The sequence below is a fragment of the Phyllobates terribilis genome, unplaced genomic scaffold (assembly GCF_046119375.1).
Source record: "Phyllobates terribilis strain yellow unplaced genomic scaffold, ASM4611937v1 Scaffold_12__6_contigs__length_324123572, whole genome shotgun sequence".
In the NCBI taxonomy this organism is placed as follows: domain Eukaryota; kingdom Metazoa; phylum Chordata; class Amphibia; order Anura; family Dendrobatidae; genus Phyllobates; species Phyllobates terribilis.
Genome location: NW_027362772.1, coordinates 240205612 through 240277700, shown reverse-complemented (window position 1 = coordinate 240277700; position 72089 = coordinate 240205612). Strand labels below are relative to the sequence as shown.

Genomic DNA, 72089 nt, shown 5'->3' with positions numbered 1-72089 from the left:
TGAAAAGATAATGGAAGAGTGCCTGACGCCATCTGTCAAGCATGGTGGAGGTAATGTGATGGTCTGGGGTTGCTTTGGTTCTGGTAAAGTGGGAGATTTGTACAAGGTAAATGGGATTTTGAATAAGGAAGGTTATCACTCCATTTTGCAACGCCATGCCATACCCTGTGGACAGCGCTTTATTGGAGCCAATTTCATCCTACAACAGGACAATGACCCAAAGCACACCCCCAAATTATGCATGAACTATTTAGGGAAGAAGCAGGCAGCTGGTATTCTATCTGTAATGGAGTGGCCAGCGCAGACACCAGATCTCAACCCCATTGAGCTCTTGTGGGAGCAGCTTGACCGTATGGTACAAAAAGTGCCCATCAAGCCAATCCAACTTGTGGGAGGGGCTTCAGGAAGCATGGGGGGAAATTTCTCAAGATTACCTCAGCAAATTAACAGCAAGAATGCCAAAGGTCTGAAATGCTGTATTTGCTGCAAAGGGAGCATTCTTTGACAAAAGCAAAGTTTGAAGGAGAAAATTATTCTCTCAAGTAAAAATCATTAAATCTAACCTTGGCAATGTCTGGACTATATTTTCTAATCATTGCCTGCACTTCTCAGAGTCTGCGGCATGGCAAGCTGGATGGCAGCTTTCGGCTACGATCCAGCCTGTCATGTCAATGTAGCAGAGCTGAAGCTGTCGTGGGAACCATGGAAAGGTAAGGATGATGTTGCTTTATTATTTTACTTTCATTGCAGAAGACAATGGCTTCAGCTGGAATGGGCACGATGGTAAGTATGGTTTAATTTAGAACAAAAAAAAAGTATGTGGGGCTTCGCCCTATTTTTGTGTCCAGCCAGGTACATCTAGGCAGCTGGGGGCTGGAATCCGCAGCGCAGGGAGGCCCAAGCTTTCTGGACCCCCCCCCCCCCGTGTTCATAGAAGCGCCATCTTCAGGCGCTGTACCCAACTCATCCAGGGCCCTAGTGCGGTGGCTCACTGGGTAATAAAGGGGTTAGGGCCAGCTTGGCATTATCAGCTGGCCCTAAGCCCGAAATTCATGGAGTCACGCCAATATTAGACATGACCGCCATGAATTTCTAGTAAAGTATTTAAAAAAACACAACACTCAGAATAAAGTCCTTTAATTGAAATAAACACTCAATTTTTTAATGTTCTAAATTAAACCATTCTTACCATCACACCCATTCCAGCTGAAGCCAACGATCTCCTGCAATAAAAGTAAAATATTAAAGCAACCTCATCCTTACCTTTCCATGGTTCCCACGACAGCTTCAGCTCTGCTACATTGACATGACAGGCTGGATCGCAGCCGAAAGCTGCCATTCAGCTTGCCACGCCACAGACACTGAGAAGCGCAGGCATGCTTGCGCTCCTCAGTGTCTGGCTGTGACGGCATAAAAATGAGCCGAAGTCATGTCCAATGAACTCAGCTCACCTCATGTACGTCACTGACAGCGTGGGAAAATTCTCCTGCGCTTGATCAGGAGAATTCTCACACGCTGGGATGGCATTGAGATGACAGGCTGGATGGCAGCTGAGCGCTGCCATCCAGCATGCCATCCTTCATAGACACTGCAGAGAGCAGGCAATTCTCCCACGCTGTCAGTGACGTGCATGAGGTGAGCTAAGTTGATTGGACATGAGCTCACCTCAAGCACGTCACTGATGTGACACCCCAGGGGTCTGGTTGCCACAGTGATAGAGATATTATGTCTGAGAGCAGGTGGGAGGTCCTTTGGTCAGGGATCCTGTGCATGCCACACCTCCTGCCCAGTCTTGGGAGGGGAAGAACTTCCCCTGTATAAACCCGGGGCTGAGGCAGGGTGAGTCAGACAAAGGAGAGTGGAGACAAGAAGCAGCATAGGAAACAGCAGAGTTACAAGGAGTCAGGGGCTGGCAGCTACAGAGCTCGCCCTGACTAAGAAGATTCTTTACCGGACCCGGAGTCCGAGGCTGTGGGGACTAACTCCTACCCAGCAGCAGAAGCCGTCAGGCAGGGGATTTCAGGTCCTCTGGCCCAGAAGCCCGAAGGCACGGTCACACGCGTGGGACCAGCACCGCCATCGTGGAGCGGAAGCCATTAGAAGGCCCCGAGTCACCGGCCATACGGGTGAGCACCACACGGTACACTCAGGGACGTGGGCTACTTACATCAGCTTCTAGCAAGGTAGCCAGAAGAGTACAGTCAGTTTGGGAGGCCTACAACTACGCCTGGCCAGGGGAGATCCCATCTGCTCAAAGACTGACCAGGCCCCGTTTGCTAGCAAGTACTCCGGGAGGGTCTGTCGTTGTTACCAGTAAAGACCCTGAACTACACCGTACCGTCTCTGAGTGGTTCCTGCTACCCCCATCATCCACGTCGGCTGCCCTGAGGCCATACCCCTCCCGTTGGGGGTTATACTATCACGCTGCACAATCCTACCACCGGCCTCAGCGGTCTGCCCTGCAGCAGCAGCTTCCTGGCTGCACTCAACGGGTGGCGTAGTCATCAACCATCTACTGCTAGTACATCGCCGCTCAGTTTGACTCCCTGGGCACGGACCGGGTCGCCGCCACGAGACTACAACCCTCAAGAGATCCGGCTCCGGGTAAGCTCCTGCGTGCGCATCGCAGCGCGACACCTGCCCAGGGGCGCGTCAACTTTGGCGTAGTCGGCAGGATTTCGTGCCCGCAACCACCGGGTACTGCGTGCCTGAAAAGCAAAGACTGTTCAAACTTACCAGTGGTGAAGATTCCCGCTATCCGTGGAGGTTTCCCGCCATCCGGCGCCATCTTCTACCTTCTTCCCGCCATCGGTGAAGTTTCCCGCCATCCGGCGCCATCTTCGGCCTTCTTCCCGCCATCCGTGGAGTTTTCCCGCCGTTGGACGCCATCTTGGGGACGCCGCGCGGGAAGAAGAGGGGCGTGGACTCCGAAAGCGCACGAGAACTGAAGCCCCGCCTCACGTCCGGACGTTGCGTAAGGTCCTGGAAGGAGCCCAGCAGACGCCGACGTCACAGGAGCGCGACGGAAGGTCCTCAACCCTGACGATCCACTGCGGAGCCGCGGCCTACGGAAGAGGATCATCGCAAGGTAGGCCACGGTCCACTAGGGGGGAGGAAGATGTCGGATACGGAGGAGAGCTTCACTGCCTCAACCCCCGCCAGCGCTACCGCTGCTGCAGTTATGCCCTTCACCATGCCCTATATCCCGGGAGCAGCTTGGCTACCCCAGTACTCAGGGGAGTCACATACCCTGCATGACTTTAGAGAAAAGCTGGATAGCCTCTTCCAGGTGTACCCCCTCACAGAAGAGCAAAAAGTGAGCATCCTGGTGGCCCAACTAACCGGGGCAGCCAAAAGGGAAGTAAAATCCTGGCCACCTGGGAGGAAGACTGTCGCAGGGATACTAACCCGGCTGAAGGACACCTTTGATACCCGCACCTCAGCCGAGATTAAGCTTAGATTCTACGGGTGCAAGCAGCGAGCGCATGAGAGTATAAGGGACTATGCACTAAACCTACAAGAGGCCCTGAGGGCCATAAAGCAGACCGACCCTGATGGGGTGGGAAACGAGGACAGGCTGTTGACTGAACAATTTATAGAGGGTTTATATTGCAATGCCCACCGAACCCAGTTGCGGGCAATGGCCTTACAGGATCCCCATCTGGACTTTGCACAGTTCAAGGACAGAGCCATCCGGGTGCTCCGAGAACCGGCACCAGGTGGCGTTGTGACCCACAGACGCCCCACTACCACTTACTACCAGGAGGCGGCGCCCTTGTCAGCAGGGCCTGTGGGAGCTGATGCGCAGGCTTTGGACAATGACCCGGCTCCAGACCTACACCATCAGGTCCAAGAGCTAGCTAAGAGCGTTGCTGCGCTAACCCGAACTGTGCAGTCTTTACAGGTTTCCACCCCAGGGAAGATCCAGCTGGCATCCGGACCGGAGGACATCCCGTGGCGTCGACCAAGGAGGACCCCACCGGCCAGAGGAAGACCCAGTGACCGATACAGTGAGGACGGACGACCCATCTGCCGCCGCTGCAATCAACCCAGACATATGGCAAGGTACTGTTCTTTAAACGGGCACAACCTGGGGTAGAGGGCCAACCCCCAGGAAAAAGATCACCAGGCCCATCGAACTGGCGCGACAGATATGTGGGAGGACGTCCAGTCTTGCCTGTGGTACTGGATGGCATTCCCATGAGTGCCCTACTGGACACCGGGTCACAGGTCACCACCATCCCGTACGTGCTCTTCAAGCAGTACTGGAATGACTCGGATATTACCCGCTACCCCGACGACGACTTGAGTATCATCGCCAGCAATGGTCAGCCCGTGCCACAGATCGGATTTAAAGAGGTGACCATCAAAATTGGTAGAGTCGAACTGGCCGCACAGGGACTGATCATTGTAGATATCGATAAACATGAGAGTCACCCAAAAATAACTCTAGGAACTAATGTAATTGAAAATTGTCTTGCAGAGGTGATTTTCCTTTTACAGCAGGTTGCCAAGAATGCCAGCTCCGGCGAGCAGCGGGTGCTCCAGAAAGAGATCCGGGCACTGATGCAACGGCAACAAGTGGAACTCTCCGGCGGTGAGATTGGTAGTGTAAGAATGTGTGACCCTTTTCCTATTGCCATGCCCCCAAAAAGTGAAATGATGATTTGGTGCCGGGCAGCTATTGGTCTGAGAGGTAGAGATTACCAGGCAATGGTAGAACCAGTTTACTCAGACAGTAGGCCCACCATTTTGACAGCACGGGGGGTGGTCAATGTACGCCATGGGAGGGTGCCCATTCGCATAATAAATATCGGGGAGAGGGAAGTGTACCTGCCCCGGTATGCCACGCTAGCCAAATTATATACCACTAATCAAAGTTCTATACAATCTGTGGAACCCTTGCCTCCATCTCACCCGGAGGAAGGTAACGGCTCTAAGAAAGACATGGAGGACTGGTGTCAGCAACTACATTTGGGTACTGACTCCACTCCCTCACATCAGAAACAAGGAGTCTATCGGGTGGTTCAAGAGTATGAGAGAGTGTTTAGTAAACACCCGTTAGACTTCGGGCGAGTCAAGGGGGTAGAACATCGCATCCCCATGGGAGATCATCCTCCCATAAAAGAGAGGTATCGACCCGTACCCCCTGCACATTACCAACACGCCAAGGGGATGCTTAGAGATATGAAGGAGGCTGGGGTAATCCGGGATAGTTGTAGCCCCTGGGCAGCCCCATTAGTTTTAGTCAAAAAGAAAGACAACACCATGAGGATGTGTGTAGATTACCGGAAAATCAACCGTATCACACACAAGGATGCGTACCCCTTACCAAGGATAGAGGAGTCATTGGCTGCTTTAAGATCTGCTAACTTCTTCTCTACCTTGGATCTCACTAGCGGGTACTGGCAGGTTCCTGTAGCAGAGGCGGACCGGGAGAAGACCGCATTCACCACCCCGATGGGACTTAGCGAGTTCACCTGCATGCCGTTCGGACTCTGCAACGCACCAGGAACCTTCCAACGCCTAATGGAGTGTTGTCTGGGCCACAGAAACTTCGAGACGGTCCTGTTGTACCTGGACGATGTCATCGTATATTCCAAGACGTATGAGGACCACCTGAAACACCTGGCGGAAGTGTTCGAGGCTCTGGCGAGTTACGGCCTAAAGGTGAAACCCTCCAAGTGTCACCTCCTGAAACCAAAGGTGCAGTACCTGGGACACGTGGTGAGCGCTGACGGAGTGGCTCCCGACCCCGATAAGATCACCGCAATTAAGGGATGGCCAAGCCCCTCCAGCGTAAAAGAAGTGCGGCAGTTCCTCGGGTTGGTAGGCTACTACCGAAGGTTTATTCCCGGTTTCACCAAAAAGGCAGCACCTATGCAGGACCTCCTGATAGGCCAGTCCCGGAAGGCCAAGAACCAGAAGCCGCCCTTCAAATGGGAAGAGCTGGAAGAAGAGTCCTTCCGCCAGCTGAAGATGGCCCTCACGGGGGACGAAATCCTGGCGTACCCGGATTATAGCCAGCCCTTTATCCTCTACACCGACGCCAGTAACATCGGGCTAGGAGCCGTACTGTCCCAGATCCAGCAGGGGAAGGAACGAGTAATCGCCTACGCCAGCCGAAAACTGCCACCCACCGAAAGGAACCCCGAGAATTACAGCTCATTTAAGTTAGAGTTCCTGGCCGTAGTATGGGCAATCACTGAGCGCTTTAAGCATTACCTCGCTTCTTCCCGGTTCACCGTGTACACGGATAACAACCCGCTGACACACCTGGACACGGCAAGACTCGGTGCCCTGGAGCAGAGGTGGATGGCTCGTCTGTCCAACTACGAGTTCACAATTAAATACCGGGCAGGACGCTCCAATACCAACGCGGACGCCCTGTCCAGGATGCCCAACCTGCCGGACGGAGGAGAAGATCCGGAGGGACTGGAAGAAGTTGAACTCCCTGCGTTCCACCGTCATGGGACTATTCAGTATTCCCACCGGGTAAGGAGTAAGCAGGCTGCTACGTTGAACCCCTTACCCCACTACAACTGGGCGGAAACGCAAGACAGCGACCCTGCCGTCCGACTGGTGAAGGAGATGCTGACTCGGCCGGAGGCTCGCCTTGAACCAGACGCTCCGGAGGAAGCCAAACAACTATGGGCAGAGAAGAGTCGACTGTTCCTTTACAAAGGGAAGTTGTGCCGCAGAATGGTTAACTCCCGGACGCATGAATTACTCTGGCAAGTAGTGGTGCCACGAAGAGACGCAGCCATGGTGATGGAGGCATACCACGACGGAGCTGGACACTTTGGGTGGAAAAAGCTGGAGTTCCTGCTGCGCGAGCGGTTCCACTGGGTAGGCATGAGGGGAACCATCGAGAAGTGGTGCAGAGATTGTGGCCCGTGCAACCTGAGAAGGAAGGACCGAGCCAGCCAGAAGACTCCCCTGCAGTCCATCGTCACCCGGCAACCGTTGGAACTGGTAGCCTTGGATCATGTAAAACTGACCCCAAGCAGAAGTGGCTACGTCTACGCGTTAACCATCGTGGATCATTACTCCCGGTTCTTGGTTGTCGTCCCCGTCAAGGACTTAACGGCTCAAACAGCAGCTAGAGCCTTCCAGCAGCACTTCTGCCGTCCACACGGGTACCCGGACCAAGTGCTGACGGACCAGGGACCTGCCTTTGAAGCGGAGGTCTTTCAGGAATTCTGCAATCTGTATGGCTGCCGGAAGATAAGGACGACACCCTACCATCCGCAGACTAATGGACTTTGTGAAAAAATGAACCAGGTGGTAATGGATCTTCTAAAAACGTTGCCCCTGGAAGAACGCAGTCTGTGGCCTGAAAAGTTGCCCGATCTGGTGGACCTATACAACCACATCCCGGTAGGTTCCACCAACTGTACCCCGGCTTACCTAATGAGGGCAAGACCTGGTAAGTTACCTGTTGACCTGGAAATGGGAGTCCTGACCCCCGAGGACACTTCACCAGAAACAGACTGGGACACAGAGAGGCAGCAGCAGTACCGGAGAGTACAGGAGAGCGTGGAGCGAAGTCTCTGTCAGGCTAGGGAAAGACAAGAGAAAACTTACAACCAGTATGCTCCCGCTGTTCCCCTGGTACCCGGAGAGCAGGTCTTGAAGAGGAAGAGACGGCTCCACAAGTTGGACGACCAGTGGGAGAAGGACCCGTACACCGTACTGCCCTCAAGCCACGAGAACCCGAAAGTCTGTACCATCAGTAAAGACGGAGGGGAAACCACAGCCATTGTATCCCGGGACCACCTGAAGAAGTGTCCCGAACAACTGAGGAACCCTGAAGAGGAACAAGAAGACCATCGACCCTTGGAAGAAAGGGAAGATATGGTTAGTACCGTGCTCGGGGACTTCCCTCAGTCTTGGACTCAAGTCAATGGTGCAGTTGTGGTACCCGTACTCACCTTCCTCCAACCATCATCCCAAGAACCTACGGAGCAACGGGTAGAGCTGGAAGAACAGCCGGTCCAGGAGGCAGAAGACTCCACACAAGCAGAACAGGAGAATCCACCCTCTGCTTATAGTGAGCCTGCCGTACCCCTAGTGAGACAAAGAGCCGGTAGACAGCTGCCCAGTTTACCCTTGACAGTTCCTACACCCTGTAGTTCAGGGCCAGACAGTCAGCTCCGTAGGTCCACTCGGGCCACTAGAGGCCAGTTACCCGCACGCTGGAGAATTTGAAGTGTATAAATTGTTTTATTTATGTTTTTCTGTGTCTTGTTGCTTGTGTATAATTTTGTGTTTCTAGTTATTTTTAGGGATCCTTGGTGGATTTACCGGGAATCCTTGTATATAGTTGGAGCGTAACCCAGGATGGACTAGAGACTGTTAAGGACTCGGGGTAGGACAGACCCCTACCTGGTTACGTCTCCCTGTGTTGGTGAAATGGACACCTTTGCTTTTCTTCGAAGACTGCATCCGGTTGCGGACACGCCGTAACCATCTTATGTGTTTTTCTTATAGTATTGTTATTGTTATACTTTGTTATGTTTTTCTAAATGTGTTTAGTCCCGGAGTACTAAATTTCACTAGGGGGGAATGTGACACCCCAGGGGTCTGGTTGCCACAGTGATAGAGATATTATGTCTGAGAGCAGGTGGGAGGTCCTTTGGTCAGGGATCCTGTGCATGCCACACCTCCTGCCCAGTCTTGGGAGGGGAAGAACTTCCCCTGTATAAACCCGGGGCTGAGGCAGGGTGAGTCAGACAAAGGAGAGTGGAGACAAGAAGCAGCATAGGAAACAGCAGAGTTACAAGGAGTCAGGGGCTGGCAGCTACAGAGCTCGCCCTGACTAAGAAGATTCTTTACCGGACCCGGAGTCCGAGGCTGTGGGGACTAACTCCTACCCAGCAGCAGAAGCCGTCAGGCAGGGGATTTCAGGTCCTCTGGCCCAGAAGCCCGAAGGCACGGTCACACGCGTGGGACCAGCACCGCCATCGTGGAGCGGAAGCCATTAGAAGGCCCCGAGTCACCGGCCATACGGGTGAGCACCACACGGTACACTCAGGGACGTGGGCTACTTACATCAGCTTCTAGCAAGGTAGCCAGAAGAGTACAGTCAGTTTGGGAGGCCTACAACTACGCCTGGCCAGGGGAGATCCCATCTGCTCAAAGACTGACCAGGCCCCGTTTGCTAGCAAGTACTCCGGGAGGGTCTGTCGTTGTTACCAGTAAAGACCCTGAACTACACCGTACCGTCTCTGAGTGGTTCCTGCTACCCCCATCATCCACGTCGGCTGCCCTGAGGCCATACCCCTCCCGTTGGGGGTTATACTATCACGCTGCACAATCCTACCACCGGCCTCAGCGGTCTGCCCTGCAGCAGCAGCTTCCTGGCTGCACTCAACGGGTGGCGTAGTCATCAACCATCTACTGCTAGTACATCGCCGCTCAGTTTGACTCCCTGGGCACGGACCGGGTCGCCGCCACGAGACTACAACCCTCAAGAGATCCGGCTCCGGGTAAGCTCCTGCGTGCGCATCGCAGCGCGACACCTGCCCAGGGGCGCGTCACTGACAGCATGGGAAAATTCTCCTGCGCTCAGCGCTTCAGCAGGAGAATTCTCTCACGCTCACTGCAAGCGCAGGAGAATTTTCCCACGCTGTCAGTGACGTGCATGAAGTGAGCTGAGTTCATTGGACATGACCTCGGCTCATCTTTATGCCGTCACAGCGAGACACTGAGGAGCACAAGCATGCCTGCGCTTCTCAGTGTCTGCGGCATGGCAAGCTGGATGGCAGCTTTCGGCTGCGATCCAGCCTATCATGTGAATGTAGCAGAGCTGAAGCTGTCGTGGGAACCATGGAAAGGTAAGGATGATGTTGCTTTATTATTTTACTTTTATTTCAGAAGACATTGGCTTCAGCTTGAATGGGCGTGATGGTAAGAATGGTTTAATTTAGAACAATAAAGAATTGTGTGTTTACTTCAATTAAAGGACTTTATTCTGGGTGTTTGTGTTTTTTTAAACTTTGACTATGGGGTTAGTAATGGGGGTGTCTTATAGACGCCTCTCCATTACTAACCTGGGCTTGATGTCAGCTGGCATTATAAGCTGACATCAACCCCAGCCCTATTACCCCACTGCCACCGCTACAGGGCAGTGGGAAGAGCGAGGCTAAATGCCAGAATTGGCGCATCCTATGGATGCGCCATTTCTGGGGCGGCTGACGGCTGGTGTTTCTAGCCTGGGAGGGGGCCAATATTCATGGCACCCTTCCTGGGCTATTAATATCAGCCCTCAGCTGTCTGCCTAGCCTTTGCTAGCTATTAAAATAGGGGGGACCCCACGTCATTTATTTGGGGGTCCCCCATTTTAATAGCTAGTAAAGGCTAGGTATTCAGCTGGGGGCTGATATTAGTAGCCTGGGAAGCTCCGTGGGTATTACCCCCTTCGCAGGCTTCAAACATCTGCCCCAGCCGTCTGCTTAACCTCCGCTAGAGACTAAAATTACGGGGAACCCCACGCCAATTTTTTTTTTAATAAATCCTTTATTTTAACACTAAATGACAAGTACAGCAATCAACACTATCACTGTACTTCTTATATATGTGACTGACATGTTTCTATGTATCTAATCTATGTGTGATGCTCTATTCTTTCTGTTATAAATTGTCGGGTGCCACTGCTGAATTGCCGGCCGGCTTTTTTAAAGAGACAGTGCATGAAAACACTATTATTTTTTTAAATAAATCCTTTAACACTAAATGACAAGTACAGTAAGCAACACTGTCACTGTACTTCTTATATATGTGACTGACATGTTTCTATCTATCTAATCTATGTGTGAAGCTCTATTCTTTCTGTTATAAATTGTCGAGTACAGATGCTGAATTGCCGGCCGGCTTTTTTAAAGAGACAGTGCATGAAAACACTATTATTTTTTTAAATAAATCCTTTAACACTAAATGACAAGTACAGTAAGCAACACTGTCACTGTACTTATTATATATGTGACTGACATGTTTCTATCTATCTAATCTATGTGTGAAGCTCTATTCTTTCTGTTATAAATTGTCGGGTGCCACTGCTGAATTGCCGGCCGGCTTTTTTAAAGAGACAGTGCATGAAAACACTATTATTTTTTTAAATAAATCCTTTAACACTAAATGACAAGTACAGTAAGCAACACTGTCACTGTACTTCTTATATATGTGACTGACATGTTTCGATCTATCTAATCTATGTGTGAAGCTCTATTCTTTCTGTTATAAATTGTCGAGTACAGATGCTGAATTGCCGGCCGGCTTTTTTAAAGAGACAGTGCATGAAAACACTATTATTTTTTTAAATAAATCCTTTAACACTAAATGACAAGTACAGTAAGCAACACTGTCACTGTACTTCTTATATATGTGACTGACATGTTTCTATCTATCTAATCTATGTGTGAAGCTCTATTCTTTCTGTTATAAATTGTCGAGTACAGATGCTGAATTGCCGGCCGGCTTTTTTAAAGAGACAGTGCATGAAAACACTTATTTTTTTAAATAAATCCTTTACACTAAATGACAAGTACAGTAAGCAACACTGTCACTGTACTTATTATATATGTGACTGACATGTTTCTATCTATCTAATCTATGTGTGAAGCTCTATTCTTTCTGTTATAAATTGTCGGGTGCCACTGCTGAATTGCCGGCCGGCTTTTTTAAAGAGACAGTGCATGAAAACACTATTATTTTTTTAAATAAATCCTTTAACACTAAATGACAAGTACAGTAAGCAACACTGTCACTGTACTTCTTATATATGTGACTGACATGTTTCTATCTATCTAATCTATGTGTGATGCTTTATTCTTTCTGTTCTAAATTGTCGGGTACCGGTGTATGCCGCTGCTGAATTGCCGGCTTTTCATGTAATACATTCTACATTATTCTTAGTTGTTTTCCTTCATGTAGAATTAACCTACAAGGAAAGAAAGGGTTTATTTTCATTCCGATATTTGTGTCCCATTGACTTGCATTGGTTTCCGGTATCGGAATCGGTGATATCCGATATTTTTTGGGTATCGGTCCGATCCAATCTGATCCGATATTTCCCGATATCGGAAGGTATCGCTCAACACTACTCATGATGCGCTTTGTAACAAGTCTTTTCCCTCTTTCCAGATCTTTATTCACATCTCCACAGCTCAGTACTGCTGTATAATTTCCTCCATGCTGTTTCTTCTCTCTGTGTGCTGTAGACTGAAGAGCAGGAATCCATCCCTGTGTGCTATGCAGTGTATGGGAGACTTCACTGCAGATAACCTTCTCCCACTAGCTCAGAGTCAATTGCAAATTAAAATTAGAGGGAAAAACTGGTAGAAATGCAGGATACAAATTATATCATTGCCAGAAATAGTGTTATACCTCATGTACAAGTAAGGATAGTGGCCTGTGCTGTCGCGTTCCTACCCCTGAAGACACCAATCGCATTATGTGTATTGTGCAATGTGCATTATGTCATGCATTTTTGTGTATCATGTGTGGATTGTGTTGTAATATATTGTAATATGGTTTTGTATAATGTATAGCAATGTAAGCTAAGTAATGTATAGTGTAGGATGTGATAGTGTAAGGCATAGTACATAAGATAGGTAGAATAGGGATAAATACTTTACTGCAGCATAGGTGGTGACATTAGGGTAAGATAGGGTTAATGTTTGGGACTAGCCCATAAGCAGTGGGGTTAGTCATAGGGCAAGTGACTGTTTCCTGTAGAGAGAGGAGTTCAAGTTTGGAGTGCTAAGTGAGCAATACTGCCAAAAGGGTGATTTCTAGAAAGAGGAGACCAAAGATTAGGGATAACAAGATCCTGAAAAGAAGTGACTGACGAGACGTAGAGTTCTTCCAGAGAAGGGTCCGTAGAGACACCGCCGAATCACGAACCACCGAGCTTGTAACACCGAAGTTAACGGGCCTAAACAGGACTGAGTACTTGGGACTAGTGGGGGTCATGATCAGTAGATCCAGGGCACCAATAGTCGAAGAAATAGGACGTGGAACTGCTGAGTGAGTAGGGAGACTTGCTGATCAGGACTGTGGAGTTGAAGCTGGGTTGTGGCGAAGTAGGACAAAACAGTGTGTCTGCACAGCCCTGAAATAGAACTACAGAGGAAGGATGCTGTGTGAAGTTAAAAAGCTTCATACTGTAGAGGAAATGTCCATAAGACTTTGTACCCTCTATCCCTTGTATATAACCCTTACCAAGTTACCGTTCAGTAAAGACTTTATTTTTGAATGGCAGGCTCCTTTATTGAACTGTGAAACCTATGGTCCTGGCCAGTCCCCACCACCGGCTATATACGGCCTGCACAGGTGTAAGACTCTCGCAGCACAAGTCCACACACCCAGCCAGGACCCACACTTTCATGTAGCATACACATATAATACATCACAGTTTGAAAAGTTACTTCAAAGTACAGTTACCTTTAAAAGGGAACCTGTAAGCTAAAAAATGCTCTTTACTTGCAGAAATAATGGTAACATGCAGGCAAACAGCATTTTAGAAATGGGCAGATGCCTAACTGCATTGTGTGTGTGTGTGTGTGTGTGTGTGTGGAGCAGAATGTCAATCAAGGAGCAGAGGGAGTAGTTACAGTACAATTACCGTGTAATGAGCGGTGACTGACCCCTGCCTTCCAGATCACTGGAAGCAAGTGAAAGAAGGGAGAATAAAACTTAATTTTCTCCCTGTAGCTAATTGTTGATTAGACGTCTGATTAGACATCGGCTTGGAGGAATTTTAGGTCATTCCTCCCTATAAAACAGCTACAACTCTGATATGTAGGTGGGTTTTCTCCCATGAACTTCTTGTGTCATGTCCTTCCACATCATTTCTATAGGATTAAGGGCAGGAATTTGACTTGGCCATTTCATAACTTTAACTGTATTCTTCTCTAACCATTATTTTGTAGAACAGCTTGTTCGCTTTGGGACCTTCTATTGCTGCATGACCCACAGTCTTTTGAGTTTCAGCTCATGGTCAAGTGTTTTGATATTTTGCTTTAGAACTTTCTGTTAATATTGGATTTGAATGTTTTCCATTTGTACACAATCTGACTGTGGATCAGTGGAGTCCAAACTTCTTAGAGATGGTTTTGGAACCTTTTACAGCCTAATGAGCATCAACATTTCTTTTTCTGAGCACCTCAAAAATCTATTTTGTTCATGCCATAATAAACTTCCACAAAAGTGTTGAGAAGATCAGACTTTAGTAGTTCCCTGTTCTTTAAATAAAACAGGTCACCCACTCACACCTGATTGTCATCCCATTGATTGGAAAAGCCCAACTCTAATTTCACATTCACACATCTACTATTTCTAAAGGTTCACATACTTTTGTCACTCACACACATAAAATATTGGATCATTTACTTTATTTTAAGATATGACAAAATCTAATAATTTTAATTAATTTGTTGATTTGGTTCTCTGTATCTGCTATTAGGACTTGTATGAATATTTGATGCAGTTTTAGGTCACATGTATGCAGAAATATGGAAAATTCTAAAGGGTTCACAAACATTCAATCACTAGTGTAAATAATCAATGATTCTGTCTGCCTGTGGATACTACTAGAGGGAGATGAGCGAGTGCAGTTTATGCCATGCTTTGTGTGACGCTTTGACTCCTTTAAGCAGCTGAGCCTCTTTCAAGCTGCTTGGAAAGGGTTCACCATATAAAAGAGCTAAAACATGGCACAAAGCTTGAAAAATAAATCACTTTATATTTTTCGCTCCAGCTTTGGAGTGTCACGTTTTGTTTTTTGTTTTTTTGCACATCTGTCTGAAAAATAATGTTCTGATTTCGTAAATGCCCGAAAAATTGAGATTGACACAAATTGTTTAATTGCTATTGTAATAATGCACAGCGATCAATGACAGATGAGTGACAGTAAAAGCTAAATTCTGGGATCTGTGTATAGTTGTTTGCTCTGTTACCACGTTACGTTATCCAGTTACGAGACGCAATGCATCGGCCGCAGGCTCACACAGGTTACGTCTGACTTCTACAACAAAGGCTCCTGCTCATATCGTGTAATGCACATTGTCAGTATCTGGCATCGGACTTTTATTTCGCTAGACATTATAACAAAACAGTCACTATTGTCCCCTGACTCCCACGTATGTGACATCCTCTGTACTTATTTAACAGACAATGTAATTTAATACATGCGTCCTCTGCAGAAACTCATGTGCTAAAGCCGTACATCTGGTCAGATGTTAATTTTATTTCTTAAAAGTAATCTATCTTCAGACTCTTGGGTAACAATACTACACCTTAATGGTTTTAATTTATCCAGCTTACAAAAACCATTTATATTCCTATGGAATTCTGCTCTGGTCTGGATCCTCAGAAGTTACTCTCAGGTGTCAGCTGTATTACACAGCCGACACCTGCCCTGGCTGTATGGAGCAGGCTCAGCTCCTAATCTTGCTCCATATCTTGCTTCATATTGTGAGTGCACACTTCTGCCACACACATATGGTTAGTATCGGCAAAGAGTTTAAGGGTATCTGTCATCCCATTTGAGTGTTTTTGGCTAATAATATGGGCATACAGGTTGTATAAAGCTGAAACTAGCCATACCTGTATGTCTCCTTGATGATGCCTTGTTCATTAAAAATATTTTTTTTCATTTTGATCTTCCAGGCTATGGGGCGTATGCTGCCCAGAAGATAAGACTGGTTCCTCTCTCATTTTACTAGATTTCTCCTCCCCACTCTTCCCTGCTTGCCATTGACGTCAAGTTCTTGGGCGGAAATCCCGTGCCTGGGCACTGTTCCGCCTTTCTCAGGGCAGTGGCTTCAATTTTCTTGTGCTCAGGCACCAGAGAGTCACTCTCACTTTTGGTCCCAGTATTATCCGGCGCTCTGAAAAGTTGCACACCCGACTTGCAACTTTTCAGAGCACCGGAGAACACTGGGACCAGAAGTGACAGTGACTGTCCGATGCCTGCACACAAGAAAATTGAAGCCACTGCACTGAGAAGGGTTGAGCAGTGTGCAAGACAGATGGCACTTGCTTTTTATAGCTTGAGAAAGGCACCGTTCAGGAGCAGAAACGCGTTGGTATTAATAAAAAGCTGTTTTGGAATCCCAGGCTCTTCATTCCTGCAGCGCAGCCCGCCTAAACATGCCAGTTTCCATTTTTGCCAGGAGGGACGTCAGGCAGAAGGGGCAGGAGCAGGATTTCCGGACGCGCACCTGATGTCAAAGGCAAGCAGGGCAGAGGGGAGAGGAGAAATCTAGTGTAATGAGAGATGAGGCAGTCTTTTCTTCCAGGTTTTTTATTAGCTAAAAATGCTCAAATGGGGTGACAGATACCCTTTAAACTGGCCTGTTTGGGGAGTTTATCAGCACAAAAGGACAGGTCAAGCCAAGCATAGGCGCTCAGTGAAGCCTTGACGTTGATGAGCAGCTCAGTGCACCTTCCCAACTACTTGTTTTGCATCTGTCTCCACCCTCCTCTTATTTGATTGACAGCTCTGATTTTACAGGAGTCAGAAAAGGCCGAAGATGAATAGAAATCAAGTAGGTACAAAGGTGTACTGAATGTCTCGGCCATGGAAAGGGTGCACCGTGTTCCTGGGCTTGGTTTGACAAGTTGTTTTGTCCTGACAGATTCCCTTTAATAGGCCGTAACCAAACATGGTAATGCAATAATATAGGTGTAGGGTATCTATCTATTTATCATTTTATTGGATTATGATCTTTAAAGGGGATCTGTCGGCAGGATTTCACTTCACAAACTATTTGTTGGTGCATGTAGACCTTTCAAGGACAAGTCCAGCAATACGTTTACATGGCCAGTCCATTCCTCTGTTACTGAGAAATCAGCGTTTGAATTGATATGCAAATGAGGCTGAAGGTCTATAGTAGATCTGAAGCCTTTGTCACTCCAGCTCTATTATTTCTCTACTAGCACACTCTTCTCTTACTTGACTGGTGTCAGGTCCTTTGCCTGAAGTAACATAGCTTTGAAGCTGTAATGGAAGAACGGACTGGCCATGAAAAGGTATTGCTGAAAGAACTACATGCGCATATAAAAAGTTTTGAGTGTGAATTCCTGCTGACAAATTCAAGTTCTTCTGACGTTCAGGAGAGAAAATATAAATGTAGTTATATCCTAACTAAGCTGATCACAAATTGTCCTAAAATGGCATGGCTATGACTTATCCTCCAAAGTGAGAGGTACTTTTTGTAGTCACTCTGAGTAATAGATGAGGGTCCTCAGTAACAACTAAATGTTCCAAAAATCTCTTTAAAACCACTTACATAACAAAAATCCCTAACCATCTTCTAATCGGCATCATACAACATTCATTTTTTATCATCATGCTCTAAAATGTAGCTGGTTCTCGGGAAGCCTCTGTTATAAAAACTATATATATATATATATATATATATACAATTTACACCAAATGGTTTACTAAGGAAACGGAAATAATCAAATTGCAAAAATTTCCTCTGGAGGCAAATAACTTTTTTTACATTAAAGCTCTGATTTTTCATTATGGTCAGGCAATGAAATCCTGCCATTGATAATTCAGTATTTGGCCTGAATCCATAATTCAGGAATGTTTATATAATCACAAGAAAAGAAAGGATATTACACAGCATAGCATACAATCAAAGTATTAGTAGCTTGGGCCACGCAGGCCCTTTTTAGCTCATTTGTTTTTTTCTGGAGCATCCTTTTTCTGCACTCCTGCTCTTGATTTCAGGCACCAGTCATATAGTGCTAATATGCTGCTATATACAACATTATAAAGTGCATTAAATAGTATTACCATTTGCCTTGATAATGCGAGGTGTTTTACGTTTGCTCATAGGACTGTAAAGCGTCTTATGGAACTGGAGACTTGGGCAATCATTGCTAAAAAAACACCATTCAGCCACTTTCTTCAAGGCTCTTTTCTTACGTGGCACCATAGGCACTTCTGATGTGTGGGGAATCGGTGTCAGTGGAGAGAAGTACTTGGATTTTTAACTTCCGATTCTTTTCTTTTCAGGGGAGATAAGGTGTCCAACCCCCTGCTCAATGCAGGATTCACTAAACCATCTCAGACAGATGTCTATCCAGCCTCTGTTTGAAGACTTCCATTGAAGGGGAACTCACCACCTCTCGTGGCCGCCTGCTCCACTCATTGATCACCCTCACTGTCAAAAAGATTTTTCTGATATCTAATCTGTATCTTCTCCCTTTCAGTTTCATTCCATTGCTTTTTGTGTTTCCATGCGCATATGAGAATAAGAATGACCTCTCTACACTGTGAAAACCCTTCAGATATCTGTAGACAGCTATTAAGTCTCTTAACCTTCTTTCCTGCAAGCTAAACATTCCCAGATCCTTTAACCGTTCCTCTAAGGACATAGTATGCAGTCCACACACCATCCTGGTAGCTCTTCTCTGAATTTGCTCCAGTTTTTCAATGTCTTTTTTAAAATGTGGTACCCAGAACTGGACACCGTATTCCAGATGAGGTCTGACCAAGGAGGAGTAGAGGGGGAAAATTACTTCACTTGATATAGACTCTATGCTTCCCTTAATACATCCCAGAACTGTGTTTGCCTTTTTTGCTGATGCATTACACTGTTGAATCATGTGTATTCTGTGATATATTAGTATAAACAAGTCTTTTCCACACATGCTGTTCCTTAGTTCTATTCCTCCCTTTCTGTAAATGTAATTTTCATTTTTCTTGCCCAGATGTAGAATCTTGTATTTCTCACGGTTCTATTAGTTGCTGCCCATTGTTCAAGCTTAGCTAGATCCTTCTGAATCCTTTCTCTGTCTTCTCTAGTGTTAGCTATCCTTCCTTGCTTTTCACCATCTGCAAATTTGATTAGTTTACCTTTAGTTCCCTTATCTAGATCATTTATAAAAATGTTGAACTAAACTGGGGCCAGGTCAGAGCCTTGTGGTATCCCACATAAAACACTCTTCCAATTGTATGTGCAACCATTTATTACCACTCTTTGAATACTTGCACCAAGCCAGTTATGAATCCACCTAACTGTAGCCTTGTCAATCCCATACTTGGTCATTTTTTCAATAAGGATAGTATGAGATACTTTATAAAATGATTTGCTGAAGTCAAGACATACTATATCTACTGCACTTCCCTGAACCACCCAGTCAGTGATTCCATCATAGAAAGAAACTAGATGAGTCTGGCATGACTTGTTTGCTACAAACCTATGCTGGCTCCGGTTAATTACTGTAGTTTTATCTAAGTACTTACATACATGCTGTTTAATAATATGTTCAAAGATATTTCCTGGTATAGACGTTTTTGAAGATAGGGGCAACATTTGCCCTTCTTCAATCTTCTGGGCTTCTCCTGTTCTCCAGGATTTTTCAAAGATTCTGGCTAGTGGTTCTGTAATTTTCCTCTGCTATCTCTTTCAGTACCTAGGATGTAATTCATCAGAACCAGGAGATTTAAATTCATTTTTATTAGGTAAGTGTTCCCTCAACATCTCTCTGTTTATAGATAGTGTTGATTGTTTTATTCCTCCGATAGCACAGTAAAGATCAGTTGATGTTACATTTGCTTTCTTAGAGAACACAGATGCAAAATAGGAATTTAAAAGTTCGGCCTTCTCAACATCATTTATGACCACTTCATCCTTTTCATCCTGTAAAAATCCTACAGCATCTTTGGTTTTTCTTTTGCTTTTGACATACCACCAAAATCCATTTTTATTGCTTTTGGTCTGGCCCAACACCTCCTACTTAATATCGTTCAGAGGGATGATGCTATCCATGCCATGTTTCATCTCTATAGAAAGGTACAATCGTGATAGGAAACATGACAATAATATCTCCAGCCTGGGACCTCCAGGGGCGAAGATATTCTGAAAGTTGGGGAACTCATAATCTTCTAAAGACCTAGCACATCCCATGACAGCCCCCCATATGAGCTCAACAAGGAGAGGTTTGTGGGCATAAACTTGATCTAATAAAAATCAGAGTTTGGGATTTTGTCATTTGTCAGTTCTGGAGGACACAGTGCTCTGAGGCTCTGTCCATTGCTCTAAGGAGTTTTTCTAATGAGTGGTTCCCTCCACTAAGCTCTGAGCCATTTCCGTGACACAAGTTTAGTACTTTTTCTTTTTTTATCCCTTTTATTTCATGTGATTGTATATACTTTATTGATTTGTTCCCAAGTTGTAACACCTTTGTATATTTTTTATAAACACTGCCTATCTTTCTGGATTAAATATATAAAATGTAATAGCTCTATTCCTCTTGCTCTGTAAACTGCACCCCTGAAGCCATACACTACCTGCAATGTGTTTCCAATCACCCTGTATAAACGATTGGTGGTGGCAACTTCTGCTATTGTGGAAATGGCAGTGACCGTACCGAAGTATATATAATCCATGTGTTGAAATCAGAGGTGTATATACCCTACGTTCACTGTGAGTTCGCCAATAACTGGCCTATTAGGTAAAACAGCTGCCGCTTTGTCAATCACTCGTCAGTGATAGTGCGTAATTGCTCTGACGATTGGAGGCAGCGGAGTTGCATTGCCTGACAATGGGAGTGCTTCCTTAATGGCTATAGGGTCTTAGATAGTGACTCAACACAGGCCGGTGGCATGATAACTTCTGCTTCAGAATTGAGCTGTCAACCACAAAGCGGCCCCCACATGCATCCAGCTGCTGAGCACTATACATACTGGAATAAACACTAGGCCATATTACATTATGAAATTCCTGTAGAAATAAATGGTAACATGAATAAGGCCTTAGACATACTTCACGCTCAGCAATTTTAATGGGTCTGTTGCTTCTCAGATACCTAATTTTTGCAGAATTGGGATTGGATCCAAAATGGAAGAAAGAAATCTAATTTCAACTTTGGAAATCCAGATTTAATTGGATATTTTAAATGAAGTGGGAATTGGATGAGAATTAACAAACTACCCAGAGATCATATAATAGTGGTCATTATCCTGAACCAGATACCTTCATAAAATAAAGGCCTACAAGAAAGTGACTCAGTAAATCTTAGCACCTTGTAGCCGCCTATGTGTCTTGAATAGTAATTTTTGGGGGAAATTCATTTTTTTTTTGTTATGTTTTATACAAGCCGATTAAGGATACATTAGATCCTCATCATCATACGTAGTTCACCTACACATGTGGAATTCTATACGAGGTCATTTATAGCTTAGATTTACAATGCACTAATGCAATAAACGATACTTCTCCCCGAGTCTGCAATACTTCCCTGGGTTCTCAATGTCCTTGACATAGTTTTTGTGTGTGTGGTAGCCGCATGTTAAATTGATGCATTGCCTGTCATGACAAAACAGCAGGATGCCCAGAACTCTATAGACTTCTGAAGCCAAAACTATTCTCAAGTGACTTCTTGAAAGTTAGTCCCTTTGTGCACCCCTTTCCCTCCCCTCGTCTTGCCTTCACACCACCTTTTATATCTATTATATACCAAGGACTCTATAATTAGATTATTTTATGAAAAGAAACAGAGGATTGTGGGAAACGATTGATGGCAGAAACAGACATAAATTGTTCAAGTGTAACCATAACTGATTGGCCCATATTAACCCTTCTGCAGCTGCACAGGCCGGTCCCAGCACACAGTGCGTGGGCATCCATTAGCATTGATTTAATAATTGATTCACATAAAATAAATGCTCTATCTATCTATCTATCTATCTATCTATCTATCTATCTATGTACATACAGTGAAGGAAATGATTATTTGATCCCTTGCTGTTTTTGTAAGTTTGCCCACTGACAAAGACATGAACAGTCTATAATTTTAAGGGTAGGTTTATTTTAACATTGAGAGACAGAATATCCAAAAAATCAAGAAAATCACATTGTATAAATTAGATAATTTTTTTTGCATTTTGCAGTGAGAAATAAGTATTTGATCCCCTACAAACCATTATGAGTTCTGGCTCCTACAGACCAGTTAGACGCTCCTAATCAACTCGTTACCTACATTAAAGACAGCTGTCTAACACAGTCACCTGTATAAGAGACTCCTGTCCACAGACTCAATTAATCAGTCAGACTCTAACCTCTACAACATGGGCAAGACCAAAGAGCTTTCTAAGGATGTCAGGGACAAGATCATAGACTTGCACAAAGCTGGAATGGGCTACAAAACCATACGTAAGACGCTGGGTGAGAAGGAGACAACTGTTGGTGCAATAGTAAGAAGATGGAAGAAATACAAAATGACTGTCAATCGACATCATTCTGGGGCACCATGCAAAATCTCACCTCGTGGGGAATCCTTGATCATGAGAAAGGTGAGAGAACAGCCTAAAACTACACGGGGGGGAACTTGTTAATGTTCTCAAGGCAGCTGGGACCACAGTCACTAAGAAAACCATTGTTAACACATTATGCCTTAAAGGTTTAAAATCCTGCAGTGCCAACAAGTTCCCCCTGCTCAAGAAGGCGCACGTGCAGGCCGGTCTGAAGTTTGCCAATGAATACCTGGATGATTCTGTGAGTTATTGGGCGAAGGTGCTGTGGTCAGATGAGACAAAAATTGAGCTCTTGGGCATTAAAGGGGTATTCCCATCCCCAAGATCCTATCCTAACATGTAGTAGATGTAATAATCTACCATGGATACCTAAGGTCCTGCGATGCCTGCACAACGGATACTGGAAGCCTGTGCTAGCATTTCTTCTGAGGTGTTGCTATCAGTGTGTCAAGGGTGGGAGAAGAGGGTTGCATTGACAATCACACAATGGGCAGCACTTTGAACACATTTTATAAGTGGTCATAAACTTGTAAAAAAATCACGAAAGAATAAAGTTACGTTAAAACCAAGCACACCGTTGTTTTTCTTATGAAATTCTCAATAAGTTTGATGTGTCACATGACCCTCTTCCCATTGAAAAAAATAAAGTTGGATTCAAAATGGCCGACTTCAAAATGGCCACCATAGTCACCACCCATCTGGAAAAGTTTTCCCCCTCCCACATACTATTGTGCCACAAGCAGGAAGTTGATATCACCAACCATTCCCATTTAATTTAGGTGTATCCATATAAATGGCCCACCCTGTATATACACTGCTCAAAATAATAAAGGGAACACTCAAATAACACATCCTAGATCTGAATGAATGAAATATTCTCATTGAATACTTTGATGGTCCTTGAAGCCTCAGCCCTGCAATGGGCAGTGTCCATATATGCCTATCCACAACTGCTCAGGGTTGACTTCTACCTCTAGCCGTATATTACCAACTCAGAGGCACCTGGTAAACAACCTGGCTTTTACCCATAGTCTACTAAGGCTGGCCCTTCCAGCTTTAAGGCAGGAATTCCATTACCCGCCATCACTTACTTATGTCCACTTGGGAGGTCCAGAACCTTATGTGTCCCCCCCACCGATTGTTTTTCACCAACCACCAACTTCGAGGACCATTCCCCCTTACGCCATCCACGTAAATGTTTTGAATTCCTCAAACATTTATGTCCCTCCACAATTTCAAACCAAGTTCAATGCCCTCCTGAATGACTAGACACCACATGTCCAGTCCCACCATATTAAAATGCACCCCGTCTCGTCTCCAAAATTCCTCCTCGCCTGATTCTAATTCCATGTGATGCACAGCGACTGCTCCATTCCTGGTCATGAACCGACCCACCGCTCTGTTCAATTTTTTTCTTGCCTTATTGATCCTCACCACAGATCTTGCCCCTCTCCACACCTTCCTAGGCACAATATCTGACCAAACAGTGATTATCTTGGGAAACATTGCCCATAGCCTTAAAAGATCAAATTTTATATCCCTTATCAATTCGCGTACTGGCCTCCTACCCAGGTCATTTCCCCCAATGTGCAGTACCAAGACATCCGGGAGCCGGTCTAACCTCACAAAACTGTGAAATTCGGGAGGGAATTGACTCCAGACCATCCCCCGATTACCGATCCACCGGATAATGGTCTCTTCCCTGGGAAACCCCAGTCGCCTGCCCGCTAGCAGTACCGACGCCCATAACACCGCCCAGAAAACGAAGGAATGGCCCATGATCCACACTAGCTGGGGCCCTGCGTCTAAGAAAAATAAAACTAGAATATATATATATATATATATATATATATATATATATATATATTTTTTTTTAAAACACGAAAACTCACACACTGTTTAGCCGCACATAAGACCTGAATCTGGCAGATTCCCATCTGCCAAACCGCTTCACCACGTCCTCACCTAACCCTCTCCTCACAGCCTCAGTAGCCGCCCCAATTCTGAAGGAGTGACCACTATAATCCACCGGTGTCACTCCTCCTAACTGCAAACAGTGCCGAAATACGGTGACAAAATGAAAATGAGACAAAAATGATCCATCTTTATGTACCCACAAAGGAGCACTAGGTCCCCCATCGGTTTGACCAAACTCCCTCAATCACCTTACTGGGCACATTGCTGACCCAGCGATGCAAAAAATCACCAACCTGTGGCCTCTACCAATTTGGTCTGTTTTTGATGAACGGATCACTAACTCAACCCTATCCTCATACAAGTCCACATCCTCTCTCAACAAACCCCCCTTTTTTGTTTTTGAGGGCTGACCAATTCTCCCAACCTGAGGGCTGCAAAGAAGGCCTAAGAAAAAGCCAATTAGAATAAACGAATCTCCCACTGAGACCTACAAGCTCCCTCCAACTGCCTACCCAGAAGTAATAATAATTCATATGACACCGGCCGTCTTCTATCAGATACCTTCCAGCCTCTCCTCTATCCCTTTAGTCCTTGTAAAACCAGAAAAGATTTTGTCAAATCATTCAAAACCCCTGAGCTTGAAGCCAAATGCTAGACCCGCCACAAACCTGTTGATTTTTGGTACCGACCACCCTTCCTCCCAGCAATGACCTACCAGTAATAATAACGAACCCTCTTTTCCAACACTAGGGATACCTTCCATTCCTCCCAGAACTTCCAAGCCAGTGAATACGTTGCCCATGTCCTGCCTCCCAACGATGAAGAAATCAATCCCCTTGTTGCTCGAATGGCAGATCCCACAACTCCACTGGGCATTTCAGACCCGACGTCTCTGCCAAAGGCGCCAACTTCCAAAATTGCTCCCACTGTGAACGAGAGATAACATCAGCAATCATATTTTGCGATCCTGGAAAAAACTCTGCCACCACCCATACATTCAAAGACAAGCCCAATAATACCAATCGCTGTATGACTAATCACTGGGGGAGATGACGTGGATAAGGAATTGATCGCAGACACAATCGCCATATTATCAGAGACGAATTTTAACTTTTTATTCCTGAACCTGTCACCCCAAATTGACAACGAGACTACAATGGGAAACAGTTCGAGTAATGTTCGGTTTTTAACAAGGCCCTGAGCAAACCATTCTTCTGGCCATTTGTCAAAAACCCAGCTGCCCTGGCAATGAGCTCCAAAACCGGTCTGATCCACTGCGTCTATGAATAACTCCAACTCACTGGCACTAACCATTGGTTCCATCCACAGATTTTCCTTTATACGTTGACAAAAATTCTGCCCACACTCGCAAGCGCAAGTCATCTCTCAGTTCCTTTTTTAACCTTATGAAAAGGTGTGGGGCCCTAACTCCAACTGTAGCTGCTGCTAACCTTCGACAGAAAACCCTGCCCATTGGCATAATGTGACAAGCAAAATTTAATTTACCAAGCAAGGACTGTAACGCTCTCAGCGTTATTTTTATAAGTTCTCTAACTTTCCTAACCACCGCCATGAGATCCATCAACTTTTCTTGTGGTAACCTACATTCCATGGCGCATGTGTCAATAACTATGCCTAAAAAACTTAACTCCATAACTGGGCCCTCTGTCTTTTCTTTTATCAACACAACCCCAAACTTTTGGGCTATTCCTTCCATAGTGTGAAGCAACAATGAACACTCCCCCGAATTTGCTGGGCCTATAAACAAAAAAATCATCCAAGTAATGGATGAGGGATTTAACCCCTGAAACATCCTTTACAACCCATTGCAAAAAAAGTGCTAAATGATTCAAAATAAGCACAAGATAATAAACATCCCATCGGAAGACAACGGTCAACAAAAAATCCCCCGTCCCAAAAACAGCCCAACAGGTGCATGCTATCGGGGTGCACCGGAAGCAGTCTAAATGCTGCCTCAATGTCAGTCTTTGCTAACAGTGCCTCTTTTCCAAACAACCTCATCCACTGAATTGCTGCATCAAGCAAAGTGTAAACTACAGAACACAACTCCGTGTCTATGCCGTCGTTCACCGACAAGCCCTTTGGAAAGGACAAGTGGTGAATTAGCTGAATTTGTTTGGCTCCTTTTAGGGTACTACACCCAACGATGACACCCTAAAATTCTTAAGCGGAACTACCGAAAAAGGACCATCCATGCAACCCAACAAAACTTCTTTTTTCAATTTTTCTGACACTACTTCCGGAAACTCCAAAGCCGACTTCAAATTTTTTGTAGAAAACCTAACTTTTTGATCCACAAACGGAATCCTAAAACCATCTCGAAAGCCTTCCTCAAGCAGGACCGCCGTCTCTCTATCCGGGTATCTACTTAGAAAATGACGCATTTCTACTAGCCACACCGGCATCACCCCTTTTTTCAGAACTATCTCCTCCTTTTTGCTTTCCTCCCCTAAAACATTTTGACGCATCATGATTTCCGCCACAAGCGGAACACTCATTCTTAAATTTGCATTTAGCTCAGAATCTACAAACCCCCTCATTGAATGAGAAGCACAACCCCCTCTGCATGGCCACTGAGTGCCCAGACTGTCCTGAACCCCTGCTGTTCCCTGGAAAGAACTGGTTTCCCTGCCCCGACCTGCTGGGAGCATTAACCTTTAGCCATAAGGCGATATCTTTATGGTCCCAACGAATGATGGACCACACCGCCTTACGCTGATGAAATTGCTCATCATTCCATAACCATCCTTGCCCACCATACACCCTATAAGCCTCACCTATAGCATTCATATAACAAAAAAGTGCAGAACAATTTTCTGGCGCCTTTTCCCCAATAACACTGGCCAAAATCGCAAATGCCTGTAAACAATTAGAGAAGGTACGCGGAATTAATCGGTACCTTCTCTTTTCCTCATCCTCTTTCTTTGAGTCATCTTTTTTCAACCTATCCAAATTAAAGCGCTTGAGCGGTAACAGAGAAAAAATGTCCACGTATTCATTTTTCCATATTTTTTCTTTAACTTCCTGTTTTAAGTGTGCCCCCAGTGGCCCTTCAAAACACACGTACACTTCGCCCTTTGCTGAATCATCAAGCCTAATTGTGTCATCTCTCTCAGCCCCCCCGAAGGCACTGAAATTGTAGCAGTGCCTCCATCGTTTATTTCCTCAGCCTCTCCTAATCGTGATGATGACACACCCGACCCAGTGCCACCCAAAGCCGTTCCCAAAGTACCTGCCCCCAATCCGGAACTTGGTGCGGATACTAACACCCCCAAGCCTGCGCCTCCTAAAGCTGAACTATAATTGCTTGGTCCCCCACTTAAACATAAACCTGGAACGCCTACCCATGCTGCTGAAGGTGAAGCAACACTATTAATACCCCCAGGTACGAGTACAGCCGCCAATTCTTTTAGCCCCTGTAATAATGTAGCACCCTGAGGATTCGGCTGCTACAGGGGTATTGCACCTCAACCCAGAGGTGTGATATTCCACTCCCGGGTAAGGATGGAGTGTGGAACTGAGCTCAGTTAGCTGCATGCACTACACACATCCCATTTCCGAGGAACAGACCGATGGTACTCCCACTAGAGAAATGTGCAGGTACGACAGTGTCTGTTCCTGGCTGGAGTGGGAGGGGGGTGGAATATCCCAGTAGTGTAGGGGCAGATAGGGGGAGCAGTCTGGGTAATGCTAGGAGCTCATTGGGTGCTGGTCACCTGAGCTCACACATAGAGGGAGTATATAAGGTGGGCACCATCTTAGGACAGGGTCTTTTGCAGAGTGAGGTCAGTCTGTCAGAGTGTAACCTGAGGAGCAGAGCAGAGGAGAAGAGCAGCTCCAAGGCCAAGAGAGAGAGAGGAGAAAGAAGGACCCAGAGGGGGAGAAAGAAGGAACTCCAAGAGCCCAAATTAGACCAGAGGGTGAAGAGTTGGCACAAGGGTACCGGATCCCAAGCTGGTGGAGGGCACTAATCCTCAGCCAGAGACCGGAGGTCGTGGGCAGGATCTGCCACGAACACCCACTAAATCCACCCGGAAGGCAGACCAGGAATAGGGTCAGGGAACCCAGAGACAAGGGTTTACCACCAAGAGGCCCGAGGGAGCCGGACATAGGTGGATCCCTGGTGGGGAAGGCCAGAGAAGAGGACAGGACAGAAAGGGAGCTCAGGACCACGCTCCAGAATCACCTGGGGGTTGGCCGAGTCCAGGACCTGGTGGACGCAGCACGGCTCGGGTGGTCGCTCAAGGCCGGAGTGACCAGAACAACTGCAGTAAGTAAAAAAACCCTGAACTGCACAGCCCGACTCTGAGTCTCATTTCCATCCTCACTGCACCACCACAACCCCCATCCTCTGCAACTGACCCCCTGAGGCTATACCCCTCCCGTTGGGGGTTATACTACCTAAGCTGCACTCACATCATCAGCCTCAGTGGACCCTGCTGCAGCGGCGGCCGTATTGACCGCAAATCAACGGGTGGCGTAGTCGACACAAAAGAACATCTAGTAACATCATAAGGACTGCCACACACTGAGCTTGACACCCTGGGCACGGACCGGGTCACAGCCGCTCGGAGACTACAACCCCCATCTGATCCGGCTCCGGGTATTCCCCAAACAACACTGGCCCAGGGGGCGCGTCAACTTTGGCGTAGTCGGCAGGATTACGTGCCCGCAACAACCGGGTACTGTGTGCCTGAAGAAAAGTTCACCGTTACCTCAAAAAGAAGTCTCCCGCCGGTTCCGGAGGGTCCCCGCCATCGGGCCCCATCACAGGTCGTTTCCCGCCGGTTGTCCGCCATTTGCAGCTTTTTCCCGCCATCCATGGAGTTTCCCGCCACTGGGAGACGATTCCCGCCATTTCCAAAGATTTCCCGCCTTGGAAGAGCGGACGCCATTATGGGCGTGCCAGAGGGTGGCAAGAGGTCACCTCCCATCGTGGGCCAGGTCGAAGAATGGCGCCAAAAGCGGAAACCGCGCCCACCAACAGAGACTGTGATGCTGGAAGTGTCCATCAGCGTAAGAGAACTGCCCCTGGAACTGACAATCACTAAGTTGCCCCGGGACCACCCTCAATGTGGGCGGAGACAGAACAAGAGAACAAAGATGGGTGTCGCCTGGAGGAGTCTGGAGAGAGCGCACCCGGAGACAAGACGTCTGGAAGAGAGTCCAGAGAGAGCCTACCCGGAGATGGAGGGAGAGTCAGGCAGCACCGACCCAGTGGTCAGGAGCCTGTTGCAGGTCGCCACTCCAGAAGGCCTGCTGGAGATCCTAACACAGCTTCCCCGAGACCGGGAGTGTGCACAGACCGCGCTGGAGGGCCTCGCACGGAGGATGGCCCGGGTGCAGCGAGAGACGTTGGCGGAGTGGAGCCGAGAGATGGCCCAGCAGACCGGAATCCGTCAGCGGAGCACGCCGTCCGAGACGAGGAGACAGACCGCCTCTGAGGATGGCGCAGGAGGACTGAAGGCCGGAGACGGCGCCGAGAAGGGAGCCGAACGAAAGGAGGCAGGTAAAGGGGACGTTTATACCCCGAGCCGGGAAACCGCGTGCCTGCCCCAGCTCCCCGTCGCAGAGCCCGAAATTCCCCCTGCCGTGCCCGTCGCTGCATCGTCACCGCCGCCGACTAGGCCTCAACCGGAAACCGCGGCCGCGACCCCTGTGACGTCACACGCCTCGACCTCGAGCGTGGCCAAGCAGGAAATACCACCGGCCTGGTCGCAAGGCCTAGTACCCCCGGGCGCCGCTATTCCAACAGCGCCCCCTACCTCCGCGGAGCCACCAGCCTGGTCGCAGTGCCGAATAACCCAGGGCGCCGCCGTTCTTACGGTGCCCTTTGCCTTTAAGGTGCCCCAGGCCTGGTCGCAAGGCCTGGTTAACCCGGGCGCCGCTACCATCAACGCGCCCTCAACATCTAGAGTGCCGCACCTGGGTGAAAATCTATTCGCCCAGCATACGTGCCCGGATGGGCAGCCCTTCATCTGGCCCCAGGAGTACATTCAGCTAGAACTCCAGAGAGCAAGGCCCATGTGCGAGCCCCTGATTCCGGCTCCGAAGCCTGTAAAGAGGACCTCGCCCCCGCTGGAGGAGGCACAGTTTGAGTGGGACCCCACCGGAGAAGACCTCATGGGGTTCACTCAGGAGACTCGGGCGGCCGCAGCGGAGCGTGCAGAGTGCTGCCGGCAGCAGCTCGAGGTCTTCGAGAGGGAGCGGAGAGAGAGGCGGGTCCGGGAACAGCAAGCACAGATAAGGAGCGCGGAGCAGAAGAGCCGGACCAGGAGGAAACCCCGTGCAGCTCATGGTCCCCGTGCCACCGGGACTGTGATAAAATTTAATATGCAGCACGGATGGGGCTTTATCAGAGACCATCATACCCCCGGCGACGTCTTTGTGACCCACAGAGACGTAGAAAGCCATCTGCCGGAGGGACACAGAGGTCGTGACCTGTATGTAGGGGACGAGGTCACCTTCACCCGGCACAAGTGTGCCAAAGGACCCTACGCCCTCCATGTGCATCGCCTGACGGAGGAGGAGCTGCGGTGTGAGGAGGAGCAAGAGGACCCGGACGGGTCTGAAACTGAAACCAACCAACAAGAAAGAGCAGGAGGACGCCGTCGTTAAAGTACGGTAAAGAGACTGTAAATAGTTACCCATCGGGGTACAGTGAACTGTTGCTGATTTAAATATGTCCCCGTTGGGACAAGAGTGAACTGTTAACCCCGTGTGTCCCTATTCCCATTACCTGGCCGAGGACTGAGAGCGGCCATACCTTCCCTTTGTATATAGTTGCGCTTCCTAAAGCGCCCCCTACTGGTTTTATAGGAAAACCGTGTTTCTTCAAGAGACTGTCGCACTTTACCCGGTCACAAGTTGCACCGTGACCGGAGGAACCAGAGACAGGAATGTTTACAAAAATGTTATTTATATGAAAAGTTAATTGCCGATAATATATGTGATGTTTTATATGTTTATATGTTGATGTTTTGATGAAAAAATTGTATGTTTTGGATGTTTTTTATATCTTACAGCCCGAGGACGTGCTGTGATTTACCAGGGGGGAATGTAGCACCCTGAGGATTCGGCTGCTACAGGGGTATTGCACCTCAACCCAGAGGTGTGATATTCCACTCCCGGGTAAGGATGGAGTGTGGAACTGAGCTCAGTTAGCTGCATGCACTACACACATCCCATTTCCGAGGAACAGACCGATGGTACTCCCACTAGAGAAATGTGCAGGTACGACAGTGTCTGTTCCTGGCTGGAGTGGGAGGGGGGTGGAATATCCCAGTAGTGTAGGGGCAGATAGGGGGAGCAGTCTGGGTAATGCTAGGAGCTCATTGGGTGCTGGTCACCTGAGCTCACACATAGAGGGAGTATATAAGGTGGGCACCATCTTAGGACAGGGTCTTTTGCAGAGTGAGGTCAGTCTGTCAGAGTGTAACCTGAGGAGCAGAGCAGAGGAGAAGAGCAGCTCCAAGGCCAAGAGAGAGAGAGCAGAAAGAAGGACCCAGAGGGGGAGAAAGAAGGAACTCCAAGAGCCCAAATTAGACCAGAGGGTGAAGAGTTGGCAAAAGGGTACCGGATCCCAAGCTGGTGGAGGGCACTAATCCTCAGCCAGAGACCGGAGGTCGTGGGCAGGATCTGCCACGACCACCCACTAAATCCACCCGGAAGGCAGACCAGGAATAGGGTCAGGGAACCCAGAGACAAGGGTTTACCACCAAGAGGCCCGAGGGAGCCGGACATAGGTGGATCCCTGGTGGGGAAGGCCAGAGAAGAGGACAGGACAGAAAGGGAGCTCAGGACCACGCTCCAGAATCACCTGGGGGTTGGCCGAGTCCAGGACCTGGTGGACGCAGCACGGCTCGGGTGGTCGCTCAAGGCCGGAGTGACCAGAACAACTGCAGTAAGTAAAAAAACCCTGAACTGCACAGCCCGACTCTGAGTCTCATTTCCATCCTCACTGCACCACCACAACCCCCATCCTCTGCAACTGACCCCCTGAGGCTATACCCCTCCCGTTGGGGGTTATACTACCTAAGCTGCACTCACATCATCAGCCTCAGTGGACCCTGCTGCAGCGGCGGCCGTATTGACCGCAAATCAACGGGTGGCGTAGTCGACACAAAAGAACATCTAGTAACATCATAAGGACTGCCACACACTGAGCTTGACACCCTGGGCACGGACCGGGTCACAGCCACTCGGAGACTACAACCCCCATCTGATCCGGCTCCGGGTATTCCCCAAACAACACTGGCCCAGGGGGCGCGTCAATAACAAGTTAACACCCCCGCCAACGCCACCCTGACTAACCCCTAATCCGAATCCCCCATACATATCCCTTAACCCACTATTTACAGGTACCGGAGGACTATTGAAAAAATGTTGTGTGTTCTCACCTAGCTGTCTGAGTGCTGTGTCTCCAGCAGCTGCAGATCCGGAAGCCAGTTGCTGTGGTCCTCCATCCGGCGCAGGTGCAGGACTTCTTGCAGCTCTGTTCGAGGGAGGGATGAAGGGGGCAGAGCCAGCCGAATGCTGCCCGCCTCTATCGGTGGGCTGGTAACCTAAGGGGACACTGGAGGGAGCAGGGCCAACGGGATGCTGCCCGCTTCTATCGGTGAGCTGGGTCTGGTATCCTAAGGGGACAGTGGAGGGGGCAAGGCCAGAGGTATGCTGCCCATTTGAAATCGTGTTTGCAGCGCCGCCAGGCTAAGCAAGGGGGGCAGTGATGGAGCGCTGTAGTGACTGGGGGCGGGGCCAGCTGTGTATCGGCCGTCACAGGCATTACTCTGCGCAACCACCGGGCTGTGGCCTTGCACTGCTGCAGCTGAAGTGAGGCTGTTGGGGGTGGGGGTGGCTGGCTGCCGCCCACTCTCCTCCCGGCGCCGAGAGGCCCCGGACTGGGGCCTCCGTTCTCTCCCAGCTCTGTGCAGGCCGCTGCACTCACCTCACCGAGCTCCCCAGAACCCGCCGCTCCAACTCCAGTGCCCGATGACGTATTCGGTGTAGAGAGGGAGGCAGACTCCTCCCCCTGTTGTAGGTCCCGCCGCATAGCTGGATTCCTCCCAGTCCTGGTGCGGCGGGAGGCGGCAAGCCGGCCCGCAGCCCTGGCTGAAGGTTCCCTGGAGGGGCTCCTAATGTGGCGCCGGACCCTGGGGGTAACTTCCGGGCTCAGGCGCGCCGGAGGCCTAGTCCTCTGCGGCTGTCTAACCGCAAGGGTTGACTGGACATTGTCAGCCCCATCCCCCTGGAGCAGGTTCTGTACTGCTGCCTGCAGGCCATCTGGACCCAGGACCCCTGCTGCATTCCTAAGCTGCTGGAGTGCAGCTTCCATCTTGCTCGATACGTGGAAAAAATATATATATATTTTTTCTGGGGAGATTGCTCTTCTCAGTAGGGCAACCTAAAATGGATGCCTGTCCATCCTGGTTAGGACTTTCTAAGGCCCCCCTTCCCCCTCCAAAACTCTCCTCCCACCAATTCAGTCCCACCAATCCCTATGTTCCAACTCACCCACATATTTCTTTTAACCCCACTTGCACCTCAGTGCAAATCCCTAACTTAATTCCCGGCCTAAACCCTGTCATGCCGGCCTCCCTTTAATGGCAGGGCCCAGCACGGCCTTACTTCCTCTGTGGTGGGTTGGTACTTGCCTGGTGTTACAAACCCATCTTGAAGTTGTTGCACTAAGCGACATCATGTTTCTCTTTGTTTTTTTTCCCTAGACCATATTGTTGGTTAAATTGGGATGTCTGATTTACAAGACCCATTAGGGCAACTAGTTCAAGATCTACATCCATTATTTGGAAAATGGAAAGTGGCTACAATGAGCACCATGTAATGCACCACGTTGCCGGGAAATTAAAAGTTTGCCGATTGTTCGGCACAGATTACAGCTGATCACTACGGATCCCAGTATCAGGTTTGTTGCAGATTTCAGTTTTCAGCAGAATCATCAGCATTCAGGCAATGGGGGAGAACAAAATGTTTTATTTGCGACAACTGTTACCTTCATCATCACAACATGAAGAATTACAGGAAGAGAAAAGACACTGAGAAGTCATACAATACATAGAGGAACCACTATACATATCAACAAACAATAACAATTCACACAGCATCATCTGCTTGCCGCACAAGATAGTCCCTCCAGCATAAGTCTGCAGCTGTTTTATACTCCATCAAGGTAAAGCCCCAACCAAAATACCATAAATACTTGTAGGTAGGGGTCTTCAGAGAGACAGCAACGATGATGTACTATACTTAGTCACGGTCTCTGCAATGAGCTCTATATCAGCTAAAGAAATACTTATCCAAAGATGTCCATACACATTAGAGGAAAGTATATGGAGTTGTCTTGACCATTTTTAGTGTAAAAAAGGGGCTTGACATGTTTCCTATCGACATGACCAAACCTTTTGCTCTCATAGGAGATAAGCTAATGAAAGAGTTTGCCCATGGTTTATACCCCTCTGTCCTTGAAAGGGTGAGGAAGAATAGCTGTCCAGTGAACATCTATTTAGGATGTATGGATACCTCAAGTCTGCCTAATGCAAATGTCTTCAAGAAGTCCAGGGACCCCATTATTACGATAGTTGGATGCCGTCTCCTCTGGATGTTCTATAAATTTCTGAGATGTGAATGCCCCTTTAAATAGTCACTATACTGTCAGACAACTCAATGTAATAGGATAGATAATGTGTTAAACGACAATCTGCAAATCAATTTATTTAAAAATGCATTCCATGTCAACTGTTGTCCTCTGCTTTTTGTCAAGTAGAATGTCCTCTTATAGCATAGACGGATTTCATGAAGAGGGAGTGCTGATTGTGTCTTCTGTCTGTCAAGCTTCATACAGGTAGAAAAGAGAGGCGGATTTCCCATTGTTCGGCAATGACAGAACCAGCGCTTGATGGGAAGTGAAGGAAAAGAAGTTCCAGCTCCTATAGTGTTGTCAGAATGCTTACAAAGTGGCAATACTCAAAAACGAAGGGATGAGAGGTCACAGAGAATCAGGACAGTTCCTGGACATATTTGGTACATGCATGCACTAAAAACAGATTTAACTTTTTGTGGGGGACGATCACCATGTTTTTCTACAGGTTTTGTGTGATGTCACAGATAAGTCTGTATTCTTCATCTTTGCTTCATTTGAAGCTTTTTTTTAATGCCTCTTGTTTAATATAAAACACTAAATTAAATAAATTAAATGGTTGAGAGACCATGATGAACAGTGACAGAAGTATTGCGTAGAGTTAACAAATATTTCGCAAAGAGTGAACAGTGAAAAATATAGTGAAATTTTAAAGTTTTTGGATTTTTTATGAAACTTATATCACATTGTAGAGTTAGGCTATGTGTCCACGATGCAGAAATGCTCAGGATTTTTTCCTGAGCGTTTCTGCATCTCCCCTGGCAGAAAAAATGCCGCGGATTGTACATGCGGATTGTACATGCGGATTTTACATGCGGATTGTACATGCGGATTGTACATGCGGATTGTACATGAGTTTTCCTGCCAGGGACATGCGGAAGTGAAGCGTTCTTCACATGCATTTCCACATGCAGGTTGTCAAGCGCTTTCCAAGCGATTTTAGCATCACTTGGAAAGTGCTTGTCAACTTGGTCACACTATATAAATCCATGCAAACGGCATGGATTTAGATAGTGTGACCACAAAGAATGTCAAAAAATAAAAAGATAAATCTATACTTACCTTCCGATGGCCCCCGGAGTCTTGCTTCGCTCCGACCTGGCTTGCCGGCAGCTCGCGGTACACTACACTGAAGGACCTGCCGTCACATGACTATGACGTCAGCGCAGGTCCTTCAGTCCACCGCGATCTGCCGGCAAGCGAAGACAAGCGCACCGCGGGCCATCAGAAGGTAAATATAATATTTATTTTTTATTTTATTCTTTTTTTTACAGGTTCTATGGTACCCGGGTCCGGAGGAGAGTCTCCTCTTCTCCAGACCCGGGTACCATCCGCACATTGAAACATTTGGATTCCGCATGTACAGATCCACTGATACGGAATCCAAGCGTTCTAATGCAAGTCAATGGCGGCGAAAACGCCGTGCTTCCGCAAAATAATTGGTAGTGCTGCATTTTTTTCCGCAATGATAACCCGCAGCGGAAATTTCCGCAGCATGTGCACAGCACATGCGGATTATCATCGGGGAACATGGCAGGCCTTCTACCATGCGTTTTTTAAGCGTTTCTGCAGCGTTTTTGCCGCTGCGGAAACACTTAAAAAACTCATCGTGGGCACACAGCCATAAGTTGGAAACCGTCTTGTTATTACGCTGCACCCTCTTCAAGATTGATCAAATCTTCCCTTACGTTAAGGTGGATCTGTGATAAGTCTACTCTGCCCTATGTAAGGGAGCATATTGGGGACATCTCAGCGCTCTTATTAGCCTAAACAGCATACAAATATCATGACGGAGAGAGCTTGCCAAATGGACTCACCATACTGGTTTCTGTGTCCAAAGTGTTCACCTATTTCTCCCATTGTCAAGACCAAACTACACAGTATTTTTTACTGACGATCAGGCTGGGCTTCATAAGAGTTCAAAGATGGGCACCCGAATTTATGCACTACCGGAATAGCGTCACTTGTATGCCACTGACAGGGATTGAATTTAAGTGGTTAAGGGGTTTCTTTGGAAATAGAAAAAAATAAGTAAAGCAGAGGTCATTATAAACAAATTCTGAGAAACATTTAATTAGCAAACCATCCTGTTACACTGATAGAAACATGTTAAAAACAAGTGGTAATGGGGCAAAGTTCCTGTGAGCAAAGTTCCTGTGAGCAAGTTCAAAAGGAAGCTCCACTGCTGTGACCTGGAGACCTGTAACCTATACTAAATGCTGTCAATCAGACAGACAGATGGACAGCAGTGTGGGCAGCATCTTCTTACCTCTGAATCCCTAGAATCTCCTGTATTAGATCAGATAGACAGGGTGGACAGCAGTGTGAGCAGCCTCTTCTTACCTCAGATCCCCTGGTATTTCCAGTATTAAATCAGACAGACAGATGGACAGTATTGTGAGCAGCATCTTCTTACCTCAGCACCCCTGGAATCTCCTGTAGTAGATCAGATAGACAGGATGGACAGCAGTGTGAGCAGCCCCTTCTTACCTCAGATCCCCTGGTATCTCCAATATTAGATCAGATAGACAGGGTGGTCAGCAGTGTGAGCAGCCTCTTCTTACCTCAGATCCCCTAGTATTTCCAGTATTAGATCAGATATACAGGGTGGACAACAGTGTGAGATGCTCCTTCCTACCTCAGCACCCCTGACATCTCCAGTATTAGATCAAATTTACAGGGTGGAAAGCAGTTTGAGCAGCCTCTTCTTATCTCAGCACAACTGGTACCTCCAATATTACATCAGATAGACATGGTGGACAATAGTGTGAGCAGCCTCTTCTTACCTCAGTACCCCTGGTATCTCCAGTATTATATCAGATATACAGGGTGGACAGCAGTGTGAGCAGCCTCTTACCTCAGCACCCCTTGCATCTCCAGTATTAGATTAGATAGACAGTGTGGACAGCAGTGTGAGCAGCCTCTTCTTATCTCAGCACTCCTGGTATTTCCAGTATTAGATCAAATATACAGGGTGGATAGCAGTGTGAACAGCCTTTTCTTACCTTAGCACCCCCTGTAACTCCAGTATTAGATCAGATAGAGAGGGTGGACAGCAGTTAGCAGCCTCTTCTTACCTTAGCACCCCTTATATCTCCAGTATTAGATCAGATAGACAGGGTGGACAACAGCTTGCGCAGCCTCTTATTACCACAGCACCTCCAGTATCTCCAGTATTAGATCAGATAGACAGTGTGGACAGCAGCGTGAGCAGACTCTTCTTACCTTAGCACCCCTGGTATCGCCAGTATTAGATGAGAATATTAACTGTGATCACATCTTCTATTAACTGAAACTAAGAGCCTAATATTAATTGATTAGCTATTCTTAAAGGGACAGGCTGACATTTTCCCCCAGAAACAGTGCCACTCTTGCTTGAAGGTTTCACCTGGTATTGCATTTGAGCACCATTTACTTGGCACTCGCCTGCAGTCCATTTATAGATTTATCCTTGGTGATCCAAACTTTCTTTACTACAGAAGAGATGAAACACTACTAAAAAGTTCAATGACAGATTCAGCTAAACTTGTATTAGGTGATATTTATATGAGGATACAAAAATCCATGATGATGTGCTACACGCAGAGATGGCCTTACAGCACATTTGTTCTTATTACAACAAATGGAAAATAACTTTGTTTTCTTGTGTTGGTATAGCCCTGTTTTCATTAGGACTGAGATTTTATCTATAAATAGATATGTCGTGTTTTTGTTAATCGGTATTTCTTGTTTCACGGACCAGATCACTGTTTTTTTTTCTTAACAGCGGGACTTTAAGTCATCCAAGCGTGTATCTCTAGAAAGCTGTCTTGTCCTATATTTTCTTTTAAAGGAAAGGTGTTTTTTGGAACAACAATTAGAACCCTTTTTTTCCTTGTTCCAGCAAATATTTCATAGTATTTTGCTTAAAAGAGAACATTTTATATTCATCTTGGTTGTCATCTTCTTTATAGTAGGGATTACATTACGAGCGACATGTTAAAGTGACTCACAATGAGCAGTCATTTAGCTGAAGTGCTGGAATATAGAAGCAGGTTAGAGCAAGTTCATCCCATAGTGGAGACTTTTCTGCAGCCAAGGTGTGAAATATGCTGAAATAATGGTCTATATTTTTTACTCCAATAGTTCTAAGCCATGGCTCCATTATCTCCTGTATCTCCTTATCGGAAATTTTGGAGTATGCAGTATAGCATCAAAGAGTCAAAAAGCAGAATTAATGGGTTATTTTCAAAATAGTTAGTTATCCCTTATCCATAGGACAGTGCATAACTTTCTGATCACTGATGGTCTGACCACAGGGACCCATAGGAATCCTGAAAATGGGATCGATCTTAAATGGAGAGAAGGTTTCCCTGCTTGACCTCATATCCATTCATTGTCTACAGGACTGACAGAAATAGCAGTGGACTTTATTCAGCTGTCTCCGACAGTCTCATAGACAATGAATGTAGTTGGGGTTGAATATCTCCGCTCCATTCAAGATGGAGCTCTGCAGAGACTGGGTCCCAGAGCACCATTTTCAGGATTTCACGGAGGTCCAGTGATCTGATCCCCTTACAGGGTAACTTACTATATTGGGAATAACCATTTATTGCCTATGTTTAATAATCATTCAATATCTAAAAAAAGAACAGGGGCGACTGCAGCTTACTTGTCACAAATAATTTGGGGATTCGTAACAGCTCTGGTTATGCTGTAATTTAAATGTAGTTTTTCCACTTTGGTCCAGCAATGGTTAAGGTTAGTCTCTTGCTGGCAGCCTTTTGTTAGTGGTCAGCTGATGTTGGTGGATGCCACTCCTACCTCCTTTTAAATAGCCACATGATCCATCAGCTGACTGCTGGTTATAGTTCATTCTATGCTGACCTCATTTCCGGTGACTACCTCTTGAAGCTCATCAAGAGAATGCCAAGAGTGTGCAAAGCAGTCTTCAAAGCAAAAGGTGGCTACTTTGAAGAACCTAGAATATAAGACCTATTTTCAGTTGTTTCACACTTTTTTGTTAAGTATATAATTCCACATGTGTTAATTCATAGTTTTGATGCCTTCAGTGTGAATGTACAATTTTCATAGTCATGAAGATACAGAAAAATCTTTAAATGAGAAGGTGTGTCCAAACTTTTGGTCTGCACTGTATGTATAACTCCCTTTTTTTTTATTTAGCTACTAGCTATTGCATGTTATGCCATCTCAGTTTGCCTCATTATGAGTCTGAAGTCTAATTGAAATTTGCTATATCTTATGCTGTTGTCTTCAGAACGGCTTTGTAACCCTGCCGTCATGTACAGGGGCAGTGCTAGTGTCTCCTAATCTAGGAGTTTTATACTGAGATAGCCTGACTATTCGTTTCTTATAGTCCTATGTACTGTCTGTATTCATACTCAGCCCTACGCGTTTCATCATTTTTGTATAACACTGCTATGATCATCGGGGGCTCACAGTCTATGATATTGCTTAGTATGGTAGTACGATGATTTTATAATAAACCTATCGACAGGGTTGCCGGCCGCGTCTGGCGGCTAAACCAGCGTGTCTTTATAGGAGAGTTAGTACCACCTCTTGCGTGCCTCCTCCTTCTGTTATCCAATCAGATGGCTAAGGTGCGTTGGAGGCGTGTCTCATTCATCCAATAGAATCTTTTTCTTATCACAGAGCTGTCTTGACTGCGCTGCGATCTCGCAGTATTAATACGTCCTTTATATATAAAAAAGAGACTGGTATATTAGATTGTGTCTTCTAGAGTGGTCTCTGTAGGTTTATTACAGTATAAGTTGTTAGTTGTTGTTGTATCGGGGTTTGTCATTTATTTTATTTATAGACAGATCTTTCTGTTTCATGTGTTACCTCATCCTACTTAAATTTAGATGGGTATAGAACTTCTTTTTGTTATAATAATACATTTTATTTGGTTGTATCAATGTGTCCATATTAATAAACGTTTGAGGACATCTTTTTCTCATGATTGGTTTTGTTTGGTTATGTCGATATGTCCATATTGGTAAGCACTGGGATGACTTTTATTTTAGTTGTAACATTGTATCTAATTATATTAGTGTATCTATGTTAATGGGACTTTGGATAAGTGTTTTATGATGTAAAGGCGAAGGAAGAAATTCTAGTGGAACTTACCCTATTATTATCAAAATTCAATTTATTCAAAAGGTCATTTAGTTACTTTAAAGTATAATAACTTTGATAGTGGTTGTGGTACTAGGGGACGCTGGTTTGATAGTTATATGGATTGATATCCATTATGAAGAACATGAACTGGATTCTAATTGTTATATTATCAAAAAGTTTTTAGATCCACAGAGGGTCGAGAGGTTTCATAGGGGGTGAAGATATCATTCTGTGCCAATGAAACATGAGAAGGACAATGTTTCATTAATGCCATATGGGTTATAAGATTTAATCCTATGGATCCATCTGCTTTCTTTCTGAAGCAGTAATTGGTCCAATTACCTCCTCTTGGGGATGGCGTACTACTTTGATGGCTTGAAAGTGAAGGGAGAATGGGTCCGAGGTATGTTTCTCAAACATGTGTCCTCCTTACGTCTAACATAGCCAATGTGCTCCAATATCCAACTCCTGAACTCTCTTTTTGTTTTGCTGATGTAATTCATCGGACATTGGCAAGTTGCCATGTAGATTACTCCTTGCGTCTTGCAATTTGCAAATTCACGATTTTGAAATTCTTGTTTGGTTATGGCACTAACAAATTTCTTACTTTTGCAGATATATTTACAGGCTTTGCAGCCACCACATTTGCGTCTAGTTTTGAAAACCTCTACCTAGGTTGGTGGAAAAACCAAAGGGTGTTCTCAGAACAGATGGACCAATACACCTAGCCCATACTATTATAAGCGACGTATATTGATGACATTTTTAACTTATGGACAGACACAGAAATGAGGTTCAAGGAATTTGTCGATTGCCTCAACCAGAACCAGTTAGGCTTGTATTTTACCAGTGAGATCCAAAAATACAGCCTGAACTTCCTTGACATCACAATAACAACTACCAACCAAGGCCAATTGACCACAACATTGTTTCGGAAATCGACAGCCACTAATGGACTACTATCCTGGCAGAGTTATCATCTGGCTCCCCTACGTAGAGGAATACCAAAAAGCCAATATATACGCTTAAGGAGAAATTGCTCAATGATGAATGAATACATGATCAAATCGAGAGAATTACAACAACGCTTCCTACAAAAGGGATACCCAAAAAAAGTACAAGAGAGAGAGAAATTCTCTACTGACCCCTAAAGCGCGAGAACAGCAAAATAACGAGATCCATCTAATAGGAGCCTACGATGATCGAAACCAAGCAGTGATGAATATACTCCATGATCTTTGGGCAATTTTGAGATCAGATAAAGATCTGCAAGATGTGGTCCCTGAGAGACCCAGAGTTATATACAGAAGGGGTAGGAACCTTAGAGACCACCTTGTGCGTAGCCACTTCATGGAGGACAACATGGCTAAAAAGACGTGGCTGAGCAGCAACACCACGGGTACCTACAAATGTGGTGGCTGCAAAGCCTGTAAATATATCTGCAAAAGTAAGAAATTTGTTAGTGCCGTAACCAAACAAGAATTTCAAAATTGTGAATTTGCAAATTGCAAGACGCAAGGAGTAATCTACATGGCAACTTGCCAATGTCCGATGAATTACATCGGCAAAACAAAAAGAAAGTTCAGGAGACGGATATTGGAGCACATTGGCTTTGTTAGACGTAAGGAGGACACATGTTCGAGAAACATACCTCGGACCCATTCTCCCTTCACTTTCAAGCCATCGAAGTAGTACGCCCCCCCCCCTGAGAGGAGGTAATTGGGACCAATTACTGTTTCAGAAAGAAATCAGATGGATCCATAGGATTAAATCTTATAACCCATATGGCATTAGCGAAACATTGTCCTTCTCATGTTTCATTGGCACAGAATGATATCTTCACCCCCTATGAAACCTCTCGACCCTCTGTGGACCTAAAAACTTTTTGATAATATAACAATTAGAATCCAGTTCATGTTCTTCATAATGGATATCAATCCATATAACTATCAAACCAGCGTCCCCTAGTACCACAACCACTATCAAAGTTATTATGCTTTAAAGTAACTAAATGACCTTTTGAATAAATTGAATTGTGATAATAATAGGGTAAGTCCCACTAGAATTTCTTCCTTCGCCTTTACATCATAAAACACTTATCCAAAGGCCCATTAACATAGATACACTAATATAATTAGATACAATGTTACAACTAAAATAAAAGTCATCCCAGTGCTTACCAATATGGACATATCGACATAACCAAACAAAACCAATCATGAGAAAAAGATATCCTCAAACGTTTATTAATATGGACACATTGATACAACCAAATAAAATGTATTATTATAACAAAAAGAAGTTCTATACCCATCTAAATTTAAGTAGGATGAGGTAACACATGAAACAGAAAGATCTGTCTATAAATAAAATAAATGACAAACCCCGATACAACAACAACTAACAACTTATACTGTAATAAACCTACAGAGACCACTCTAGAAGACACAATCTAATATACCAGTCTCTTTTTTATATATAAAGGACGTATTAATACTGCGAGATCGCAGCGCAGTCAAGACAGCTCTGTGATAAGAAAAAGATTCTATTGGATGAATGAGACACGCCTCCAACGCACCTTAGCCATCTGATTGGATAACAGAAGGAGGAGGCACGCAAGAGGTGGTACTAACTCTCCTATAAAGACACGCTGGTTTAGCCGCCAGACGCGGCCGGCAACCCTGCCGATAGGTTTATTATAAAATAATAGTACTACCATACCAAGCAATATCATAGACTGTGAGCCCCCGATGATCATAGCAGTCTTATACAAAAATGATGAAACGCGTAGGGCTGAGTATGAATACAGACAGTACATAGGACTATAAGAAACGAATAGTCAGGCTATCTCAGTATAAAACTCCTAGATTAGGAGACACTAGCACTGCCCCTGTACATGACGGCAGGGTTACAAAGCCGTTCTGAAGACAACAGCATAAGATATAGCAAATCGAATAGTAATGCCACAATTAGACTTCAGACTCATAATGAGACAAAATGAGATGGCATAACATGCAATAGCTAGTAGCTAAATCAAAAAAAGGGAGTTATATACAGTACAGACCAAAAGTTTGGACACACCTTCTCATTTAAAGATTTTTCTGTATTTTCATGACTTTGAAAATTGTACATTCACACTGAAGGCATCAAAACTATGAATTAACACATGTGGAATTATATATTTAACAAAAAAGTGTGAAACAACTGAAAATATGTCTTATATTCTAGGTTCTTCAAAGTAGCCACCTTTTGCTTTGATGACTGCTTTGCACACTCTTGGCATTCTCTTGATGAGCTTCAAGAGGTAGTCACCGGAAATGGTTTTCACCTCACGGTGTGCCCTGTCAGGTTTAATAAGTGGGATTTCTTGCCCTAAAAATGGGGTTGGGACCATCAGTTGTGTTGTGCAGATGTCAGGTGGATATACAGCTGATAGTCCTACTGAATAGACTGTTAGAATTTGTATTATGGCAAGAAAAAAGCAGCTAAGTAAAGAAAAACGAGTGGCCATCATTACTTTAAGAAATGAAGGTCAGTCAGTCTGAAAAATTGGGCAAACTTTGAAAGTGTCCCCAAGTGCATTTGCAAACACCATCAAGCACTACAAAGAAATTGGCTCACATGAGGACCGCCCCAGGAAAGGAAGACAAAGAGTCACCTCTGCCTCTGAGGATAAGTTTATCCGAGTCACCAGCCTCAGAAATCGCAAGTTAACAGCAGCTCAGATTAGAGACCAGGTCAATGCCACACAGAGTTCTAGCAGCAGACACATCTCTTCAACAACTGTTAAGAGGAGACTTTGTGCAGCAGACCTTCATGGTAAAATAGCTGATAAGAAACCACTGCTAAGGACAGGCAACAAGCAGAAGAGACAAGTTTGGGCTAAAGAACACAAGGATTGGACATTAGACCAGTGGAAATCTGTGCTTTGGTCTGATGAGTCCAAATTTGAGATCTTTGGTTCCAACCACCGTGTCTTTGTGCGACGCAGAAAAGGTGAACGAATGGACTCTACATGCCTGGTTCCCACCGTGAAGCATGGAGAAGGAGGTGTGATGGTGTGGGGGTGCTTTGCTGGTGACACTGTTGGGGAATTATTCAAAATTGAAGGCATACTGAACCAGCATGGCTACCACAGCATCTTGCAGCAGCATGCTATTCCATCCGGTTTGCGTTTAGTTGGACCATCATTTATTTTTCAACAGGCCAATGACCCCAAACACACCTCCAGGCTGTGTAAGGGCTATTTGACCAAGAAGGAGAGTGATGGGGTGCTACGCCAGATGACCTTGCCTCCACAGTCACCAGAACTGAACCCAATCGAGATGGTTTGGGGTGAGCTGGACCGCAGAGTGAAGGCAAAAGGGCCAACAAGTGCTAAGCATCTCTGAGAACTCCTTCAAGATTGTTGGAAGACCATTTCCGGTGACTACCTCTTGAAGCTTATCAAGAGAATGCCAAGAGTGTGCAAAGCAGTCATCAAAGCAAAAGGTGGCTACTTTGAAGAACCTAGAATATAAGACATATTTTCAGTTGTTTCACACTTTTTTGTTAAGTATATAATTCCACATGTGTTAATTCATAGTTTTGATGCCTTCAGTGTGAATGTACAATTTTCAAAGTCATGAAAGTACAGAAAAATCTTTAAATGAGAAGGTGAGTCCAAACTTTTGGTCTGTACTGTATATATACATTAAAAGAGACGCCCTTGAATTTATATTCTAACTAATCCCAGACCTCCTAATAAGACAATATATACCAGTGGGAAGCCAGCGAGAAAAACTAAAACTATATGCAATAGTCCTATCTTTAGGATAATTTTTGGGAAATTTGTCGCGGATTTTGAAAAATGTTAGAAATATTGAATAAAAATTATTTTTTTAGATATTACTCCAATTGGAATTGACTGTGAAACATCTTTTCAGTTAGCCATTAAAAGGTATCAACCACTGAGGACTCTCAGATCTTAATATTTTTCTATTTACTGGCTAACACAATACAAAGATATATATTTTTCCTGTATCACCGTGTCACAACTCATACTAATCTATTAAGGTGAGATAGGTGAAGGCGTTTCTTGGGGTCCTTAGTCTGGAAAGCTCCTTTAGCTGTAGCAGTGCCAGTCGGTGACATGGAGAAACCTCTTTGGGTACCTGTGATTTTCATACACTGACACCAAAGATTGATACTCTGCAGGGTCAAATATACTGAATAGCGTTTTCTATTGTTCTTTCTTTAAACCTCCTGTAAATTAATGTGTTCATTTAGTGCTCAGGGAGTAGAAACAAGCTCTTCTCACATAGGGAATAGTAGCCCTTACTGTATATCTGTCTTTAAATTCAATCCTCTAAAAATTATGAGATGACTCTGCAGTTTCTGCCCTAGTCTGTACAGCAAAGCTGATAAGTGAGCTGCAGTAAACTGGCCTATTGTGAGAGTTCCAGTGTAACTGGTCTATTTCATTGAAGTAATATTCTGATTATAAATTCCCTTTAATGCCCTATTAATTCATGAAGTTCAGCCTAATATGAAGATAACACACATGAAGATGGTACACGAGCATTTGATACAAAAACACCAGGCTTATGTTCGGAGCTTAGTCATGGTTGTATGGTGCTATGCAGGTCTAAACTAAACATAACTTTTAACAAGCCAGGCAAATGCATCTATAGAGAAATTCATACACTATGCAAACACGAGGTGCTGACATTTCTATGTGAGATACCCACAAAGATCGAGAGTGCTGGGAAAATAAGCCTGCGGGGAGAAGAGGATTAAAGATAGTGGAGAGTGTTCAGAGAGGTGTGATAAGTATTTTCCCATGAAATAACAAGAAAACATCTTGAACATCATGGTCATAGAGCAAAGTAATTTATAATCCTCCAAAAGTCGAAAGGATATGGTTGTAGAAGTTCAAATCCACAAACCATCTAACATTTTTTTTTGTTGGGGGGGGCAATGAAACAGAATAGGTTAGTAAAGTAAGATGAATGGGTTAACTGAACTCCCATCGATCAATCAGCTAAATGTATTTTTTATCTTAAAGGGGTTGTCTGGCCTTAGGCTACAAGTCTGCAGTCACTTGATATGATTGCAGACTTGTGAATCCTCACAGCATGCACAGTGCGCACTGTCAGGATTCTCCGGTACCAGCGCCGGGAGTGGGGGGACAAGTGACCGCAAGTATACGATTTTCAGACCACATTCCCATTAGACGTGTTTGGTTTCGCTGAATTCATTTGCATTGAGTGAGGCCGGACATGTCTAGTAGGACTGTGGCCGGGAGTATACAAATCACATAGGTGTGGTCACGCGCCCACCACTCCCGGCTAAGGCACTGGAAAATACTGACAGCGCACAGTGTGAGGGCTATGAGAATTCATAAGTCTGCAGTCACATAGAGTGTCTGCAGACTTGAGCCCCAAACCTGGATGACCCCTTTTAAATCCAGGTACAATGATTTGTGGAACTGTAGCTCAGCTTCATTCTCTAAGTGTTCAATATAATATAGCAAAAAATGTCCTACGTATGTGACGCGCCCCCTGGGCCATATTCTTTAGGGGGAATATCCGGAGCCGGATCAGATGGGAGTTGTAGTCTTCCGAGTGGCTGTGACCCGGTCCGTGCCCAGGGTGTCAAACTCAGTTGTATGTGGCAGTCCTACAGATGTTATAAGTTCTTTATTGTCGACTACGCCACCCGTTGTGTTGCGGTCACTATGGCCGCCGCTGCAGCAGGGTCCGCTGAGGCTGATGGTGTAGGTGCAGCTTGTGATGGTATAACCCCCAACGGGTGGGGTATAGCCTCAGGGGGTCAGGTGCAGAGGATGGGGGTTGTGGTGGTGCAGCATAGATGTTAAAGGAAGACAGAGTCGGGTTGTGCAGTTTAGGGTATTTACTCACTGCTGATGTTCCGGTCACTCCAGCTTCAAGTGACCTCCCGAGCCGTGCTGCATCCACCAGGTCCTGGATCCAGCCAACCCCCAAGCGAGTCCGGAGCGTGACCCTGAGCTCTCCTTCAGTCCTTTCTCTGGCCGTCCCCACTAGTGATCCACCCAGGTCCAGCTCCCTCGGGCCTTCTGTTGGGTGACCCTTGGCCTTGGGTTCCCTGACCCTCCACGTGGTATGCCTTCGTGGTGGATGTGGTGGGTGGCCGTGGCAGACGCTGCCCACGGCCTCCGGTCTCTGGCTGGGGTGTGTTTTTGCCCCCACCAGCTTGGGTTCCGGTACCCTGATGCCGACTCTTCACCCGTGGATTGGATTTGGGGTCTTAGAGTCCTCTCTTCTGCTTCCCCCTCTGGGTCTCTCTTGCTTTCTCCTCTCTCTCTCTCTGGGGCTTCTCTGCTCCTCTTCCTCTGCTCTGCTCTGACAGACTGACTCTGACAGACTGACTGACCCTGTTCTTTGATGGTGCCCACCTTATATACACCCTCTATGTGTGAGCTCAGGTGACCAGCACCCAATGAGCTCCTATCTTTACCCAGGCTGCTCCCCCTATCTGCCCCTACACTACTTGGGATGTACCACCCCCCTCCCACTCCAGCCAGGAACAGACTCGGTCGTACCTGCACATTTCTAAGTGGGAGTACCGTCGGTCTGCTCCTCGGAAATGGGATGTGTGTAGTGCATGCAGCCTACCGAGCTCAGTTCCACACTCCATCCTTACCCGGGAGTGGAATATCACACCTCTGGATTGAGGTGCAATACCCCTGTAGCAGCCGAATCCTCAGGGTGCTACATTCCCCCCTGGTAAATCACAGCACGTCCTCGGGCTGTAAGACATAACATCCACAAACATACATTTTTTTTTTTTTTTTCATAAACATAAACATAATAAAACAATATATATTAGCAGCTAAAACATTCTCGTCGCCTCTGGCTCCTCCTCCGGTCACTGTGCAACGTGTGACCGGGTAAAGTGCGACAGTCTCTCTAGAAAACTGGTTTTCCTATAAAACCGGTAGGGGGCGCTTTAGGACGCGCAACTATATACAAGGGATATGGCCGCTCTCAGTCCTCGGCCAGGTATTGGGGAGGAATGACCGTTCTCAGTCCTCGGTCAGTGGGATTTAGGGGTTAATCAGGTAACAGTTCACACTTGCTGGTCCCAACGGGGACTATTTTTAGCAACAGCACAGTTTCAGTTTATGGTGCCCCGACGGGCAACTATATACAGCTCCTCCTTCGCTGTACTTAACGACGGCGTCCTCCTGCTCTTTCTTTATTGTTACCTTTGGCTCTAGTTTCAGACCCGTCCGGGTCCTCTTGTTCTTCCTCCTCACACCGCAGCTCTTCCTCCGTCAGACGATGCACATGGAGGGCGTAGGGTCCTTTGGCACACTTGTGCCGGGTGAAGGTGACCTCGTCCCCGATGTAAAGGTCACGACCTCTGTGTCCCTCCGGTAGGTGGGACTCAACGTCTCTCCTGGTCACGAAGACGTCGCCTAGGGTGCGGTGGTCTCGGATGAAGCCCCACCCATGCTGCATATTAAACTTTATCACAGTCCCGGTGGTGCGGGGACTATGCGCTGCACGGGGGTCTCTCCTGGCCCGGCTCTTCTGCTCCGCGCTCCTTATTTGAGCTTGCTGTTCCCGGACCCGCCTCTCTCTCCGCTCCCTCTCAAAGTCCTCGAGCTGTTGGCGGCAGCACTCAGCTCGCTCCGCTGCAGCTGCCCGAGTCTCTTGAGTGAACCCCATGAGATCTTCTCCGGTGGGGTCCCACTCGAACTGCGCTTCTGCTAGCGGGGGCGAGATCCTCTTTACGGGCTTTGGAGCCGGGATCAGGGGTTCATCCAGGGGTCTCTCTCTCCGGAGTCGGGGATGGTGAAACTCCGGTGGCCATATAAATGGCTGCCCATCCGGGCACGTATGCTGGGCGTACAGGTCCTCTCCCAGATGCGGCACTTTATGTCTTATGGGCGCGGTGGTGTTAGCGCCCGGGTTGCCCGGGCCTTGCGGCCAGGCCTGGGGTATCTGGAAGGTGAAGGGCACCGTAAGGACGGCGGCGCCCTGGGCTACTTGGCCCTGCGACCAGGCCGGGGGCTCCGCGGAGGTAGGGGGCGCTGTTGGTATTGCGGCGCCCGGGGGTACTAGGCCTTGCGACCAGGCTGGTGGTACTTCCTGCTTGGTCACGCTCGAGGTCGAGGCGTGTGACGTCACAGGGGTCGCGGCTCCCGTTTGAGGCCTAGTCTGCGGCGGTGACGTTGCAGCGACGGGCACGGCAGGATAGACTTCGGGCTCTGCGACGGGGAGCTGGGGCAGGTTCGCGGTTTCCCGGTTTGGGGTATAGACGTCCCCTTTACCTGCCTCCACTCGTTCGGCTCCCTTCTCGGCGCCGTCTCCGGCCTTCAGTCCTCCCGCGCCATCCTCAGAGGCGGTCGGTCTCCTCGTCTTGGGTGGCGTGCTCCGCTGACGGGTCTCGGTCTGCTGGGCCATCTCTCGGCTCCACTCCGCCAACGTCTCTCGCTGCACCCGGGCCATCCTCCTTGCGAGGCCCTCCAGAGCGGTCTGTGCACACTCCCGGTCTCGGGGGAGCTGTGCTAGGACCTCCACTAGGCCTAGTGGGGTCGTTGTTTCCAGCAGGCTCCTGACCAACGGGTCGGTGCTGCTCTGCTCTCCTTCAGTTGTCTCCAGCAGGCTCCTGGCCAGCGGGCCGGTGCTGCTCTGCTCTCCCTCCTCTGTTTCTAGCAGGCTCCTGGCCAACGGGCCGGTGCTGCTCTGCTTTCTCGCCATCTCCGGGTAAGCTCCTCCGATATTCTTCTCTCGGCTTCTTGCCTCCGGGTGCGCTCGCTCTAGACTGCTCCAGGCGGCACCCATCTTTGCTCTCTCCTTTCGTCTCCTCCCCCTTCGAGGGCGGTCCCGGGGCCACTTGGTGATTGTCAGCTCCAGGGGCTGTTCTTTCACGCTGACAGACACCTCTAGCATCACAGTCTCTGTTGGTGGGGGCGGTTTCCACTTTTGGCGCCATTTTCGGTCCTGGCCCACGATGGGAGGTGGCCTCTCGCCACCCTCTGGCACGCCCATAATGGCGTCCGCTCTTCCAAGGCGGGAAACCTTTGGAAATGGCGGGAATCGCTTCCCAGTGGCGGGAAACTCTGCAGATGGCGGGAAAAAGCTGTTAATGGCGGACAACCGGCGGGAATCGACCTGTGATGGAGTCCGATGGCGGGGACCCTCCGGAACCGGCAGGAGACTTCTTTTTGAGGTAAACTCGTTCTTTTCTTCAGGCACGCAGTACCCGGGTGTTGCGGGCACGTAATCCTGCCGACTACGCCAAAGTTGACGCGCCCCCTGGGCCATATTCTTTAGGGGGAATATCCGGAGCCGGATCAGATGGGAGTTGTAGTCTTCCGAGTGGCTGTGACCCGGTCTGTGCCCAGGGTGTCAAACTCAGTTGTATGTGGCAGTCCTACAGATGTTATAAGTTCTTTATTGTCGACTACGCCACCCGTTGTGTTGCGGTCACTATGGCCGCCGCTGCAGCAGGGTCCGCTGAGGCTGATGGTGTAGGTGCAGCTTGTGATGGTATAACCCCCAACGGGTGGGGTATAGCCTCAGGGGGTCAGGTGCAGAGGATGGGGGTTGTGGTGGTGCAGCATAGATGTTAAAGGAAGACAGAGTCGGGTTGTGCAGTTTAGGGTATTTACTCACTGCTGATGTTCCGGTCACTCCAGCTTCAAGTGACCTCCCGAGCCGTGCTGCATCCACCAGGTCCTGGATCCAGCCAACCCCCAAGCGAGTCCGGAGCGTGACCCTGAGCTCTCCTTCAGTCCTTTCTCTGGCCGTCCCCACTAGTGATCCACCCAGGTCCAGCTCCCTCGGGCCTTCTGTTGGGTGACCCTTGGCCTTGGGTTCCCTGACCCTCCACGTGGTATGCCTTCGTGGTGGATGTGGTGGGTGGCCGTGGCAGACGCTGCCCACGGCCTCCGGTCTCTGGCTGGGGTGTGTTTTTGCCCCCACCAGCTTGGGTTCCGGTACCCTGATGCCGACTCTTCACCCGTGGATTGGATTTGGGGTCTTAGAGTCCTCTCTTCTGCTTCCCCCTCTGGGTCTCTCTTGCTTTCTCCTCTCTCTCTCTCTGGGGCTTCTCTGCTCCTCTTCCTCTGCTCTGCTCTGACAGACTGACTCTGACAGACTGACTGACCCTGTTCTTTGATGGTGCCCACCTTATATACACCCTCTATGTGTGAGCTCAGGTGACCAGCACCCAATGAGCTCCTATCTTTACCCAGGCTGCTCCCCCTATCTGCCCCTACACTACTTGGGATGTACCACCCCCCTCCCACTCCAGCCAGGAACAGACTCGGTCGTACCTGCACATTTCTAAGTGGGAGTACCGTCGGTCTGCTCCTCGGAAATGGGATGTGTGTAGTGCATGCAGCCTACCGAGCTCAGTTCCACACTCCATCCTTACCCGGGAGTGGAATATCACACCTCTGGATTGAGGTGCAATACCCCTGTAGCAGCCGAATCCTCAGGGTGCTACATATGTAAAAAAAAAAAATAGCTTGAAGGTGTTTTTTATTTTCGACAATCCCTTTTTGTTGACAACATGTCCCTCTGTTTCCAGCAGCTCATCTGGAAGTGTTCAAGATTCCTACAGTGCCCCTAAATGTGATAAGATGTATTACATTTTTTAACTATTGAAACTAATTGACTGTTCATGCAATAAACAGAGAAGCCAAATCTTCCAGAAAGAACAAAGCTGTTTGTAGTTAATCTGCATCATGACTATTCAATAAGATCACTGGAAAAATAATTTTCTCAAAGTAAAAGGCTGCCCATGTAACAACTGAATGTGTACGGTCCACAACGCAAGACTAAATCTATAAGGAATTGTTTCTACTTGGTATGAGAATCTTATTTGACTTCTTCTTTGGCTACCATTTCTTTCTTGCCCCTTCCCATATTGCTCAGTGCCACAGGTTGTTATGCAGAGCTCAGCAGTTAAGATGAGCTTGTCATCGGCTGCTGCGCTCTGCATAGGCAGTGACCAAGATAATAAAGCTCTCAGTTTGATGACATGAACTTTGTCATCTCGATCTCTGCTTATGCAGAGCATAGCAACCATTGACAAACTCATCATCTCTGTTGCTGTGCTTTGCATAGGCAGTGACTGAGATGACAAAAACTGCACAGTGCCTCCCCGATAACTTACCACCTCTCCTATCACCTGTAATGTTGTGAGACGAGAGATAAAGACTGGGGAAGCTGTGCCATTGTCTCCTGCAAAAAAAAATGATGCGAACATTATAATAAACTTTAAGTTTTTAAATACTTTTTGTCTAAGGGGTAATGTTTCTCCTTGTGGAGAGTGACATACCGGCTCTGGCATGTCAAGGTAAGGAGGCTTATTTGCCGTGCAATGCTCCTCTGGGAAATTTAATATGCAAATTGCATCTTCAGAGAAAAAGAGGACTTGAACTCTATAGCGCCACGTATTGGAAGCAGCAATCCTATAAGTCACAACGTTACCCCTTAGACCTCAGTCCAGAGCCTCTCATCTAGCCAAATCAGTTCTCATACTTTGCACTGACGAGGGGCAACAGCCCGAAACACTGTGTCTGCAAATTGAGATTCTGATTTGGCTTTTATCCTAAGTCATATTGCACGACTCATTAAAGAGTTGATTGTGACTTGTAGGATTGCTGCTTCCAATAGGTGGCGCTATAGAGTTCAAGTCCTCTTTTTCTCTGAAGAAGCAATTTGCATATCAAATACTTTTTCTAATTGTAACTAAGGTTAGTGCTACGGATGGGACTAGAGTCAGCACTGCAGTCAGTTTTATAACTGAGGTTAATCTTAGGACTAGGTGTTAGGGATAGTGCTAGGGTTTGGGATCAGGTTAGGTTTAGGGCTAGGGCATTAAAATAGTTACCTAAAAAAACACAAAAATGTGATAAAAATACAACAATGTACAAATTTATTTTGAAAAATTATATTTTGGTTTTCAGTAAAAGGCAGAAAAAAAACTAGAGGGTCAAAGGGAAAACTATAGTTATGTGGCGCCCTGCTACGCACTGGTGCCACAGAACCCAGAAGGGTGCATGGATGGACTTCTCCACAAGAGGCCCTCACACATTCACACACCTCCACCCTACCACCTCAGACCAGCAGAGGGAGCCCGTTAGAGACATATATAGGGAGGGTGGAGCCAGGCAGCTCAGTTAGTTGTTGAGTTCAGACTGAGAGAGGGTCTGAGAGCGGGCTGACGCTCAGAGAGCAGCAAAGAGGCAGCACGCTGGCTGCTGTGCTTAGGCGAGCCAAGGCCTACAGTACGTGTGAAAGCCTAGTGAGGGCCCTGAGTGTGGCCGAAGGCGAGAGGAGAAGGAAGAAGTAGCGAGGGGGCAGAGGAGCATACCAGGCTCACCCCGAGATATATACCGGACACCGGGTCCGCGCCTACGGGGTCCCTTTATACCCAGTAGGGACCACAGGAACCCCTGGAGGACTACAGGTCCCAGGTTTACCAAACGCTGACTACAGTACCAGGGCTAGGAGTCACGGAGGCCCCAGCATCCAGGGAGAGTGATCTCCAACAGAAGGCCCTACCACCAGGTCAGCAGGTGCAAGAGAGAGACAGTAACCAAGCTAGGCCTAGCTCCAGGCAGGTCAGAAGCTTAGCGAGTAAAGCCACGGATCAGGAGGCCCTATACCCGCTCACTGGGGAGAGTCCAGAAGTGCGCCCTTCGCCCGGAGTACCCTGGACCGTGCCTGCAACATCACCAGTAAAGGTACTGAAGCTTACACCGTGAGTGTCCGTCTTTCCTCCAGGACCGTCCTGCCGTCTCTCTCCCCTGCACCATCCACCATTCACCCCTACACTGCCCTGGAGCGAGCTCTACCTGTGGAGAGCCACACCATCCCTGCTGCCGTAACACCAGCTCCAGAGGACTGCTCCGCAGCGGCAGCTCCCCTTAGCCGCATTCCACAGGTGGCGTCACGAACTTTCCAAATCCCCATATAAATAATAATCCCCCTTTTTATTGACCGCCCTGGGTCACGGACCGGGCCAGCCACCGTGATATTCCCCGCCATACCGGCATCCATAGGTCGGGCTGCCGAGTACCCCACGGCCCAGGGGGCGCGTCAACCAAGCGCTACAATACAGTAGTATCTTAATATATAATACATGTGCTTGGGGGATAAGGGGTTCAGTACTTGACAGGTGGAAGTGACGCGCCCCCTGGGCCATGTTCAAGGGGATACCCGGAGCCGGATCTGTATGGGGGTAGTAGTCCTTGTGGCGGTGACCCGGTCCGTGCCCAGGGTGTCAAACTAAGTGGCAGTCTATGGCAGTAGATGTTAATTTGATGTTCTTTAGTGTCGACTACGCCACCCGTTGATTTGCGGTCAAAAGGCCGCCGCTGCAGCAGGGTCCGCTGAGGCTGTTGGTATGTGTGCAGCTTTGGTAGTATAACCCCCAACGGGAGGGGTATAGCCTCAGGGGGTCAGATGTAGAGGATGGTGGTTGTGAAGGTGCAGGATGAATCAGCAAGAAGACTCAGAGTCGGGCTGTGCAGTTCAGGGGTTTTTTACTTACGGGTGTTCTTATGGTCACTCTGGCCTGAAGCGACCACCCGAGCCGTGCTGCGTCCACCAGGTCCTGGACTCGGCTAACCCCCAGGCAGTTCTGGAGCGTGGTCCTGAGCTCCTGTCTGACTTTCCCTCTCTTCTGGCCGTTCTCACCAGGGATCCACCTATATCCGGCTCCCTCGGGTCTCTTGGTGGTCAAGCCTCCTCTGGGCTCCCTGACCCTATGCTTGGTCTGCCTTCCTGGTGGATTTGGTGAGGGTCGTGGCAGATCCTGCCCACGACCTCCGGTCTCTGGCTAAGGTGTGCTTTTCTCTCTGCCAGCTTGGGATACGGTACCCTAGGTGCCAACCCTTCACCCTGTTGTTTGTATTCTGGGGTCTTGGGGTTCCTGCTTGTTTTCTCTGGGTCCTTCTGACTCCTCTCTCTCTCTTGGCCTTGGAGCTGGGCCCAGCCGGAACCACAACTCCCTGTCAGCCCTTCTGGCTGAGCTTCTCTGCTCTGCTCCTCTGACTAAACTCTGACAGACTGACCCTGTCCTAAGATGGTGCCCACCTTATATACTCCCTCTATGTGTGAGCTCAGGTGACCAGCACCCAATGAGCTCCTAGCATTACCCAGACTGCTCCCCCTATCTGCCCCTACACTACTGGGATGTTCCACCCCCCTCCCACTCCAGCCAGGAACAGACACTATCGTACCTGCACATATTTTGGTGGGAGTACCGTCGATCTGTCCCCCGGAAATGGGATGTATGTAGTGCATGCAGCCTACTAAGCTCAGTTCCACACTCCATCCTTACCCAGGAGTGGAATATCACACCTCTGGGTTGAGGTGCAATACCCCTGTAGCAGCCGAGCCCTCAGGGTGCTACATTCCCCCCTGGTAAACCACAGCACGTCCTCGGGCTGTAAGATACAAAACATCCAAACATACAATTTTTTCATAAACATCATAAACATATAAAACAATATATATATATTATAAAACTTTTCATATAAAACTCTTCATTGGAAACATTCTTGTTCCTCCGGCCACGGTGCAACTTGTGACCGGGTAAAGTGCGACAGTCTCTTTTGGAAGAAAACAGTTTCCTATAAAACCGGTAGGGGGCGCTTTAGGAAGCGCAACTATATACAAGGGAAATATGGCCGCTCTCAGTCCTCGGCCAGGTATTAGGGAGGATTGACCGCTCTCAGTCCTCGGTCAGTGGGAATAGGGACACACGGGTTTCAGTTCAATCTGCTGGTCCCAACGGGGACTATATTTTAACTAGAACAGTTCTTATACCCTGACGGGTAACTATGTACAGTCTCTCTCTACCGTACTTCAACGACGGCGTCCTCCTGCTCCTTCTTTAGATTCTTCAGACCCGTCCGGGTCCTCTTGCTCCTCCTCACACCGCAGCTCCTCCTCCGTCAGACGATGCACATGGAGGGCGTAGGGTCCTTTGGCACACTTGTGCCGGGTGAAGGTGACCTCGTCCCCTACATACAGGTCACGACCTCTGTGTCCCTCCGGCAGATGGCTTTCTACGTCTCTGCGAGTTACAAAGACGTCGCCGGGGGTCTGATGGTCTCTGATAAAGCCCCATCCGTGCTGCATATTGAATTTTATCACAGTCCCGGTGGCACGGGGACCATGAGCTGCACGGGGTTTCCTCCTGGTCCGGCTCTTCTGCTCCGCGCTCCTTATCTGCATTTGCTGTTCCCGGACCCGCCTCTCTCTCCGCTCCCTCTCGAAGACCTCGAGCTGCTGCCGGCAGCACTCTGCACGCTCCGCTGCGGCCGCCCGAGTCTCCTGAGTGAACCCCATGAGGTCTTCTCCGGTGGGGTCCCACTCGAACTGGATCTCCTCCAGTGGGGGCGAGGTCCTCCTTGCGGGCTTCGGAGCCGGAATCAGGGGCTCGCACATGGGCCTTGCTCTCTGGAGTTCCAGCTGAATATACTCCTGAGGCCATACAAAGGGCTGCCCATTCGGGCACGTGTGCTGGGCGAACAGGTCTTCACCCAGGTGCGGCACTCTAGATGTTGAGGGCGCGTTGATGGTAGCTGCGCCCGGGTCGACCAGGCCTTGCGACCAGGCTTGGGGCACCCTAAAGGCAAAGGGCACCGTAAGAACGGCGGCGCCCTGGGTTACTCGGCCCTGCGACCAGGCCGGTGGCTCCGCGGAGGTAGGGGGCGCTGTTGGAATGGCGGCGCCCGGGGGTACTAGGCCTTGCGACCAGGCCGATGGTATTTCCTGCTTTGCCGCGCTCAGGGTCGAAGCGCGTGACGTCACAGGGGTCGCGGCCGCGGTTTCCGGTTGAGGCCTAGTCTGCGGCGGTGACGATGCAGCGACGGGCACGGCAGGGGGAACTTCGGGCTCTGCGACGGGGAGCTGGGGCGGGCGCGCGGTTTCCCGGCTCGGGGTAGAGACGTCCCCTTTACCTGCCTCCGTCCGTTCAGCTCCCTTCTCGGCGCCGTCTCCGGCCTTCAGTCCTCCTGCACCATCCTCAGAGGCGGTCTGTCTCCTCGTCTCGGGTGGCGTGCTCCGCTGTCGGGTTTCGGTCTGCTGGGCCATCTCTCGGCTCCACTCCGCCAACGTCTCTCGCTGCACCCGGGCCATCCTCCGTGCGAGGCCCTCCAGCGCGGTCTGTGCACACTCCCGGTCTCGGGGGAGCTGTGCTAGGATCTCCAGCAGGCCTTCTGGAGTGGCGACCTGCAACAGGCTCCTGACCACTGGGTCGGTGCTGCCTGACTCTCCCTCCATCTCCGGGTACGCTCTCTCTGGACTCTCCTCCAGACGTCTTGTCTCCGGGTGCGCTCTCTCCAGACTGCTCCAGGCGACACCCATCTTTGCTCTCTTGTTCTGTCTCCGCCCACATCGAGGGTGGTCCCGGGGCAACTTTGTGATTGTCAGTTCCAGGGGCAGTTCTCTTACGCTGATGGACACTTCCAGCATCACAGTCTCTGTTGGTGGGCGCGGTTTCCGCTTTTGGCGCCATTCTTCGACCTGGCCCACGATGGGAGGTGGCCTCTGGCACGCCCATAATGGCGTCCGCTCTTCCAAGGCGGGAAATCTTTGGAAATTGCGGGAATCGTCTCCCAGTGGCGGGAAACTCCATGGATGGCGGGAAAAAGCTGCAAATGGCGGACAACCGGCGGGAAACGACCTGTGATGGGGTCCGTTGGCGGGGACCCTCCGGAACCGGCAGGAGACTTCTTTTTGAGGTAACGGTGAACTTTTCTTCAGGCACGCAGTACCCGGTTGTTGCGGGCACGTTATCCTGCCGACTACGCCAAAGTTGACGCGCCCCCTGGGCCATGTTCAAGGGGATACCCGGAGCCGGATCTGTATGGGGGTAGTAGTCCTTGTGGCGGTGACCCGGTCCGTGCCCAGGGTGTCAAACTAAGTGGCAGTCTATGGCAGTAGATGTTAATTTGATGTTCTTTAGTGTCGACTACGCCACCCGTTGATTTGCGGTCAAAAGGCCGCCGCTGCAGCAGGGTCCGCTGAGGCTGTTGGTATGTGTGCAGCTTTGGTAGTATAACCCCCAACGGGAGGGGTATAGCCTCAGGGGGTCAGATGTAGAGGATGGTGGTTGTGAAGGTGCAGGATGAATCAGCAAGAAGACTCAGAGTCGGACTGTGCAGTTCAGGGGTTTTTTACTTACGGGTGTTCTTATGGTCACTCTGGCCTGAAGCGACCACCCGAGCCGTGCTGCGTCCACCAGGTCCTGGACTCGGCTAACCCCCAGGCAGTTCTGGAGCGTGGTCCTGAGCTCCTGTCTGACTTTCCCTCTCTTCTGGCCGTTCTCACCAGGGATCCACCTATGTCCGGCTCCCTCGGGTCTCTTGGTGGTCAAGCCTCCTCTGGGCTCCCTGACCCTATGCTTGGTCTGCCTTCCTGGTGGATTTGGTGAGGGTCGTGGCAGATCCTGCCCACGACCTCCGGTCTCTGGCTAAGGTGTGCTTTTCTCTCTGCCAGCTTGGGATCCGGTACCCTAGGTGCCAACCCTTCACCCTGTTGTTTGTATTCTGGGGTCTTGGGGTTCCTGCTTGTTTTCTCTGGGTCCTTCTGACTCCTCTCTCTCTCTTGGCCTTGGAGCTGGGCCCAGCCGGAACCACAACTCCCTGTCAGCCCTTCTGGCTGAGCTTCTCTGCTCTGCTCCTCTGACTAAACTCTGACAGACTGACCCTGTCCTAAGATGGTGCCCACCTTATATACTCCCTCTATGTGTGAGCTCAGGTGACCAGCACCCAATGAGCTCCTAGCATTACCCAGACTGCTCCCCCTATCTGCCCCTACACTACTGGGATGTTCCACCCCCCTCCCACTCCAGCCAGGAACAGACACTATCGTACCTGCACATATTTTGGTGGGAGTACCGTCGATCTGTCCCCCGGAAATGGGATGTATGTAGTGCATGCAGCCTACTGAGCTCAGTTCCACACTCCATCCTTACCCGGGAGTGGAATATCACACCTCTGGGTTGAGGTGCAATACCCCTGTAGCAGCCGAGCCCTCAGGGTGCTACAGAAGGAACTTGGGGAGTGCTAATGGTCCATGGCTTAGGGATCGAACAATAGTTGCTTTGCCCCGGGCATGGGCAGTCCATGCTATGTCACTGCACTGATGAACCCCAACTATTTCATTAAATGGATTTTAGTTACAGATCACTTGAAATGTAACAGTCAAAAGCAAGAAAAATCCAACAAGACTGAAAGTCACACTGTGTATACTGTCTGCTTGTACAATAGAGCCATAGATGTAGCCTAAAGGTTATCTGCCTGCGATTCTATCAGTTCCAGGTAATGTCTGCTAGATATGTGTGTAACTCATATCATGTTATACTGTCATATCTGAGTGCAGTCAGTCATCACAATGATTTCATTATTACTTTTTTCTTCAGGGCAAAAACAAGGCACATTAAGCTTGGGAGTGTTGATTTAAATGGACGTCAGCAATCTGCAAGTACAATGGTAGAATCGTATATTTTGCACATTCAAAGCCAGTGCAGACACTGCTGGAACGATGCAGGCATCGGAGGTGAGTATAAGGTGAGTATTTTACTGGGGGCAAACATATGGATTCAGAAGGAGTTGTCAGAGTAGTGGACAACTCCTTTAAAAAAAAAAAATCCTTATACACACCTTACCCACTCATCTCTTCGGCTCTTCCACTCCTTCCCATCACCCATCCGGTCCTCATCATCTTCTGATCCTCAGGCCTCTCACACTGAGTCAACACTTTTGGCACTGATGAAGTCCGGGACGTTTCTGCGCATGTAAGGTTGCGGTGCACATCTTTACGTCAGGACGTTGTGACCTTTTCGCGCACTTCAACTAAACCCTCCTGAGCCTCATCGGGAGAGGCCAAAAGATTTCAGCACTTGCAGCAGGAAGTAGAAGATGTGACGAAGATCGAACCAGTGACAATGAGCAGTGGAGAGGTGAGCGGTAAGGTGAGTATTAAGTGTTTTCTTATTTATTAAATAATACTTTTATTATGCACTGGGGTCTGTTGAGACCCCAGAGCATAATAAGAACTTAAGTTTACGAAGAATAACTTCTCTGCGAATCAAATTTCCTGGGAAGATCCGCACGAACAGGCAAATTCGAACTTTCACCGATCTGCTCATCTCTTGTTATCACCTATTACTTATTTTCACTGGATCACCCCTTTATGATCGACACAAGATAAGCTATTAGAGGAGTGATATCCTGGATTACCAGACCTCAGTCCAGAGCCTCTCATCTAGCCAAATCTGTTCTCATACTTTGCACTGACGAGGGCCAACAGCCCGAAACACCATGTCTGCAAATTGAGATTCTGATTTGGCTTTTATGCTAAGTCATATTGCACGACTCGTTAAAGGGTTGACTGTTACTTGTAGGATTGCTGCTTGCAATAGGTGGCGCTGTAGAGTTCAAGTCCTCTTTTTCTCTGAAGAGGCAATTTGCAGACAGCAATGGAAACTGGCTGGTAAGGGAACAGGAACTTCAAGGACACTGCAAAAAAATAATTGTTTTAGCACCTTAAATTACAGTTCTGCATGGGAAACAAGCACTGAATTATTCAATGCTATTTTAAAAGACTAGGTCCTATATGATAGGAAACCAAACAACATATTAGCATGGTTATTAGAGTACAGGAGGAGACCCACTAAACACGAGAAGAACATACAAACTCCATGCTGAAGTTTTCAATGGTCACATTTGAACCCAGGACTCCAGTCCTGCAAGGCAACTGTGGCTTCCAATGGAGCCTCCATGATGCCGCACCATATCGTACATATCCAGAGTATATTAATAATCGGGTAACACAGCTGGATAATTGCACCATTATCATGACCGAACATCAATGTTTCTATACAGTAAACAAGATCTGGGCATCACCAAAAATTTTTACTTGACCAAATGTCCTTAATATTCCCAGACTAAAAGAATTGAAAAAATAAAAGAATCAGCTTTTTCTATTGATTTAACACAAACTTCCGTAACATTTCTAAAGCAAAAAAAAAAAAAGAAAGAAAATTGAGTCCATTAACTGGAGGATTCATTTCCCTCTTTTCCCTCTTGTTCATCCATTAAAGTCTTTAGCCTGAAAGATTTATTAAAGAGAAGCAGAGAGCGGGCATTCATTCCCCCATAAAAGCCCATTGTGCAGTTGTGCCACATTCGGTTAAATGTTTACTTTCTCGTTGTACATCGGAACAGGAAACGAAAGGTCAGCAGGATCCTAAAGCTGAGCAAAAAGTTCATTTATTTATCCATCAATTCACCTCCGGCCAAAGCTTGAGGAATCGGACTTCTCAATGACTTATAACCCTTCACCATTTCCAAGATAAAATCCCAGGAAAAAGATTAATTGTTCACCACAATGACAAACATCCTTCGAATTGAAGAGTACAACTCAGGATACCGCTGATGAGCAAATATTTGTTTAATGATTTTTTTTTTTTTATTGGATCTAAAGGAGAATTGTATATGCTAATATCCTCTTGAGAGAGGAAGAGAACTGTATCTCTATTGCCACCTATTGGAAATAAAAATGCAAAAAATCAATATTGACCTTCTAAAGGACCTTGACACATGACTCATGATAAGACGTCAAACCAGAAACTCCATTTGCAGGTATGTGTTTCGGGGTATTTGCCCCTCTTCAGTGCAAAGCAGGAGAACTGATTTGGCTGGTGAGAGACCTCTGACAGGGGATCCAAATGGGAACAGTTCTCTTTATGAAAAACATCAAATTGTCATAGGGAGACTTATAGGACATGCAACGTCCCCTGGGAATTTAAATATGCAAATAGCCTCTTCAAAGCAGAATATAAGTTTAATTCTAATGCCTCCTATTGCAAGTCGCAATCCTAAAAGTCAATAATTACCCTTTAAAAGAGGACCTTACACCACATTTTATGTGCTTACTTGGATACATCATGGAATACTGGTTGAAGATCTGAATAAAATTTATTTTTCCTTTCTTTATTTTTCATCTTTCTTGCAGAGATATTAGCTTGCAAACTTTATGTGATAATTTTCCACTAAAACCAAGGGGGCGTTAGCTGAGATTCTTCTCTTTTTCCCCTAAATGACATTGACCAATCATAAGCAGGAGGTGTCATGCAGGGGAAAAAAAGGACACGCCCCCCTTCCCCATAAAAGGTTGAAACCGACTTTTTCGGTGTGATATGGAAAGACTGATATGTCTACCCACATCACACAGATCTAGCTACTGTGCAGGGGGAGGAGAGCAGAGCTATGTGTCATTACAAACACTGCTCTGCATCTGTCCCAGGTATCAGGGAATAATGCGCCGGCACATGAGATAGAAGCAAAGCGCTATAAGTGACAAACGCTGAAGTTTCAATGGAATTTTCTCTTCCTTGACATCATCTGTCAGGGGAGAGCCGATAGACCCTCGTGTATATTAGACTGTTGGCTGATACCGCCAATATCAATTGGTTCTTTTGGCTTTACACAGTTAAGGCCCATATAGATTGGCCAATTTATACTCATAAATAAGCTCTGGTCAACTATATACAAGTCAATTGGAACTCATTTATGGCTCTGTTCACACTAACCAACAAAACTGTTTGGGACAGAAAGATTGTGCATGTTGTTGGCAGCACAATATCGAGCAATGTGCTGTTGACAATGATTATTTCATTTATCTGCGTCCATCAGCAATCCAATGAGCCTGTGGACCACCGTTAAGCTCAGTGTCGGACTGGGGTGCCATGGGCCCACCAGTAACCAACTCGAGGGCCCCACTTTTCAGCTACATGCAAATGTGACATTATCCTCAATCACAAATTTATATAACAATGAACTGGGTAGATTGTTAGATGAATAAGATGCCGCCTTTGTCTGTACATAGTGATTCACGTATATTGTGCCAAGTACTGCTCATATAAGAGGATGGTGGCCCACCGGAGGATTCTCCTGCTCTCCTGTGGGCAAGTCCATGCCTCTTGATCACCAGCTGATAGGCTACATGTTTACATGGCCCAATGATGAGGAATAAAAGCTCCTAAGGGCCTTTAGATCTTCAGTGTCAGGTCACATGACAGTGAAGAGGAAAATACTAAAAGCACAGAAAACAAAACCAAAGCAAACAGTAACTGATTTGTTACATTTTTTATGTTCATGGAATGTTTATATCAGTGGAGTTATGCATCAAGTATGTTAAATACCCTGAATCTATACATTTTTCGTGAATGTGAAATACCCCTTTAAATTAGACATCAAACTCTTGACACATAATGAGAGATGGCGCCATATAGTGACAAAGGTTATATGACGGAAAGTCTCTTCTCTGTGTTCCAGATCTGGTGTGGCTTGTATACTAAATAATATTCTGAGAGTGTCAGAATGTATTTTATATTTTCCTGGTAGTTTCCAGAAAAACAATGTCCCAGGTGACAAAGCAGGTCATCAGTCATAACCGTGCCTTGAGATACAGACAAGCCTGTTTTCATAGAATTGTTCATATGATATTTGAGCAGCATCAAGCTAAGCCCGGAGGCACATTTTTTTAATCGTATGCAGTGTCTAGGGTATCTAACCTTAATGACATCTCTCAAAGAACAGCAAAAAAAAAGACAAGAACAATGCCGCATCGAAAAAGTTTGTAGATCATGTCTGAGAATATTGAAGAATGAATATCTTGACTTACTGTATATCCTAAATTTATGTTTTGTAACAATCAATAAACCAAAATTCTCTATTTGTATATGACAAATGTAACTAAATGGAGCTGATGCCCCAAACAAAGAACCAGTGGGTGTATCGCGACATCCAAATGGATGACAACTGTAATTTGATGGGTGTCTTGAAGCTCCCGGGTCACAGTGGAAAGGCTATAAAAGGTGTTAGTTCACGCCAGAGTTTAGATAGGACTCCACTACAGCGTGGTGTGAATTTATTCACATGTCCCAGTCCATCGACTACGACAGTGGCCTGTGGCCACTTGAAGGGAAAGTGAGTCTCACCTCTAATCTTGCGGGATCCACGCCCCTTCTTTTGATTAGCCAACCTAACGTTACGTGACATGTGTTTCACATCGTAGTAATGACATCACTCATAAGAAGAGCCAAGGACACTGGCAGGTAAGAGGCAATACTCCCTTTTCCTGTCCAGTGGGCGCAGCCAATGGAATGGGACATGCGAATCAATTCACACTAACTCTGGACTCCAACCTTTCTTTTAACAGTGAAAACCACATTTTATGTCTTGACAGGGCAACAACTAAGGCCCCTTTACACATTAGACTAACATACCCTCTGATATCGGTGGGATTAGCCAACATTCTAATGTGTATGTGGGTCTCCTGCCTCTTTTCCGACAGATGAAGGTGGTAGAGAGAAGGATCCGGCCATCGAGTATTTTAGTGCCCAATCCTTTTGTACTCGAGAAATAAGCTGTTGCCAGTGGAGTCTGGAAGTGTCTCTCTCATAAAGAACACAAGAACGTTCAGCTGAGAAGAGCATTCCTGTGTATGGGGAAGTCAGAGGAGATAGTTGTTGGCCAAGAGTTGCCTAATGGTTATTGTGGCCTCAAAACTCATACTAGGAGAGGGCCTTGTTTTCATTTTTTTCTATTTTCTATTCTTCTATGTATGCTCAACCTTTGCTCAATTTTACTAAAAATATGTATGCCTCAAAAGCAGAGACTTCAGATTCTGTTTTCTGCCCTATATTAGTATTCTAAATACCCTGGCCAATGTCAAGTTGCTTCTTGTTGCCTGGCAGTCATCTAATACACAATCCCCCAATTATGCCCTTGCATAAAAGGAACACTCCAAACTAACCACCTTGCGCTATGCCTTGATAGTCGCGTATGTAGCGAAGACTCAAAATTGGGACCCCTACCCCGAAATGCGCCCACAGCTGATAATAAACAACCCATCGGGTTCCTGTGATCATGTCTTTGGAGGACTAATGAGGATGAGAGAGGGCCACTTCATCTAATCACTTAGATGCCATGGACGATGTTGCGTTTTAACTCCAATCACAATAGTCACCGGCGGGGGGCGGCAGTGTGAAACAGCGTGCGATCTCGCTCAGTATATATCCTTCCAATTTCTGGTGTACATATACGGTGGATGCCAGGAGAAGTCTGTGGATGCCAGGCAGGGGTCATGGCAGTTTGGCACCACACCACTGCTCAAAGACAGCATAGTGGTCATGTGGCTTGATAGTATTTAAGGTACACCGTTGTGCCTTTGGAAGGATCTGAGGGAGATGCTCATGACAGAGATGCTAGAGCTCAAGGCAGTGACGTAACTTGAAGCTTGTGGGCCTTAATTCAGAATTTCCAACAGGGCCCCCAACTAACATAGGTCTTTAATACTAATAGTATTTTTTTAAGTGGGACAAAGGAATGTTTTGTGATCATCCAGTCTCCAGGATCCAGGTGCGATTGCAGCCCCTGCACCTATTGTAGTTACGCCCCTGGCTCCAGGATGATTGCCATGTTCCCGCGACCATCACAGAAGCTCATTGCTTCTCCAATAGACAAAAAGTTGAGATCAAGTTACCACAATTACCAGGATTGTTATTACTTCTAAAGTCTTAATGGAGTCCTAGCCTAAATATGAAGAAAAGCCATTTATCCTAAAGAAGGTGAAGGAACAAGCAAGGAGAAATAAGGGAATCTGGTAAAAAAAATGTTGGGACTCTAAAGTCTATTAGTTACCCTGAAACATGGCTGCTGCAATAAAAACAAATGAAAAGCCTTGCAGAAATAACATGACGCGTGTGGGCGGTGGATGGTGACATGGAGCAGGGTGGGAATTTAAGAGAAGGAGGATAAATACTGGAAGATTATCACATCTTAGTAAAGAGGAAAAGATGATGAAATAGGGATAGGTGGAGATCCATTAGGTCATTGTTGTGAATGTATATGGTAAATTCGAGCCTACGGAGATGATGGATACATGGAAAGACAAACATATAATGTCGGGATACTGCTATATCCAACTTACTACGTTTTCCATCATGAGTCATAAGATTTCTTTATTTTGGCTTCATTTTTGACATTCATCCTGGGCAAATTTAATTTTTGCTAGAGTAAATTTATTTATATTTTATGAAAATTATTAAAAACTGTTTACTAAGGGGGGCAGTTATAGGAGGTGCAGTTGCACCAAAAACTGGCAACTGAAGGGGCACAAATAAGAACTTTTATGGCCTAGAAATAGAATAGATCTGTTACAGATTTTTCTCTTAAATTACAAGTTATTACCCTGTGTTTGCTTTTAAGGATGAAATATAGATATCAAAAGGTTTGACCACCTGTGAACATCATTTTACAGTTTAGATCCTGAAGCAATGCCAGGCCACCTATTGCTTGTGCTCCAAAGAGCAGTGTTCATGGCCTAAACGTTCTACCATGGCCTTCAGCGTCTCCGGTTTTGGACACCTCTGGGACATCATTGGTCGACAGTTGCGCAGGAAGCTGCCAGCAGCGGATCTTGATGATTTGCCCAAGTGCATTCAGCGCAGCAAAAGAGTCCTCAGACAACCATTGACAACCCATTTAATAGCAGCTGAGGCTGTAAGTGTGGGGATTTTTTTTGTGTATATATGTATGTACTATTTCGCATTTTTAGCCTATTTCTTTGTCAAATTTAGCCTGTTTCACATCTGCACATCCCACACAATGTCTGGCTTTTACACAATGTTTTTTTTCGTCAGGAAACCCGCAGACCTTTTACAATATCGAAAGTAAGAATTCTTTATGATCATGGGGATTTTTTTGAAAGATTTTTGCCAAAAGCATGTTTTTGGGATTAACTAGTTTAAAGCCTTTTTAAGCAATCTATAAAATGGCAGGAAATTGCATCCTCTCCTGGGTCGTTAATAGGCTTTAATTGAAGAAAGGTTCTTGTACATATAATTCCTTTTCACCTTATAATATAATCTGATACCCTAAAATACACAAGGTGTTAATCTCCACGTTCCTTCTTTCCAGATATAGTATAGCTTCTGTAAAAATTTCCACCATTTAGAGGCTTCGATTTTTGTTGTTTGTTCTTAGACAGTTAACTTTGCTTTATCACAAGATTTCACAATACAAAATGAATACATTCTTAAATAGAGCACATAGACCTGATGGGATGGTGTACTTATTTTGAAAAATGGAAGACAACATGCTCCCTTTTGAAAAATTTCCTGCCAGGTGATGAGCATTTTAGCGGGACTCAGAAAATGCTCATTATAACATTACGATTATACAGTTATTCTGAAAAGGATTTTCAAAGTAATTACACCATCCTCATCAGGTCTAAGACACCTGTATGCAGTTTGTAATGTCAAATCTGGTGACAGATCTGCTTTAAGTAAGTTTCATTAAAATGATGTATAATGTTGGTGGTATGTAGGAAAAAGTACAAGAACATCAAGGAAGAAGAGGAGGAAAGGTAAAGAGTATGAGGAGAAGAATCTTTTTTAGTACTTTGTTGTTACACACCTGTCCCGGGTATCCCAGGCTCTGCTTCCTTCACCTTGGTCCGCTGCCCTCTGTTGTGCTCCACATCGGGTTTTGCAGGTTGCCCCACATGGCTCAATGAAATTACCCCCTATGCCTTTTAAGGTCCATTAGGGCACACCAATGTTTTAGTATTGAGATCCAAAACTCTAGTTTGCTGTACGCCACCTTCTGTGCACACCGTGCTAATCTGCTTCAATCCCTGCAGACTTTCACTTCATTCGTCTTGCTGCTCCCCAAGATTCTTGAGTGTGCCACATCCTCGCTCATCACCTGCAATCCGGCCAGATGCGCCATTGCTCGGTATCCTTGTAACCAACTATACCTGGGGCTTAGTGGGTCCTTATTGGGTGAGCCTCACATTTGGCTATGCTTTAGCATAGTTAACAGCTGCTGAAAATTGGAATTGTCATGATCCCTTCCCTTTAACTTATAGGGGTATTCCCATCTCCAAGATCCTATCCCATTAAGTTGTAGGTGTAATAATAATAATAATATTAGCAAATACCTCCAATTAGAAATGTAGAAATGTAGTACGCAGACATGCACACACACAGTACGCAGACATGCACACACACACACAGTACGCAGACATGCACACATGCACATGGTACACAGATATGCACACATACAATACACAGATACGCACATACACAAATACGTACACATACAGGCATACGTACATATTTGAACACAAATTCTTAAAAACACATAGAAAACAGACATAAATATATATACTCAGTCATACACACTGACATACACAGACATTCACGTCATACATACATACACACACAGACACATTAGAAATATTTTTAAAATGGGGATTGGGGAAGCTGTCAACAAGCCTCGCTCACCTGCCCCTGGCCTGTCTCAGGTCCAGCTCCTCTGGCATGTGGCTGTGCAGGGCCACTGGCGTGTGTTTGATGGCCGTCACTTTCACAGTCACAGACATGGCCCTGGACCATCAGGGGGGCCCACTAGCCGTCAGGGCCCGGGCCGCTCCCCCCAGCAGCTGTGCAGGACCGCTGGCGCTGTTTGATTGCTGTCACTTTACCATACATGGCCGCCCGCAGTGCGCTGTGCCTGCTAGTAATGACGCGGAAGGGTCGACACACAAGCAAAATTAAATGTGCACTACCGACCCTGTCTGGTGAAGTGATGGCAATCAAACAGCGCCAGCGGTCCTGCTGAGGAAGCGGCCCGGGGTCAGATGGCGAGTGGGCCCCCCTGATGGTCCAGGGCCCTGGCACTTACCCGGGTGTGTCGGGTGCTGACATCAGCCCTGCGTGTACACATTAGATGGTTGGCATGTGCCCTTTACTTATCAATTGCATGGAGCTAAAACACAAGGCTATCTCCAATGCAGGGCCAGAAGGTGTGACACAGTATGTCAATTTTGGCTGGAGTGTTCTTACAAAAGTTCTACAACCCCTTTGAAAAGACATGTAATTTCAGCATTACCTGAGCATATTGTATCTGACACCTTCATGTTGCTACTGTGCCTTTAAATTTTAATCTGTAGTCAACCAATAGCAGGAAATAGGTGAAAAGCTGACAAGGAGCTATCATCTATCTTGCTTTGTTCCTTGCAGGGTTGAGTGATTCTGGGTGTACTTGTTTAACTTGTCACAAATTATTTTGTGTTTATTCTTGTACCAAGAAAGCAAAACCTTCTCGAACCTTTCTCTCAACAAGTCGCTCTGTCACCTCATGCTGACCTCTCCTCTTGCACATTTTTATAGTATATGAACCTTTCCTCAAAAACAAAACAGGCTGTTTATTGTCACTTGTAGATACAATGCTACTATAATAGAAAAATGTATCTGTAGCAGTTTTTTGCTAAAACTTTAGATTTTTGGAAAAAAAAATTATGTTTTTTTGTGCAACCCCCTTTAAAGGGTTATACCCCAATCACAACAACTCATATATTTATTGAGTTGTGCCAATATAACTCATTTTTAAATCTGGCCCGTTTTGCACATATCACCCTCCAAAGAATGCCCTTCCAGTCTCTACTTACACTTCAGTTGCCATTCCATCCATTCTGCTATCGTTCCAGTTGCAGTGGTCGATCAGTGCAGTCTCTTTCATCTGGCTTCCTGCCAGCATCACTCGGCTCTGCCTCCAGCACTGACATAGAGTGCATTTTAGCATATATTCTATGTTTCTGTGCAGTTATCTGTCAGCCCTATTTTATTTTTTACTATCTTCATCAGTTCAGCTACCAGTGAATTTCTACATCATTGCTCTGTTAGCTGGTTTCAAGCAGATCACAACTTTCCTGTGCTCTTCTCTGTCTCCACATCAGAGTTTGTAATATCCAGGCAGTGCAGAGCTGAGACAAAAGCAGATCTGAGCTGTGTTTGATGCCTGCTGGAGACAGATAAGTGATGTTAAAGTGCAAATATCTTTGTTCACCCATATGGCAGAAGATAATCCTCTGCCATATGCATCAACAGAGTGGCACCTGCGGTTTCACAACACTTATCTGTTAGCAGAAGGCATCAAAAACAGATCAGCCCTACTTATCTCAAATCTGCACTGCCAAGCTCATAGCCTGTGTATTGTAGTGGAACTATCAAGCTCTTAGCTAATGTCTAGTAGTACCTGCCACCAACACTCAGTTTGAGCTCTTCCCCACTGAGTCCATTATCACATAATAAATTTGGTGCTTCTTCAACTGTTTGCATGCTACAAACAAAAATCTACACTATGTATAACCTGCTGTGATTTTTTTTTTACTATATTTTCTACAATTTCTGTTATATTTTATAACCCCACCCAATTTTTTTTAAAAAAAAAGTGATGATGGATGCACAATATTTAAAACATTCTTTGCAATTTCTTATGGCAAAAAAATGGTGTACATGCGTTAATAAATCTCCTCTCCTCCAAACTATTTTCTCCAGGAGAATTGCCTTTTATTGACTAGAAAAATAAATAAAATTATTTTCCCCCTGATTGGAGCAAAGTCACTGATTTTCGTAACACTTTGTGTCAATGAAATGCAAAGTGAAAACTTTTTCGGTATTGGAGAGACCTGCCCTGTACTTGGTGAATGTTCTGCTGGCTAGTAAGAATAATCAGCCTCGTAGCTTATAAGATTAGTTTGTTACAGGATTTGCTGTACTTAACACAGTGGTTATCTCTTAGCTCTTACTTTTCCCACACGTTAGTTCAAATACTGTCTGTCCCAGTTTATAAAAGGGAGTCTGTCACCCCTAAAATCAATATTAAACCATCTATACAGTGATAAAGGGGTATTTGGCCCTACAAAAATCATTCTAGCACTGTATCTGTTAAAGGAGAAAAATACTTTTAATTTGCCTGCAAATGAGGTACACATGGTGGTGCACCCTTGGCATGACCAAGGGTCAGGGGACCGTTTTGCCTACTCATTGTGCAGGCTGAGGGTTTTCCCCTGCTTCTGACTGATAGTGCCCACTTCCTAGAGCATGAACTCAGCCTCCACTGCCTAACCTGACCAATCACACAGCTTGGGGTCTGCTGAAGGCTCTCATAGCTTCTAGCTTTGTCCTTCTGTGAAGCCCATGATTTTGTCTATATATTGCAATACCGTGCAGTATATG

General features: G+C 46.7%; 1 long non-coding RNA gene across 3 annotated transcripts; it reads left to right on the top strand.

Moving 5' to 3' along the window:
- Positions 1-32664: 32664 nt before the first annotated feature.
- On the top strand, positions 32665-60546 carry LOC141171535 (uncharacterized). Of its 3 annotated transcripts, XR_012252335.1 has the most exons (4): positions 32665-32834; positions 33943-34139; positions 35066-35254; positions 60417-60546. It is a non-coding gene; the product is annotated as an uncharacterized lncRNA (long non-coding RNA). The 3 variants fall into 3 exon arrangements; XR_012252333.1 differs by lacking the exon at positions 60417-60546 and having other exon boundaries at positions 35066-35447; XR_012252334.1 differs by lacking the exon at positions 60417-60546 and having other exon boundaries at positions 33943-34403; positions 35066-35447.
- Positions 60547-72089: the final 11543 nt, after the last annotated feature.